Source organism: Stegodyphus dumicola, chromosome 11 (genome assembly GCF_044657685.1).
Source record: "Stegodyphus dumicola isolate Sdum_Otavi_A_Nest chromosome 11, ASM4465768v1".
NCBI classification, from domain to species: Eukaryota; Metazoa; Arthropoda; class Arachnida; order Araneae; family Eresidae; genus Stegodyphus; species Stegodyphus dumicola.
The window spans coordinates 70,800,497-70,872,585 of NC_140778.1; the positions used below are offsets into that span (position 1 = coordinate 70,800,497).

At 32.8% G+C, this 72,089-nt stretch overlaps 1 protein-coding gene across 4 annotated transcripts; it reads right to left on the reverse strand.

Moving 5' to 3' along the window:
- Positions 1-8,940: 8,940 nt before the first annotated feature.
- Positions 8,941-50,670, reverse strand: LOC118186069 (queuosine-tRNA galactosyltransferase-like). Of its 4 annotated transcripts, none has more exons than XM_035356061.2 (12): positions 50,534-50,670; positions 50,099-50,215; positions 47,502-47,601; positions 42,307-42,371; positions 41,050-41,115; positions 34,523-34,618; positions 29,142-29,237; positions 22,807-22,931; positions 20,701-20,836; positions 17,740-17,808; positions 14,504-14,578; positions 8,941-9,091 (listed from the first exon to the last, which is right to left on the reverse strand). In XM_035356061.2, the coding sequence occupies exons 1-12, from the start codon at positions 50,552-50,554 to the stop codon at positions 9,011-9,013; spliced, it is 1,047 nt and encodes a 348-aa protein (XP_035211952.2). In that variant the 5' UTR covers positions 50,555-50,670; the 3' UTR covers positions 8,941-9,010. The 4 variants fall into 4 exon arrangements, with proteins under 4 accessions (XP_035211952.2, XP_035211957.2, XP_035211954.2 ...); XM_035356066.2 differs by lacking the exon at positions 50,099-50,215 and adding an exon at positions 49,271-49,461 and having other exon boundaries at positions 50,496-50,541; XM_035356063.2 differs by lacking the exon at positions 17,740-17,808 and having other exon boundaries at positions 50,534-50,665.
- Between the last annotated feature and the right edge of the window lie 21,419 nt (positions 50,671-72,089).

The following is a 72,089-nucleotide window of genomic DNA, read 5'->3' on the forward strand; positions in this document are numbered from 1 at the left end:
GGGAATTTTATCGAGGGAAATAAATGAGTTTCAAACACTACCACTAGATGATGTTGTCCAATGTAAACTATTGGCATATGCAACTATAGTAATCCTAGTTCTAGCCATAGTAATCCTGTTCACGCACAACAATTCTATAAAGATGCAAGAGGCGAACCACAGTCATATTCCTTTCCAAGTCAGGGAAGATAATGTTCACTCTCCAGGAACGTGCTTTACTGGTGAAATTGTTTTACCAAAATGGAGACTGCTACTGAAGCTTTGTGGAAATTTCGGTCTTTGAAGCAGTTACAAAAAAGGTCCACTCGCTAGTCAAGGACTAACAAACATGATTAGAAAATATGAAGTAACGGGAACTTTGGTGATTCAGCCAGGAAGGGAACAAAAGTGTGTTGCAGCACAGGTAATGGATGATGTAGTGATGCAAGTGCAGGAAGACAGATAGCAAACACTGGTGTTCGGTGTATTGTAGCATCTGTTGACCAACCTCGTTCCACAGTTCATAAGATTCTTCAAAAGGTTTTACATTACTATCCCTATAAACTGTTACCAGTGCAGCAGCACTTACCAGCTGATCTGGATAGTCAACAAACTTTTGCATTGCGGTTTCTTGCACAAGTTGAGCTCCAGCATAAATGGTCATGGAACATATTGTAGACTGTCGAGGCCCACTTTTATATGGAAGGTGCAGTTAACATGCATAACTGCCATATTTGGGCTGCTAAAAACCCACATCAAGTCCTACAAATTCCACTACACTCTTTGCATGTAACGGTTTGGTACGACTTTACTGCAACCTTCTTAGTGGGTTCGTTTTTTTTTTTCGAAGAGCACAGCGCCGCAGAGCCTGCGACATGCACCGTCACTGGTCAATGATAGGCTTCATTATTAGAGCAAACTGTTATTCTGCCTCTTTAGGCAAGGTGATGTGATACAACCACAGTGTTTATGCTGTATGGTGCTCCGCCACCATTTTGGTGACGACAGAATCATCAGCTGGCTATTTCTCAAAGCTTGGTCTCCTAGATCCCCTGACTTGAATCCTTGAGTTTTTTAGCTGTGGGGATACCTCAAGACCATGATCTACCCATCACATCTCTATCCGACCGTAAAGCAAGCATAGAATGCCATGTGCGTAACATTCCCCAATTCATGCTGCTTTCAACAGTCGCACATACGATTTTACACTTCCAGTTGGTAGCAGACAATGGTGGACATCATATTGAGCATGTAGATTATTTATATGTTCTCAATAAAGCTATGATACGCCACCTAGGGGTGGATTTTGAAACACATTGTTTTCCCCCTCGATAAAATTCCCATCATTTCATTCTGCCATTACTCAATTTTCATACAATTGCACTGTAGTTTTTGCTATAGACTGCTCGCAAATTTCAAGTTTAATTATGGGCACCATGTATATTTTATGAGCATATTTTAAAAAGCTTTTTTTGATTATCCATGCGCTTACTGAAAAATTGATAAGGTAATGCACCAGCTTGCCAAAAAGTATTCATTAGGGAAACCAGGTATGCACATAGTATTCCCCAGATGGATTCCACTTGCGTACATTTTTGTCATTATGGTTGCAGATTGTAATTTTAGCAAAGCAACAGACTCCAGCTTTCATCCTCTTCCCTGAAATCTCAGACATAGCTTTCTGCATTATAGATTATAATGTGGGTTAACCATCATCAAGCCATCATGCACTTCTTTTTCCTTCTCATTTTAAAATTTTAGTTCTTGGTTGCATCGTTATATACATGGGGAGAACAGCATAATAAAACTACAAAGCATGCATGTCTTGCTTGGAAAAATAAGAATGAAAAAAATATAAGCATCATTGGATACATCATTGAAATAGACATTAAGATACCCTAACAAACATTTCTCTCCTGCGTCACCAATGAGCTCATGAATTTTTGATGGGCAAACAGATAATCAGAGTATATCAAAAAAGCTAAAGATAGGAAGTTCCCAGGAGATTAATTTATGTAACTGAAAACATGACCTTTGATGGAATTTACTATTCTGTTTGTATGAGTAAAGTTATATTTTATTTATCATGCACTCTGATGGTAAGCTATGTTTCAATATTTTGATATTTAGAAACTAAAAACTTAATTTAATGGTCAGCATAGATATATTTATTGTCAAGTGTGAAATTAGTGAAATGATTCATAATTTCCTGAATGCAATATCCATATTTGAGAGCATGTAAAGTATGCCTTCCATTTGCAAACAGTGTATTTTTGACCAAATTAACTCTTGGCGAGCAAAAACTTCAATGTTATTGATGAAATCTGTGCAGACTTTAATAATAAGTAACTTTAATATCCATGAATACTGCAGAAGCAATATTATGTGTTAAAATCTAAACAATAATATGGTAAAAAATGCAGCATTACAGAATGGGATGAAAATTAACATCATGGCTGTAATACAGTTTAAATGATTATACAGAAGACCAAAAATCCACAATGCTTGGTTGGGACCATAAGTTGTGCCTATTTCAGGACAGAAAGGATAAATTATAATATTTAGATTAAAAGTGCAGAATAAATAAGGACAATGAAATAATATAAAGACATAAAAACAAGGGACATAAGCATAAAATATTTCATTTTTTGTTACATGTTTCAAACATTTCTCTGGCAGAGGTTCATTTTAAAACTTTACGGTGCTCCAAAAATTTTGTGTGTGTGTGTTTGTAATTTATAGTTATAATCTCTTGTTCTGTTATAAAAATTTTAGGTATTTTTCACCATGTTCAAAACTTTCATTAAAAATATTTTTTCACTTCTATCATATTCGCTATCTGTGTCAAAAGCCTTTTCATGTGTCAAATTCAAAATAAAGCCAATAATTTCATCATCGGTCTTCTGATATGCCATTGTTGGTTAATTTGGACACATCATCCACTCAATGATATCTTCTTCCAAAGCCTCCTCATTTGTTCTTTCGAATAGAGAAGCAATTCTCATGCTATAACCTTAAAACCAGCAATATCACTGTCATTGCTCTTGGTTTCAGTAAATGGAGAAGATGTTCCTACATTATGACAGCCATTTATTAATGTTTGGGAAACAGAATTCCGTGTTCTCTTAACAGATACATGCAGTCTTTGATAGTGAAATTAATTTTTTTATAATCATAAAGTGAAATAGAATGGGCTTCTGAAAGAAGTTTTTCAAAAACTCCAATTTATAATGGCATTTAATATTATGACTTCGATCAATAACAGAATATGGAAAAGGGGGCAAAAAATGGGCCACAACATTATGGTTGCATTTGAATGTATGGAGCAGTTGTCTAACAATAGTGAAATTTTGATGGTAACCCCACACTGTTACAATGCCTTCTAGCCTCTTTAATGAACTGTTCCATGATCCATTCGGTGATAAGCTGTTTCGGGAACCAGGAATTTGTATACGATTCTAAAGATAAGATCAGAGAGAGGACAATAGAGGGACTCCAAGCGTCGCTGGCAATGTCAGATGACCCTGTTCCTCTACCAACCCAACATGTAATTTTATTGCAAAGGTACTCAGTAAACTCCTTGGTTCTTTGTCCGTGTAAGTGATACTTGAGTCCCTCTGTTATCCTCTCTCTCTCTCTAAGCAGGGATATTCAAATGAGAAACAGAACGACAGCATAGAATTTTCATACCGACACCTCTTGCGAAATAAATGGGGAAGCATTGTAAATTGTAATTTATTCCTAATACTCAATATAAATTAACCTTGGACCAATGAAATAATTCAAGTTAATGTACGTCAAGAATATACAACAGAAATGAAGTAAAGTATTTTGATTTTTTACAGCTAGTTGGCAACATAGGTTTAAAAATGGATATATTATTTTTATAGTTTTTAAAGTTTTTTTTTTTTTTTATTTTTTTATTTTGGGGGGTTTTCTGTTTTCTCATTTCTTTTAATATGTCTACTTCCAGTATTCCTCACCATATTTAGCGAGACGCAACCGTTTAGTTAGCGGCCCTAAGACTGTTGAGTGTAATTACATCAATTTCTAGCTTTTCTTATTAAGGTAAGTTAATACTGTATATTATTTAGGGTAAAAGAAATCATGAAAGCATCTAGAAAAAGCTCTCAGGGGCAGAATATAGAAAAAGAGCAAAGGACAGATCAGAGAAAACAAATTGCAGCTAAAATGAAAAAAAAAAAAAAAAGGCTTCACAGAAAAGACGAACCGTCAGACCCTGCCGCAACTTCCAATGGTGCCGAGATTCTAAAGGATATTAATATTTCTTGCAATTTGAATGACCAAGATGAAGAATCTTCATGTATCATCCTCAAGCAGACTACATTTCAGCAACTGAGAGAGCAATCTTCTTCATCGACCTCAAACGAACATCTAGAGGATATAAAGTATTTTCTCATTTAGGTGCATGTGGGCAGCAAAAAGAAGACTTAAAAACTTTTGATTTGTCGGACCCAGGTAGTTGGCCAATTACAGAAAAAAAAGGAAAAAAAAAAATTTAACGATCAGCAACGATTTTTCTCAAGCAGTCAAGCTGTATTATTAGCCGAAAATCATCCAGAAAATGGAGACCTTAGGTCCACTGAACATGGCGGAAAACATCTTCATCATGGCACAGAACATTAACAAATAATAAAACGATTAAGATCTTGGCTTATATATTATAAAGTATTTCTCCCGCTTTCCTAGTGTGTCTTTGTGGTGTAGAGGTTCTGCACACTGGGACAGTATTTCAGAGGTCTGTGGTTCGATTCCCGGCAAAGGCATTGCTTATTTTTCATCTTGCCTGCTTCCAAAAAAAAAATCCTAATGTCTCTACAGTGGTGCCCGAATAAAAGGGTGTTGGATGAGATTTTTCCACACCCAGGATTTGGCAATTGGGTCCCCTAAAAAAACCCCAATCGTCCTTTAAAAAGGGGAGTATATAAGGTATTTCTCCTGCTTTCCTAACGTGGTGTAGTGGTTCTGCACGCTGGACCGGTATTCCAGAGGTCCGTGTTCCATTCCTGGCAATGGCGGTTGCTCATTTTTCATCTCTCCGGCTTTTCCAATTAATCTAATGTCTCTACAATATTCTAAAGTTAAAAATGAAATTTTTGTACACCCTGTGAGATTTACCAGAAACATGCCACTGCCGCTACATCAGCATTCTGTACTTAGAGATTCATTAACTGGAAGAAAGCTTCAGAAAAGTTAATTGAGCAAGAAGCATCTAAATCCACAGAGAGTGCATGATTAAGTGGAAAATTCGACTGTAACAAATGAAACAGTGTCAAGGCATCGATCACGATATTAAGCGACTAATTCACACAGAGAAAGAAAAATGGAGAGAGATCCTACAGGTAGTTATGGGTGCTGTATTGTATCTTTCAGCAAACAGTCTTTCTTTCAGTGGGTATGATGAAACCCCTAGCAATGAAGGATATTTCTCAATTAAATCTATTAATAATTAAAATTCAACATTTACAATGTATGTGCATGTATATAAATAATACTGATAGGATAGAGCAGTACTGGGTGAAAATTCTTTACTTGGAACCATACAAAGCTTCCTCAGTCATAGTAGCATAATTTATCTCTACTCTAATTGAATTTTTCTCTCTACCTTAGAATTACTGAAAATAACCATGGTGTAATTCGGTGATTTTTTTAATTGAAGAAGGGGGGGGATGACTTGTAATTGGAAAAACATTTATACAAAAAGAGAATAAATAGAAATCTTTTACAGGTTCTATGGGAAAAAAAATAATTTTAAAAAAAATGTATCAAATAAAACTGCTATTTTTATTTAATAGTGATAAGAATAATATTCCTGTCGCATACATTTATTTTCCGAGCTCTATATTATACTAACCTCCTTGCATTTTTGCATCTTTGTAATGAAATATGAAATATTTTCAAAAGGTAAAACCATCCATTTTAAGCACAGAAAAATAGTTAATAATGTTACCAATATTTTTGAGGAGGAAGTGAAACCTTCGGATTCCTATTTGACAAGCGTAAAAACGTGCAGCTGCAGCCACTGTAATAATAATACCATTTAATGGTATCATACCACTTAACGATGCCATTAAGCCAAACCTTAACTCCTCTGCATTAATTATCCAACCCTGGAAAAAAAATTAAAATGGCTGTAACAGATGATTGACATGTAAATGCCTAAAGAAGTAGCTGCAGTCATGTCCTGTCTAATATATCTTTATTTTCATTAACAAACATTTACCTTTAATGTGTCACTGATAGAGTGGCACTAAGCAATGTAATTCTTTGAATAAATTTTACATTAATAAATATGGGGGTAAGAAAATGAATAGCAGCAATCTAGATAAGCAGAGAGTGGATGTGACATTTGTAAGTTGAAAACTTAGTTCAGGATGATTTGGTTTAGCCAATTACAAGTCTCTAGAGCAATTAATTATAAGCAGTTACTATTTTTAGGATATAAAGCAGATACTTGATGATTCTTATCAGTGTATACAGACTGACAGAATTGTGGAGATTTGCAAATTCAGATAATGGAGAACTACTTTACAAATGTGGCTTAGATAACAACATATAATTTTATTCCTTGATAATTTGTTTTGAGGATACATATTCATTTTTTCAGATCTTCATTATGAATGTGATAAGCACTCCACAATTTTTTGTAGTATATCACATTTCTTAGATAATGGACTACATAGAGAATAGAATGATGCAACAGTATAGTGAGAGGATGACAGGTAAAGTAATTGTGCATTTCAGCAGCAAAGGGTATTTATAGATTTGATTTCTCTTCTTAAATTTTGAATAGCATTTGGACAAGAACTAACTGCACTGCAGGATTAATAAGATGACATAATGTGAATTAGTTTTCAGGTGATGTAGTTTCGATTCAAACAGGAAGGGGATGTAGCCAAATTAAAAGGACTATTTCAAAATTAAAGTTAGTAGTTTTCTTTCATATTTTATACATATATAGTAAGAAATTTAGAACCAGTTTTACAAAGACCAAATTTTGAAATTCATAAGTAATAAATTTTATAAAATCCAATAAATGAAAAAAGAATTCAATCAGTGTTAAAACTAAAAATTTTAAACAAGTAATACCCTAATTAAAAAAAAAAAAATCAATGACATTTAAAGAAAAGAACATAATAGAAGAGGAATTCAATCACCTTATCTTTAAATTTCATTGATTTTTTTTTAATTAGGGTATTACTTGTTTAAAATTTTTAGTTTTAACATTTGTTAAATTCTTTTTTGCATGTACTGGATTTTATGAAATTTATTACTTATGAATTTCAAATTCTGGTCTTTACAAAATTGGTTCTAAATTTTCTTACTTTGTCTTTATTGATACTTTTCAGCCACTTAATGCGCGAAAATACTAGATATGATTATATTAGATTTTAATAAATATTGTATTTTATATATATGTAAGGTATAACAAAATACAATTGCTGCTTTATGAAATAATTGGTGACCTGAAAATTAACTATTCTAGATTTTATGCTCTCTCTCTAAATTCATCTGTTCTCCCAAATTTGATATGTTTCCATGTTATGTAACAACTTGAAATTAACCAATCTTAACTTAGAGTATTTTCTGTGTCATGCTTAGTATAAATACTCTTTGCACAACAATTACATAATTTCTTTTCATAACTTCTGCTCTGGCAACACCACCTTGCTTGAATGCTTACGTCTTCCTTTTAAAACCAATGTGTATAAAAATTATCATATTTCATTATGATTGGATAAATGTCTATTAAGATGGTTTTATATGCATGAAAATAAAGACTGATACTTCAAGGAGTTCAGTTGTGTTAACGGTACTGAACTTCAGCCATGACGAATATTGAAAGCTGTTAAAAGTTCCAGTGTTTTCTTCTGCACATTAAATTATGACATATGTATGTGTGTGTCTGTGTATCCCCTTTTCATCCTGAAACAATAGCTGCTCTAAATTGTCTCTCTCTAAACTAAAAATTAATCACCATATCATTTCAAATTTCTTTGCCCGAAAGTCATTTCAAGAGATTCATTTGTGGTAGAGGAAGGGGGGAAAGAAGCCTTGGATTTGTCCTCCCCAAGGGTTCTTCATCAAAATTAGGGCAGAGTTAAACAATGAAAAAATCAGCAGTAATTGACATGCTAAAACATCAAGTCTTAAACTTTAATACTGTCTGCAAAGTAGAAACAGATGAATAGCAGTTAATTTATAACCTCCTTTATAATAACTAAACCAGGTTATTTAGCTTAATCTGGGTTATATGAAACCAAATCAAAGATGCTGTGTTGTAACATCATACTTATTCATTATTGTTGCTAAATCACACTGTTTGATGATAGCTTCTGTTTGTTAAAAATGAAAGGGGGAAAAAAAAAAACAGTTGATGTTAAACAAACTGATGAGAGTATTTCTAACAAAGGATAAAATATCTACCATGAACTTTGGAATCTCTTATATGTTCCCCTGCTATACTAACTCCAGATTCTCTGTAAGGAATTTTTATTTCCAAGAGCAAATTCTTGAAATAACACAAGAAATAAAATGGTCGAGAATGATCAACATTTGAAAGACAGCTGAGTAACTGTGTATATACATTTGAGATGTTATAAGCAAGGTTCTGTGTCTTAGTTCTATACATCTTTTATGATTTTACTAGTCTCTCACTTTAATTTTTCTTTAAGAAAATTCCAATTATTTGAGCTTTCCAATTAGTCAAATGATTGATAGTCAGGCTTTTACTGTATTTTCATATCACTAATGTTGAATATGTTACCATGGTAGGTATACTTCTTATTATAGAAATTTCACATCAAATATGGGTTTTGCAATTCATTAAACATTTAATGGGAAAGATAATTCAATTTTATCTCCATAAAATTCGTTTCTTAGTGACTACTTTACTTTATGATATAAAATATGAATTTTCAGCAGGTGGAAAAAATACAATTTGATGCAATAAAATTTATTTTTTGAATTAAAAAATTGTTCTTTAAAAAAATATTGAAATATGAACATTTCAGCTGAAGTGAAAATAGTCTTTTCCTTCTATAAGACACAAAGATGCTAAGTTTTCTTCAAATTTACCACCAGTCATATCCTGAAAAATAGCACCAAGTCAAAATTTATTAATTTTTTTTATTAATGAACAAACAATGAGTAGATAGATAGATGGTGCATTTACAATTTTATGCATTCACTTTATAAATAAGTTATAAATAGGTATTAACAATGGAAAATAACTTATTATTGAAAGATTGTGAACAAAATTATAAATTATTATACAAGGATTTATTTTATTTAAAATACACATATTAAAGTTGGTATTATTCATATAAAATCTTTAATTATATACACTGGTGTGCAAAAATTAAGGACGAGACGGTTTTTTCAATATAACTTTGTACAAAAGCTTTCCAAATCAACACATTTAATACCGTAAGATCCCCAATACGTAAGGACATGAGTAATGTAAGCAACACTTACTAAAAGAGAAATCAGAGGGATAAAAAGAAGCTTTATTGAAAAAGTAGCATGGAGCGCAATGCGACTGAAGGCCGAAACATCCCTGTGATGGGTGTCCAGCAAGAAACATCCGGTCTTTAATAGGGGATATGATCTCCCCTGACTGCTAGGCAGGTTTCACAGCGTCTGCCCATGCTGAGAATGAGGGTGTCAATGAGTTGTTGAGGCATTGCTCCCCATTCGTCTTGCAGCACCAATCGAAGCTCCGGAATCGTTACTGGTGGTAAGGTACGAGCTGCCAAGCGTCTGCCTAGAAAATTCCATACATGCTCGATGGGATTGAGATCCGAAGATCGTGCCGGCCAATCCATACGTTCAATATCCTCACTCTCTAAGAGCTGTTCGGCAGCTACTGTGCGATGACATGATGCATTGTTGTCCATGAAAAGGAACTGCGGACCCATAGTGCCTCTAAAAAGACGCACATATGGAAGAAGAATCTCGTTACAATAATGGGTCTCATTGACTGAACCTGCGTCAAAGATGTGAAGGTCTGTGCAACTACCAAGCATGATGCCTCCCCAAACGAGAACACCGCCACCTCCATACCTGTCCCTTTCAATGATGTTCGAGGGATGATTGCGGCTTCCCCGCTCTCTCCAGATGAGTATGCGATGAGAATCGCTACTCAGACTGAATCTGCTCTCATCTGTAAAGAGTACTCGTTCCCATTCATTGTCTCTCCAATTCAGGTGTTCCCGGCACCACAGAGAACGCCTTCTCCGATGGGCAGGCGTTAGAGGTACACACCGTACAGGGCATCGTGCAAACAGACCACCACTGTGCAGTCTTCTGGCCACGGTAAAACGCGATATCGGTCGTCCAGTCGCCTGTCTAGCGATTTCTCCCGCTGTCTGCCGCCTGTTTCTTCTGGCCTGTAAGGCAATATACCGGTCATCTACGGGTGTCGTTCCTCGTGGAAGACCACTACTAAACCCCCGGATAGCTGTTCCTGTAGTTTGAAAGTGTCTCCAAAGTCGTGAAACGATGCTGTGAGCAATTCCGAACTCTGCAGCCACACTTGTCACACTGCAGCCTTCCTCCAACTTCCCAATGATTCGACCTCGGGTAAAAGCATCCAGATGTCGTTTAACAGATTGATTATTCGCCATTTCTCGCTGAGGCAGCAACTCGATGTGATTTTAACTGCTATACGGCGTACAATCTCTTTGCCAGAAATACTGATCTTACACCGGCAACATGCTTTATAGTACTCAGACACTCCACCATTACGTCTACCTGCATATCTGCGTATGTGCTACCACACATCACCTTACTTAATCTCCTGATTGGTCTTTCTGTCCGCTCTGCCTCTTCGTTCAGCTGATATGCTAATTTTTCGACTTCGTCCTTAATTTTTGCACACCAGTGTATATAGGAATAAGTTTTTATATTGCAATGAAATTTAAAGTAATTCAATTATAGCATTTAAAATAATCAACTAAAAGATCATGTGATTTATTAAAATTAATCATGAAATGTCAAAAAAGTTATATGCATTTAAGAACCATATTAAAATTTCATTTAGAATAAAACAACATTGTTTCTACCACAATAAAATATCAATAACTAAGCTCTGATAATTTCGTTATATTGGTAAAATAAACTTTCATTTCTTTTTATGATGGCAGTAGACAAAACTTATTATCTGTGTTGTCTTTCAAAAAGTAGAACTGAGCTAAATTTGGAATGTCACCCATATGGTGCTCAAGGTTCTAGCCAACGAAAGGCACATTTGACTCCTTGCCATGATGAATGTTGTGGACTTGTACTGACCTTTTTCAGACAAGTGAGATTGGTAACAAAAGCATATTTGTATTCATGTAATACATGAGGAAAACAAGCTATGCAGCCAGCTCTTTCGCCTGGGCTTGAACCTTTGTCGAACTACCAGTATTTGATGGGGGCCTTCAAAATACTGTGATGCAGCAGATTGAGAAAATGAATAAGAATATATGAGAACAGTTATAGAGGGTGTATCAGTATAGTGCTGACAAATGTTCAGGAGAGAATAGAGTTCACTTAGACGATGGAAAATCACACAGGAATGCATGGTCGGAAACACTTTCCTGGCGTGGTAGTGATGACACAAAAAGCAAAAATGGAAGGACAAAACATGTTTTATTATGTTTAGTACAGCAGAAACCTACAAATAAGAACAAAAACAAACCTTACGAACCTGGACCATGATGCAGGCCTCACTTCTCTGCATTGAAGATTTGATTTAAGAATGAAAGATGCATAACGCGCGGTTCCTGCATCACGATCTAGGTCATTATTTCGATCACATTCTTTGATGATGATTGTTGTCTCTTTATGTTGCTTTTGTTGTACTCTGAATAGAAAACATGTTTTTTCACCCCGCTTGTGTCCTTTCTTTCTTGACTTTTGTGTCGTCACTATCGCACCAGGAAAGTGTTTCCGACCATGCATTCCTATGTGATTTCCCATCAGCTAGGTGTACTCTATCTCTCCTGAAAGTTTGTCAATGCTGTACTGATACACCCTGTATGATGGTATTTATAGCTGTTTTTGTTTTCCCCTTCAACTTAATCAACAGATACAAGTGACACAGCTCAACTGCTTTTGTGTGTAATTTTTTTTTTTTTAATCATATTTTTTATTTGAAATGATTTCTTTGAAAGAAAGGACTAGAAATCTTTAAAAAAACCTTCTTCACTAGCTTAAAAGTACCATATTTTAAATTATTTTCAATAACCACAGATGTAGGAGCAATGACAGACTGCATAAATTATTCATAAGTGTATCCCAAAATTATGATGAATTGCCTAAGTTTCTGAGCTACCACTGCATACATCACAAAAATGTGTTAGCCAGAATTAAATATGAAAGAAATAATGGACATAGCAACCAAAATTTTAAATCCATTTGAGGAAGTTCTCTTAAATGGTGTTTTTTCCAATTGAAACTTGATGAAGGACTGCTAGAATTACTGTTACATAGTGATGGTTAAACAGAAGTAAATTTCAGCAATGATTTCTGATTTGAAAATGTTTTCTCTAAGAGCAATATCAAGAATGTGCAAATTTATTAATGAAACTTGGTTCAGTGATTTAGTGTTTCTTACAAATTTTACACCAAAGTTAAGTGATTTAAATTAAGAATTTCAAAGGACATACAAGACAATTATTGAAATGATCAACAGCATTGATGCGTAGGAAACATAACTGTTATGTTAAATAGAAGATCTTCAAGGAAACAATTTCAATCATTTTCCAAATATGGCTGATCTATCAAAACATCAGAATTATAGTTATAACACTGAAAAATACTTTCCAGAAATTGAAAAGGTGATTGAAGACTTCTGAGGTTAGATTTCATTACTCCGAAAAAGTTAAGGTGCAGTATCTGTCTTTCCCTGTTAGTAAGTATTTAAATGTTAAACATACAGCTACAGAAGATTCTGACATATTCAGTTCTACAAGAAAATCTCATTCGAAGATGAAATTATGACTTGTAAACTGATCTGTCCTTACTAGTCAGAGATCATAAGCAAGATTTTTGGAAAACTGTCAGTCAAGATAAGTATTCCCAAATCACCAAATGTAGTGAACATGTCTACTCTCATTTTGGATCTAACTACTTACATGAATCAGCCTTTTCACATTTAAATTTCATGAAGACTAAACATCAAACCTACTTACTGATTTTCAAACTGAAGATTCAATATGATTACATATATCTGGATATAAAGAAAAATTACAAATGCTCAGTTGCAGACATGTAGATGTAGATTTCCCATTAATGATAAAGTAAAATTTAATCTGTATATTTTCTGTGGCTATTTTTCAACGAATAAATATTATTTATAAAATATTATGCTGGTTAAATACCCCCTTCCCCATTGTCACTTATTAGTACATTAAGAGACAAGTTTGAATGTGTTAAATGCCAAGATTTTCGTAGACACATCACAACACACTTTAAGGGAAAATGTCAATCATATACATATGGAGTTTAGCCACTCCTGATACATAACAAACATCAATACAGAATCGCTTGGTTTTCATTTTTAAATACATTGTGGATGAAAAACAAATGATTAAATTCTTGATTAGGCAATATGGAAAAAACTACTCTGTATGTAATATATGGCATGAGAATATCTTTTTATTACTTACAATAATGCTGCAAATCTTAATAAAATTTATCATTTTGATATATTACAAGTCAAGTGTATTATAAATTATTTCAATTGGATATATTAATAAAACATAAACTATGAATTATTACAGACATTTATTTTTAAACTGCTGAATTTATTAAGTAACTAAAATTATTGATTGAAAGATAAATTTAAGCTATTGCAGAGTATCAAATGTCAGTATTCTGAGAATCAGCTATTTGCTAGGCCAAAAGAAAATTGTATTAAAGAGGCTATGCTATATGCAATGAAAACATTGCACTTGTTATATTGTATGGTTGATAAATAAAATAATATAACTTTATCTGGAACGATGGCTGGTTGTCTTGAGAGGGTTTACTTCATTTTTATTAAGGTTAGGTTAATTGATCAAGGCACAGCAACTTGAAGGCTATGGAAAGGGATGCCCTCGTGGAGGGCCTTTTAAAGTCAGAAAAATATCAACCAGTTTTCTTTAAAAAGATATCATCCAGATATCTTTTTAAAGAAAACTGGCTTGCATCCATATTACACATTGCGAAAACCACAAAAACTTCCATGCAGCCAGCCTGATTGCAAGGATTTGAAACCAGCTTGAACTACAAGTGTTCAATAACACTTCTGTATTTTAATTTAAGGTATAATTTTTCAATAATTAAGAACTGCTTCATACAATCTTCCACCACTTGGGATATTTTATAGTAACAGTATATTAGACTTTTAATCACGACTAAGCCATACAATCTAAAAAAGTTCAAGAACCATTAATAAACATTTTTATAATTAATCAGAACTTCTCCAACAGAATAACAAAGAAAGAACACAAAAAGAAATTATACTTGCCAATTTTACACACAAAATAAATGGAGGCTTTGCTTTCCTAAAATGAATAATTGGAATACGTGGCTTGGGAATGGTCTGTGAATAAAGAAAATCGCTTATATAAAAGCACATTGTTTAATATGTATACTTTTCACATTATAAAAGAAACAATGAGATTCATAATACAGTAGTGCTTTATATAACAGATACACGTTTAGATAAAAAAAAAAAAGTGCCATATATAACGAGCTCAATCTCTCATTATGAACCCACACACAATAAATGTAAAAATTCATTAAAGAATGAGCATGCCTAGCATTAGTTTATCAGTGATACATCTATTTTGTAAAGAAACAAATGAAGAATTCTACCGGCTTGACAACTGCTATTATCTTTATATATCAAGATCTAAATCATTATATTTAAACAGTGGCTCACATTTGTTTTAGGATGCTTGTGTTTTTTACCATTATTTGCAAATATCAGTTACTAAATATTTGGAAAAAGACTTTATTCTTTTTATATACATACTATTTATCAATTATTTTAAAGCCTGCTTGTTTTTAAAAAAATATTCAAAATGCAAAGTAAAAAAGAAAAAAATAATTATTCAAAAAGTGCCGAAAATGAACTTGCATAAATATTCCGCAAATTAACAGTTTTGAAAATGTGAAAAATAATGGGACATTCAATATTTCACTGGATACCTTGTAGTTAAAATTACACTTTCATGCAATTTTATAGGGATTCAACTAACTTTTTGGGTAAGCACTATATTATAATAAGAATTGTTTTCAATAGAGCTTTTGAAGAAGTACTGTGGTTCCTTATTCTCTCCTTCAATTTATCCCATACCTGTTCCACAGGATTTAAGTCTTGAGAATATGGAGAAATTCTGATAATGTTGGGGCAGTTATGTAATAAATGAGCATTTAAGATGTATGTTAAGGATCATTATTCTGATAGAACTTCAGTGCATTTTGCATTCCAAGTTCTATCGCAGATGCTTTCAGTTTTTTTATTATAAATAATTATGCATTGACACGAATCCATATTATTTTCAATAAAAATTAATTTTCTTAATTTGAAGGCAGTAAAACATTTCCAAAGCTCTACCCCTGTGTGTAACAGTAAACAATAGGTTTTCAAATTGAATTCTTAATGTGGTTTTCGCCATACATTAATTTATCTATTGAACTCAAATATATTGAATTTTGACTATTCTGCAAATATGACATTTGTTCAATATGATAAAACTTTGTCTACAATAGATTTTCCTTGTTTTCTTCTTTCTAATCACTCATGATATCCAAGAACTCTAAATGATTCTTCTAAAAACTTCAGAGTAGGCTTTTATTGTAAACTGTCCTAAATCTGATGAGCATTTTACAGTGCTTTTTAGACTTTTTAAAAATATACATGTAACAAATCTGCAATTCCTAATTCCTTGGTATTAGGATGAAATGTTGTCCAAACTTCACAGTATTTTCAACAGTTCCATGCAATTTCCATCTTTTATTAGATAACGCTTTACATCAAGGAGTTTTTGGTTATTTTAAATACTTTTACCATCTTTAAAATGTTGAATTACTAAATTCTTAATAGAAATTATCAATTTGTAACATCTTGCCATGTTCATTTCTGACAGGTAACCATTAATACATTTTGATGAACAAATAACAATTTCCAAATGCAGATGGTGATTTTTGTGATGTATTTAATTTAAAACAAAAAAATTATGACAAAAATATGTTCGAAAATATCTCAACAAAACTTTGGAGCATCCAATTATTATGTCAGTTACTCATTAATACTTTCTGAACAAATTACTTACTGCATGGATTATTTTACGGATATTTATTTTAAAAATAGAAAAAAGTTGAAGTCTATGCTTCAATGTTTAGTACAAGATCTATGCAAATAAATTTCAATATACAATTGCCCCAAAACAAATGTGAGCCATTGTATATAATTTATACACATGCATATCTAATATTTCAGTTTGTTTATACAAAGACACACACATACTGAAGTGTCCAAAAAATTTTCACAGGTAAGTCTATGAAAATTATGCAATAATTATTTATCAATGGTTGTGCATACATAAAATGTTATATATGTGTGAAAAGTCCTAGAGCTGTTTTCAACTAAAGAATGGCAAGTTCTAAGGATTTAAAAGAGTTTGAAATGAATGAGTTGAGCAGTTGCATCTCATGAAATGGATCATAGCATTCCAAAGGTAGGGTTTAAATTTTATTATTAGTATCAAAATTTTATGATGTGGGGCCTTAATAAATATTAGAGTGAGAGCTGTGAAATTATCTCTTTATGACACAGGGTTTACAATCAAAATGCTCCCAATGAATATAAAACATTCATTGAATGGGCAAAAAGCTGGGCAATTCGAATGCTGGATAACTGAAGATTAAACACAAAGAGCTTGGTGTAACTATTTATGTTCCCAGCAATTTCAACATGCAGAAGGATCTGTATGTGAAGAAAATCTCTGGAATGCACAGAAGTTCTCTGTCAGCAGGAGACTTTGGTAGCTCCATAATGATTTGACATTTGTTTGCCTGGCACTTAACAGAATCCCTAATATATCTATAAATGTCTCGGACAAATAAACTAAATTCACATCTTTACATACATCAATGAGTTATACCCATTTATGCCTTACACTCATATTAATGGATTGGGCACTACACATGATGAATTATTATTAGATGAACACTCGTCTGAGTTTGGATTCCTGCTATGGCCATCTAGATCACCATTATCAGGCACATCTAAAGATGAAAAAAAATAATCTCTAGAACACAGAATTCCTGAAGCATGATGTTCAATGCCAATAGAATATTTCTGCATACTCATGGATTCCACTTTTCTGCAGTGCTATGCAGATTCTATAAAGAACACATATTAGGCTGGTATACCAGTTTTTTTTTTTTTTTTTTTCCATTTCATAATACATATATGCAGTCAAATGGAGCTAATGGCTATTACAAACAAGCCAACCCATGGATATGAATTTGTATGCCTTTCCCATGTAGGTTTCACTCATTATGGAAGCACTAATTTGTAAAAAGGAAACTGTGCCCCCATTTCATTCTGAATTTGATTGTATAAATGTGTGAATGCTTCTATAATTATCTAATTAACTTGACTATGCCTTTAATTTGCATAAAAATTTATAGATCACTTACAAGGAAAACATTATGAATGGCTGAGCTATGATATCATGAATTCTAACTTACTTTACTTTCTTCATAGATGTATACTCCCTTCCCAAGCTTTTTTATATCAACATCGCAAAATGTCTGTACCTGTGAATTATTTACATGACCATTTTTTATTTAAAAATAAAATAAAAATTTTTGAAAATATGTAATAAAAACAGTCATCTGAAAATTTCAAATCGCAGCATAAACACTGTTAAGTTTTAAAATGTTAACAAAATGCTTACATGTTTATAATATATAAAAATTACGAGATTGAAAAGAAATTATAATCTGATCTTGATGTGGATAGTTTATATAAAACAATTACGGGATTAAAAGGAAATTACAATCCAATCATGATATGGATAATTTAATGTCTTAAACAATAGTTGTCCAGAAATTCTTCAAGATATTGAATATAAATATCAGGTATTTAAAATGAGATCTTAACACATTGACTGCCATGCACATTTTATGTGGTTTGCCCACAGCCCAGCATGAAATTTTTATCATGCAATGTATATTGTGTTTAAGTATTATCTACAGAAGATAAGGTGAGTTATATATTTGTATTTAATGCATTTTTCATGTTTGGGGTCACTGGTGACTCCCCAAGGTGCTGCAGACCATTTTGCGATTTATTAATTCTTCAAACCATTACAGTAACAATGGTATTATTTAAAAATTTATCAGTATCTATATTTACTCTAATTATGCATTTTTAGTATTGGTCACATTGCCAGTGGCCCCTTTGGTGCTGTAGCAAAGTCGAGTGCCAGCCGTGGGTGATCTCCATTGTCGGCAGTTAATCTGTTAAAAACAGCAATGCCAACCAAAGGGGGAAAAATTCCTATTACAATATTTTACCATAAATGAATGCCACATGATGAAGTCTTGTGCACTTATTTAACAAGGAAAAGACTTAATTATTGAAGAAATAGCTGTGCACTTATTTCACTGGATTGTTTGGACATAAAGGTATACAACAAATATTTCCCCCAAATGGAAATAATTTTTATTTTGCCAGGACAAGAAATGTAATTACTGAAAACACTCTATTGTTTTATTGTATTATTATATTGCAAATTTATTGTATTTCATACTTAAGGGATTTATTGCTTTCAGTATAATGATTTTCACACAAATTTCAACATGATATTTAAGGCAGGTTTATTTTTTTTTAAATAATTACTGTCTTTTGCAGAAACCAAGAATATTTCAACATGATATATATACTATAACGGATTTCTGTTGCCAGCAACTGCATTTATATCTGTAGCAAAAATACCTTTTCTTTCTAATTGATGCCATAGAACCTCGTTCATCTGGATAAATAATAGTGCAGCTATTTTGAATAAATCATAGAAATCATTTTTGCCATTTGAAAAAAATATGTGTAACTGTGTTTCAGTAATATATTTGTATAGCTTTCTGTTCAAAGTGGATTATCTTCACTTCTTTTCTTGTAATGCTTACCAACAGCTAAACAGTATTATCATTTGATTAGCAGCATATATGATAGTCAAACTCACTCAAATTTCACAGTTCATTAATTCTACATACAATATTCTGAAATAACTCTATTTCATATAATACATATATTTTGTTCCTACTAATTGCAATTATAAGGAAAATTAAAAAATAAAAAAGGTAAAGGAAATGATTGATTTTTGTATACAGGGTGTACCGTAAATGTTGCAACAAACTTCTAGGACAGATAGGGCACGTTAGGGTAGTACACAAGGATTAAGAATTGCATAGGAACCTATACGTGGAAATGTCAGGGGTAAGTGGTAGCAGAGGTAGAAGATGGGAAAAGAAGCAAAAGTGATTAATTTGAAACCTTTATCCATCAATTTTTTCATGGCCTAAATAGTGACAAACATCGCAGACATACAGATTGCTTATAAGATTGCTACTTTATTTCAAAAAGCACAACTAGCTTGACAGTCACAGCACCACTGTTTTTTTAATGAATAATTTCTTGGACATATCTTAAGACATCTCATCTTGGTTTATACAACATTATAAGTGCTATAAACACTCTACAATTTTAATTCACACATATCACATCTTTAAACAATAGATGAAAGCAGCAACACAATTAATTATGTATGTGAGATTAGAAGAGAAAAGTATGTATTCAGCAGCTAGCGTATTTATTAACTTGACTCCTTCGTTTCAGTTTTGAATGGTGATTGATCAAGAGCCCTACAGCATTGCATATGAAATAATGACAGAAGTGACATAGTACAGATTCTTTGAAGGGAATGTAGTCAAATTAAAGTTAGGAATTTAAACAACTCTTGCCAAAGTGAGTAATTTTGAATTTCATCTTGTTTTATCTAACATATTTATGTAAGATATAAAATATGAAACTCGAAATGTTCTAATAGTTGAAATTATTTATAATAATTTTACTGGACTGCATCTTCCAAATTAATCCATCCAGCTTGCTTATGTAATCCTGCAAGCTACAGCTTTTATCCAGTCATATTAAAGGACCTTTTGAATATTCTTCTAAATGTGCACATACTTTTCTTTTTTCACTTTGCTTTGCTGCTGGTAATATGCACGCATATTTTGCCATTCTGTTTTGATGTGATATGTTATATAAAATTATGGTTTGTATATCACACCCATAATGAATCAATATTGCTTCTCAAGGCATGCTTTATTATTAAAAAAAAAAAAAAAAAATTGTGTTGAATTTATTTCCATGCCCGTCTCCAAGTGTCTCCCTAAATGCATCAAGTGCATTGCAGCCATTCCTAAATCAGTTTATTACATATATATTTGTTCAAGATATTAGTTTCAACATATTTCTCCATAAAAGTTAAAGGAAGTTTATTATAACCATTTTTCAAAATACATAAAAAAAAGCATACATTTACTTAATTTATATTTTTTAATAAAATTAGTTGTTATATTTTTTTAGATACAGCTTTTGAAAATTGAAATTTTATTATACTGAATTAATTTGCAAAATAGACAGACCTTTTCTTTGTTTTCCGGTGATAAAGATCTGTAAAATTTACGCCCTTGTTTTCCTGCATTCCATATTGTAAAAGTTGCCCAATTAACTAAAACATTCTTTTCCAGCTCTTTAAGACGTACATTCCACACTGTTTCCCTGCAAAATATATAATAGATATCAGCATTTTATATCATATAATTTTAGCATTATTTTTTATCTTATTTAAAGAAATGTTGAACTGATTTCAAAAAGATATTTTACTTTGCTTTTTAATACAAGTGGTTGAAAAAAACATTTAATTTTTGGGCCATTTACAGTTAAAATGTACAAAAATAATACTTTTAGAAAAATGAATGAATTTCCCTGTTGTATTATGAATATATACAACAGGGAAAAGTCCCTGGGAAAAAGCAGACAGAAGAAATAGGTTTGAAAATGAAAGAAACTAATTTTTGAACTTATTTCATGTTTGAATTATTTCATGTTTATATTATTTTTTCTATATTTTATTCATATATTAGCACTTATACCACTATTTTTTTATTTCCAATATAATTTAAGAAGCCTAATATGTATGCTTTCAATAACCTATTAAATCCTGTTGAACATTTATATTCTTAAAAAACTTTAAGTAATGGACTTTTTAGTAAAACTCTGATGGGGGGGGGAGGAAAGGCCTGAGAATACAGCATTAAGAAAGGTAAAATTTTTCTCCAGGCTGGCAATTTAAATCTGTTTGCCCAAAATATTTTCTGAAAATTCTTCAAAAAGGAGATATATTTTATATGTTTGTTTTCAGAGATAGAAGAAGAAGATTAATGTCTATCAGATTCTTTTTTTTTTTTTTTTTTTTTTTTTTTTTTTTTTTTTTTTTTGCGATTTAGAAAATACTACAATAAAACATAATGAAATTACTGATCTTCAGTGCATGTAGGTAAGTTATGTTAATTCTATACCTGGTGTAGTTAATGAAGCAATAAGGTTTCTTTTTTTTTTTTTTTTTTTTTTTTCCTAATTCAGGAGAAGATTAAGACATTTGGGGTTTGAGGCACAAAATTTTTTCAGAAGTTTCCAGCACTGACTTTTACAATTTTTATGAAGGGGGGAGGGAAAGGACGATAATGAATTAATATGGGGATTTTGGCTCCCCCTAAAATATGGGAGCTAGGCCTAGGCAGAGTTGGTTTAAGACTTTTGAAGGTCCTAAGCACTTAAAAGAGTTTGTTACCCCTCACATACACTTTCTACTCTTCCCCCATTTGCATGTTTCTATCTATTTTATTGAAAGACTTAATTTTTCTTTTCATTTTTAGACAATTCTAGAGTTTTGAATTTAAAATTAGTGAATAAATTTAAAATTAAGGCCTATCATCTATGCAATTCTAATAATTGAAAAAAATATACCATAATAAACCGAAACTTTCATGAGGTGGATAAAATTCTTTTAAAAGACAAAATTAAAGAATAATCTTTTGAAGGTACGATATAGTATCAATCTCAAAATATTTAGAGAAATTGCATGACTATTATCTGGCTTAATTTTAAGACAATAAAAGTATGTTTGAAATATTGCTAGAATTACTATAATGTTATACAAGGATACAAAGTAAGCACACACGGTAGATGAAAGAACGACAACTTATTAACTTTTGAAGAATAATCACAGACCTTCCATCTACAGAAAAAAGCAGTATGAATATTTGTTTAATTAGTTATAGCAAAGCATTTAAGACTATCTGCCAAAAGGAGATGGATGCCTAAGGCTCAACAACTATGAAACATTATAATATGAAGCATACTAAAATGAGATATGCCTGGATAAGAATTAATTTAGACAAATATCAAATATATTTCTTGCTTTCACATGTATATCATGCTCAATTCAATTAAAGCAGAAAAGAAAATTTCATTGTTTTGGCTTATTAAACTTGTTTATTCACAAAAAAACATGTTTGTAATTAAAAACAGAAATAATTTTTAGAACATAGCAATAATAATTCCTTAATAAATTTTTTGTTTTGCAAATAAATTACACCTGATACGTAAAAGAAAATGTTATGAAAAATGAATAGCATATTATATAACCTTTCAACACTGCAAAAAACAGTTTAATAAAATATTTATACTCAGAGACTGAAAATGTAGTAGCTGCAGCATGGTATCTGTACATTAACAGGTCTTCATCAACTCTTAATAACTTTCCTCCCAATTTTAAGTGATCATAGAAAAACAAAAGGTCTTCTGGTGTACCCTAAAATGTATTTTAACATCAAGTATAATTAAAGAAAATTTTATCAAATATAGTTATTGATTTTAATGAAAGTTATTGAAACAGTCTTTCATGTTTCTCAAAAATTTTATTTCATGAAGGTTATTAGTATACTCTATTTCAGTGCATTACACGTTTTATAACTTAAGAGTTAACAAAGTTATTTATATTATAATTTGTAACTTAATAGCATATTTGAAATTACTATATTAAGATCTGATTTTGTTTGATTACAATATATAATGTTCATAAAAAAATTATTGCATCATCCAGAAATTGTGATTTTTTAATGATACATACAAACAAAACAATGCAAAAGCATAAGAAAATTCAGTGAATCACATATGCACTATTTTTATTCTGTGACCTTTTGCTATCTCCGTGGCAGTTGGGAAAAAACTTATCAAGTTTATTCGCAAAGATATAATTGAAGTGCTATTTAACAGTCGCCAGTGAAGACACTTGAGGCCATCATCATCAATATTGCCGGCATATTGCTGTTTTTACGCAACGTTTCCGGCTCATAGCATTTCGGCCTGAAGGGCGCATGACGGTAGTTGGCAATGACGATTGAAAGGAGGCATCAGTCGTGCAAAGAGGGGGTGACAGCATGACGTCACAAGTTTAGAGAAACACGCAGACGAAGCCCAGGACCAGGAGAGGCGAAGACAGGGTGAAAATCAGACTTGTTCTGTTGTTCATGATAGGTATAAACTTGATTCCATTCACACAATTCTGAAGTAATTTGAAAAGATGAAAATCTGAGAGTGGTGAATATGGGAAGTGACAACACATCTCAGCCATACTCAACAAATCTTTCTGGCATTAACCAAAATGTGGGGCCAAGCACTGTTAGACTGAAAGACTGTTAGACAATGATTGGTCAAATATGCGCCTTTTTTTTTTTTTTTTTTTTATTTCAATTTCTGTTAATAAAATTGTCATTTGTTCAATTTGAAAAACAGCAGAACTTGCTGGATGACCGCATACTATTGACATGTAAATAATACATTACATTTCTCACTATTTAACATTTTTATGTTATTCCCTCTGCCTTATTTTACGAATGATACTCAACTACAGTACAAAGTTGTTAATCCGGACTCGTCGGGACTTCGGCGATTCCGGATTATAGATCATCAGTTTAAATCTGGTAAGATGGCATGCAGAAATTATAAAATTAAAAATATGAAACCGTAATTTATGAAATAAAGAACAATTATGATCTAAAAGGTATCAAACTTTACAAAAAAAAAGATTAATATTTATTTGTTTACTTTATTAAACATTTCTTTCAATGTAAGTTGTTTAAGTTGCTTCATTTTTCATGTGATAATACATTCTCTTTAATTCTATAAACAGACATAATTGCTTGTTCAGTTACAAAGTTCCGCTGTTCAAGTCGTATAATTGCTGTGTCTACCGACTAATTTGTCAAACGAAATTTTTTCGTTTTCAATAACCTCTGTTACTTTCTTCACTATCGGAAGCGAATTATAATGATGAGGAATTTGATTTAAATCATATCAAAGATGGAGTACATCGAGATGAAATACTTCATTTAGTAAGGAATTATAAGCCAAATAAAATAAAAACATCTGCCCTGAAGATAAGGATAGTGCTGACAGATCAACTTCCAATTCATTGCGTGCCGCGGCGTTAAAGATAAACAAAGTTTACATAAACAAACGTTAAAGTTTAGATAAACAAAGGATATGGCTTTGTTTTTTTTGCAGCAATTCCACTTTTTGTTTAATGAACTTCGAAATATACTTTCGCTTTGTAGATCTTTTACATATTAATAAATATATATCAGAAATTCTATTTGACATAATCGAAAATTCAAGCTTACTTTTATAAAATTGCTCTAACAGTCTGCAAAAAATAATAAGTCGGATCTAATTCGAAGATTAAGGAACAATGCAATCTGCAACATTAACTGAAATAGATAATTTTAGCTTAGCTTATACCGTCCGTTATACATTAAACACGCACTCGTAAACATATTTTGCGCACGTGCACAAGCATATTCGCAGCCGTAAAGGTCTTACGCGCATGCGTCAACGCGACGCATGTGCAGAAGGTTTGTAGCTTTGAAGTCCGGATTATAGATCATTCCAGATTATGGGTGTCCGAATTAACAACTTTTGACTGTATTCAGCATAACTTCATTCATCATTAATAACAACAACAAAAGTCTTATTAAACTGAAAATTAAGATTTAAAATGTTTTCTTTTAATTTCCATGATTTTATTATGAATATTCTTTTCCATTCCAGCCATTCTCAAGACAACTGGTTTTCCATACCAGCACACATGCTTAAGTGTTTCCTAGTATGTGTATTTTGCTTAATGGTTAATCCAGTTCTGGGTCTAGGTAGTAGTCAGGCCCTGTGTATATTCGTGGTCTATAAAGCAATAAGAATGTTATCATATTTGATGCAGTCCTTTAAACTGCCTTAAAATTTTTTTTTTCCTTACTTGTAATTCTAACTAACTATGTAATCACTTACTAACCATGTAATGCATGTGGCCTAGTTTTTGCTTGTCTTGGCATAAAACATGTTTTTTCCTCTATGTTTGTCATATGTTATAAATGTTATACAGATATTTAGAGAAACTGTATGACTATTATTTGGACTAATTTTAAGACAATAAAAGAAAGGTTGAATAAAAGAGTAATACAATAAGTAATAAATTAAATAATACAAATTAATAATTACTATCATTCATATTATTCTTATGCTCATGTTGATAACAAAACAACTTTATAATTTACAGTAAAATTATATGGCCTATTTCACATTTGACATAAAGCTGCATTTTATGTAACACAAACATCTATCTTGTTAAAGAACAAATAGAATTTCAGTGACATGTAATTTATGATGGCAGTATCAGCACCAGTCAGTATGGTAATTAGCAATGGCTAGCCACCATATCTTTATTCACAACCATATATTTATTGATGAGAGTAAGCTTTTGCTTTCATGTACAGTTGGGGAGCATTGTTTTGTTTCTCTGCTCTGATACAGATGTTAACTGTTCTATAACATCTTTCACAACAGCCTTCCTTAAATAAGTTATAAATTGCCTCATATGCCAAAGTGAGTAAACAGCTGACTGAACAGTAATAGAGTTGAATTTCTGCCAGATTTTAAAATTTTCTGCTCAGAGCGTCAATATGGCTCACCAATGCCCAAGTGGTAGAAGCCACTGAACACTAGTAGTTCAGTCTGGGGTTCAAGACCGGGCTAGCTGCATAGATGTTTTCATGGCTTTCTCCATGTACAGTAAACTCTCGCTACAATGATACCCGATACAACAATAACTCCCTCTACTACAATAATGTTTTGTGGTCCCGGTGATTTTGCATATAACTAATGTTAATCTCCCCTCAATATTGTTATATTCTCTAGAACAATAAATCTCTGTAAAACGATTTTTTCAATCTAAATTTCAGTATTATTTTCTCCCTTTATAATAATATTTTGATTTTCAAATGCTTTTTTTTTTTTTTTTTTTTTTCGTTTTCTTTTGTTATTTTTTCCGTCTATTAAGACTCATTGTGGATATTCAACTTATCCCTGAGTAAATAGCTATTGTTCAGATTTCAAAACAGATGAAGACCACCCTTTTGGGAATTGGAGTGGGTGAGGGGGGTATGAAGTGTAAATGTATGCTTAGTCTCATTTCCCAGTAAGCTTTGGAATTCTGATAAGGTTTAAGGACATCTAGACCTGTCTGGTCACCTTGTCACAGAACAAGCGCCCTTTGTTAGAGGAACAGGGGCAGATGGAGGCGGGGCGTTGTTAAGTGACGTACTGAAAAGTGAGTTCAAAGGTTGTTTTGTAGTCTTTAACGATTTTGAGTTCTACGCGAAACATTTGGTTTAAACTTTTCTTTCTTTCACGCGATATTGTTCCCTAAGATGGCAGGGCGAAAGCAACTATCTTTTCGAGATAAACTGAACGTTATCAATGATATTGATGAGGGAAGGAAGCAGATTGATGCGGCTAAGAAACATGGATTATCGCAATCTACAGTTGCAACGTTCCTAAAGAAGAGAAAGCAAATTGAAGATGCTGTAACTTCAAATGAAATTAACCCAGAGCGAAAACGACTGAAAGTTGCGACAAATGAAAACATTGATGTTGCTGTTTTAAAATGGTTTCAAGAGATGAGAGCAACAAATGTCCCAATAAATGGACCTTTATTATGTGCAAAAGCACGGAAATTTGCAGCAATGCTAGGGAATGAAACTTTCAAAGCTAGCAATGGTTGGTTAATGCATTTTCGAGATCGTCATGGAATAACTTTCCAAGAAGTTCACGGAGAGAAAAAGTCAGCCCCGATAAACGACGCAAATGAATGGCGGCAAAACAAGATGACAGAAATCTTAGAAAAGTATGCTCCAGAAGACATTTATAATGCAGATGAAGCTGGGCTGTTTTTCCAACTCCTACCCGATCGAACATTGGCATTCAAGGGTGAAAAGTGTTATGGAGGGAAGAAATCAAAGCAGAGACTGACTGTTCTTCTGTGTACAAATAGCACAGGAACGCATAGAATACAACCTCTCGTCATTGGTAAATCATTGAAGCCAAGGTGCTTTAAGAACATGAAAAGTCTTCCCGTGGAGTATAAAGCAAATAAGAAGGCTTGGATGACGTCTAAATTTTTTTCCGAATGGTTACAGAAGTTAGACAATGAAATGAAGAAGAGAAAGAAAAATCATTTTGTTGATGGATAACTGCGGTGCTCACACGTCATTTCCAAAGCTACAAAATATCGAAATCGCTTTTTTCCCTGCCAATTGCACTTCAATTTTACAGCCTCTTGATATGGGCATAATTAAGTGCTTCAAAGGATATTACAGAAAACGGTTGGTGGACTCCATACTTGTAAACTTTGAAAATAAAGTAGAAGACCCTTTCAAAGCTGTAAATATCAAGGAAGTATGTGACAATATTGCTGGAAGTTGGTGGGAAGTAACAGAAAAAAACCATTCGGAATTGCTGGAAAAAGGCCGGTCTTTGTGTTATGGAAGATAAGAAATCTGATAATGATGAAAATTCCATGAACAATGATCTCTCAGATGATCAAGAATGTGTTTTGCACATCAAAAAATCCGTATCCCAACTTGAGAAAACAAGCGGTAAAAAATTTGGAATTAGTATAGAAGACTATTTAACAGCAGATGATGATCTTATGGTTTTCACAGGAGTTACTGATGAAGATATTCTCTCTGAAATTACTGATGAGATAGGAAACAATGATGAAGATGATGATGATATTGATGATGATAATACAGGTCCATCACAGTCCTTATTGTCATCCCAGGAAGCTCTTCAATCTGTGAATTCTCTACGGACATTTTTTTCAAGCCTTCCGTCAACAAATGAAGAACATTTTCGTGCACTAGACTCAATGCATACAGTATTGGTGAACTTAACAGTTAAAAACAAACAAAAATATTGGATTATTTTCAATAAAAAGTGTTTTCAGGTATGTGAATATTTCTGTGCTTATTTTCTGAATTTATCTTATTTATTTATTTTTTTAGTATTTAAACCACTATTATTAGTATTTTATAAATTAATTTCTTCTAAATATAGACTTAAAAGTAGTATGTTATGCACCTTAAACTAATAATAATAATAATTAAAAAAAAATGCTCAAAATATGTGGGCCCTCAATATAACAATATACCTCTCTACAACAATATATTTATTTGGTCCCTAAAATATTGTTGTAAGGAGGTTTCACTGTATATCCTGGATATGAGCCAGTTTCCCTTAATAAGCTTATTTTAACTGTTTGTCCAATGGTACCAGGCATCCCTCCCTTTCCCTGTAGTGCCAAATGTCAAAGTAGGTACTACTACTAATAATAATAATAAAATAGCTTCAGTATGAAAGTACAGAAAATCATACAAAGCTAAATATATTATTTAATACTGAACTAAAGCTAGATTCAGATTATTTAATCTAATTATTTAACTTTCCATGTCAATGTAAGTTTTTAATTAAACATCAGATAATTATGTAATAACAATTCTTCTATTAAATTTATTAATTAATGTTATCTAAATTACCTACTTAATATGTTACAGGTATTCATCACAATAGCAATTTAACATTTAAAATTTTAACACATTTTAAATTTAAAAGAAAAATTAACTAAATTTACCTTTCCTGCTTCGCTAAAGCCACCAACTTTTCTAAAAACATTTCGGTGGCAAAACCACGTTGGCATAACAATAGTAGGGCCAAAGGCTGTATATATCTGGAAATGTGCAATAATAAATAAAATGTTATCATTCATTACAATTTATTTAAATTTCACAGCATTTATTATCTTTAACAGACAGAACACATGACCACAGATAACTGTTAAAAATGTACAAATGAGGCCATAATGGCAGCATACTGTTATACGATTAAGGTAATCCACTTTATAAAGAGTATGGGTTGAAAACTTTGCATTTTTCATCATCAAGTTAAATACACTGATTAACTTTGTTTTCCTTGAAACAATTTAAAAGCAATTATATTGTTTTTACTTACTCTCGTGCATTTAAAATTACTCATATGATGATACATAAAATTAAACATTTTAAAATTGTGAAATTCCCTCTCCTTCCATATTTATAGTTTTCAATTACTTTAGGGAGAAGGAAGACGTAACAATTTTCCTGTATTCCTCCACTACATATTCCAAGCAGTCAAACTTGAGTAGTTTATCTATGTCACTGAATATTTACTACCACCTTTAGGCAGATTTACAAACTAATTGCAGGTAAAATAATTTCCAGGCAACAGACTTGACATGAAGTCGAAGACAAATTATTATTTTTATTTATTTGCTAAAAAATTATTCTGTAATTAATTTTTATCATGAATATAACACACTAATAGTTCATATTTAAAAAATTACACTTCTTAATTTAAAAAATAAATTATCTTACAAAACAAAGAGGTTAAATAACATAAAACCTGAAAGGAACAGGCATTTTTGCCTACAATCCTATTTTTTAAGATTCATATCTAAAAAATTTCATTTGATTTTTTTTTATATTTTAAATTCTAGAAATGTGTTTATAGTCATCTTTATGCAATGCATTGCTCAAGTTAAACTTTAAATATACTTTATCTTGAATTTTCTTTCTTTTCTTATGGGATAACATATGTAAGCAAAATTTGACAAATGGGTCGTATATATATATAAAGAATATTGATTATATTATCTCCTAAGATTAATTTTAGTAGAATTATCTTAAAAGAGTGAATCTATACTTAGTAAGCTCAATTTCGAAAAATGTTTTAAAGTAACTTGAATGTAAATTGTTAAAAATGTTTAACGGGGACTTGAATTAAATCATGAATGACAAAATTTCAATTGTAAAAAGAAATAAATTAAAAGCAAGTAATTAATTAAATGCTAGTAATCATTGCCATTGATCGGAAATTAGTTGACTTTACAAGGGGAACAAACCAACTCCCGTTCAATAAACAATAATTAAGAAATAAATAGGAAGGTGTTTCGTCCTTTACTCGAGCAATAAGGTGATGCTAAACTGGCAATTCAAGCTCGGCCAAACATTTCCGTGAAAAGAAGGGATTAAGAACCAATGCAGAGAACCAAAGAACTCATTCCGATTAAGCATTTTAGCTAATTCAATTTTGAGTGTAAAGCAATTTCTGCAGTAAAATTGATATCGCTCAAGTAATTGTCCCCCGACGCCCTCATATTTATGCATTTTAGTTAAACATTGGAAATTGTCAATATGAAATAGAATTCAAAGTAATTGAAATAAACATTCGAAAATTACAAAATATAAGAAAAATAATGCAATCTTTGCAAAAACAAATCAAAAAATAAGAAATTAAAATTAAAAAAATACATATATAAGAAGAAAAGGGAATGTACATGAAGACATAAAGGCCAGAAAAAGCATTAATTAACTTATGTTCTTTCTAGTGGGAAGTGCGCCAAGTGTTTTCTTCGCGTCTGACTCAGAAGGGTTGTGTTTCAGAAATTCTTATCGGCAGCGGGGGCTTTGAATTATATCAGTTGGTAAGACTTGTGTGAAGTAATTTATGGTAGTTTGGGAGGGACTAGGAATTCTTGAGGGACGTATATGCTGTGGAGCTCTTATTTGAGTGAAACCGTCTGTTAAAATTTTTTTGAAAATACTAGTGAATGGAAATTAATTAATTTCTGGCTAATTGTTGTGTCGTAACTATTAAGAAATTAAGAAAAGAAAAAAAGAAATTTTCACTGTCAAAGAGCTATTTGACAGACTAAAGAACAGACGTTTTCACTCACATAAGAACTCCGCAACAAACGTCCCTCAAGCATTTCTAGTCCCTCCCATGTCCCATAAATTACTTCTCAGAAGTTTCGCTGCCTGAAATAATTCAAAGTATCCCCGCTGCCAATAATGGAATTTCGGACACACAACCTTCTGAGTAAGACACCGAAGAAAACACTTCATCGACATCCCAGTAGAAAGAATGTAAGTTAATTAATGCATTTTCTGGCCTTTTATATCTTCATGTACATTTCCAATTTTTTTCTTATTATATATATATTAATTTTTCAATTTTTATTATTTGATTTGTTTGCAAAGATAGCATTATGTTTCTTAATTTGCTAATGTTTATTTCAATTACTTTGAGTTCTATTTCATAATTCCAATTAAGATTACCACTGTTTAATTTTTATACAAATAGTTTTGAATTAACATGCATAAAAGCGAAGGTGTCGAGGGACATTTACTCAAGTATTTTATAAATTTTACTACATAAATTGCTTTTCACTCAAAATTTGTATTAGCGAAAATGCTTAATTCAGAATGAGTTCTTTGGTACTCTACTTTGGTTCTAAATCCCATCACTTCACGGAACTATTTGGCCTAACTTAATTTGCCAGTTTGGCATAACCATTCTTACTTGAGTAAAAGATGAAATACCTTCGAATTTATTAATTGTTGTTCATTGAATGGGAGTTGGTTTGTTCCCCTTGAAAAGTCAACTAATTTCCAATCAACAGCGATAATTACTTGCTTTTAATTTCTTTTACAAAGTTTGAAATTTTGTTATTCATGATTTAATTCAAGTCTCTGTAAAACATTTTTAATAATTTACATTCAAGTTACTTTAAAACACAATTTTCGGAATTAATCTTCCTACATATGGGTTCACTCTTTTTTTGATACTTCTACTAAATTTATATTAGGAGATAATATAATCAATATTTCTTTAGTAAATAAATTATTATTATCTTACTTTGCAGCTACTGCACAAGTATTAGAAAAACTTGTTTCCGAACTAAGTGAATTTAAGATCATACAATATATGTATATATAAATATATAAAGAAACTTAATAAGAGGCAAAACTAAAAGCAAATTTTTTATACCTATCCTGACTATAGCTGCAGGACTGAAGTAAAATAAACTTAAAGCATCTAAAGTAAACGCAAAAGAATATGCACATGGCTTTCTCCCTTTGTTGAAGATTTTTTTGCTCCTGATGAAGAGAGACCTGTAGCTGTTTGCCCTCGTAATCGATAAAGTCTTAATTAAAATCTATGCCAAACACAAGGTTCTTGCTTTGCCTAATTTTGTGTTTTACCTCACCATGTTTATCTTATCTCATGATTAAGTATGCTTGTATTTCAGCTTGCCTGCTGTTAAAAATGTCGAGTATTAAAACTGAACAGTACGTGAATTTGAAATTTTTGATAAACTGAACAAAACATCAATCATTTTGTTTAATTTCATGTGAATTAATTAATTTAATTCCAGTGCAGTGAAGCAGTTTTGGGTTGAAAATGGATTGGAACACTTGAGCACCCTCTATATTCCTCTGACTTTCCTTTTTTCAGAAATAAAATCTGTGTTAAAAGTAAGCTGTTTTGAGTCAGTAGAGGCTGTTAAGAAGAAAACATCCCAGTTATCAGAAAATCAACTGCAAAAGCTTTCGACCAATGGAAAATAACAATGGGTCGACACACGACTGCCAATAGGGCATCAAAGGGAACAAACAATATATTTGATATAAATTGTAAATAATTATCCCTTTTAAAGTTAGTCCTATTACTTTATAAATAAACCTTGCATATGTACAAATACTTGGATTACTTTATATTTTAGAGTGCCCCTTGGATTATCGCCAAGTTGTTGTTTCATTTATGGTAACCTGAATAGTTGAATGTAATGGGAACCCTATTATGACATGATTGGTTGTGTGATTGCGGTGAATTTGACTGATGGGAAATATTTAAAAGGGCTTATATATGTGTTGGATGTTGGTTAGGAAGTATGTTGTTTATTTTGTGCTTTACACCATAAAAATGCCTGCTGGTGGTACGATTGACCTGAAGTTTCTGTACACTTAAGAACGATTGGGAAAGAAAACATTGATTGAATAGTGTGTAAATGAAGATTTAAATGGCTTCATTCACCTCTCGGTAAATTACGCAATGAGATTTGAGGATTTGGAAACCGGAGCTCATATCAACACTATGGAAATTATGTGGAATGTAATAAAAAGGTACTTTCAAAAGAAATGCCATCGACAGTCCACAGAATAATTTTTATTTCTACTTTTGTGAATTTATATGGCAATGGCAGTACACAGATTCTAGTTTAGATAATTTTAAATAGTTTTTGCATGCTGTTAAGGAATTCTGTGTGTCTCACGTACAAGAAACAGATACTTTTAAATAAGGTTAAGTCGATATTTCCTTTTTGTATTGTGTACATTACATAGCATGTATTTCCATTCTTATGTTATTTCTATGTTTGATTTAAAATACAGTTTATTGAGATTATATATTTTTTGTTTTAATTATGTTTTATTGCATTATGTTTTGGACACCATTTTACTGGGTAGGGCATTGGATGTAAACAGGAGTGACGCCGAAAAATTGCCAGGGAGTGCAAAATATACTTTTACCTAGACAAACGGTATATTTGCTAATAAATTGTAAACGATTATCCCTTTCTAAGCTAATCTCATTACTTTATATACAAACCTTGCATATGTACAAAGGCCTGTTTATTTGAACAACGTGAAGATGATCAGAAGAAAACGTGAGATGGAAAAACAGAAAGACTGGATGGATTCTTCATCAAAATACAGCTCTGAATCACATGATCATAGAATATAAGGCATTGCTAATGCTAGAACAGAGCTTTACGATAACAAAACTATCTTATTTGACAAATTTATCATTCTTTAATTATTCTTTCTTATGATTTAATGACATGAATGTTTCCAGGCAATCAAGTTACTCAAAATCGTGAGACAGCCTGACAATGATAAACACCACAAAGGGCATTTCGCAGTGCTTCCAGGAATGACTGCAGTAAATATATGTGTATTCTGATGGATGTTACTTTAACAGTGATTAGGTAATAAATTTTTAGGCTCAAAATAAATGTCATACAAGCATGTTTCAGGAAGTTCACAGTGCTGCTTGTGAAGACTAACTGTGCTATCTGTAAAAGTAGCAGAAACTATTATTATTTGAGAAAATAAGGGTTTTATGCACACTTATTACCTGAGTGTAAAGTTGTGATGAACTTAAATTGTTAGCCCAGTTGGTGTACCTAGGAGTGGAATCCTCAGGCTCCCGATGAAACTGGCAACCAACTATCTTTGAAACATGAAAAACATAAATGCATAATGCACAAATAATAATAATAATAAACTAAAATGCTAAAAAAACTATTTATACTTTTACAAAAATTTAAAACAAAGTAGCAAATGTAATAACAAATCTCTTGTCTTGAACTATGCAATCAAGACTAGCTGCCCAGATGGCACAGTGATTAGGGAAGTCGATTGAAATACCGAAGGGCCCGGGTTCGAATCCCGGAGAAGATATCGATGTAAATTGTATGTCCCCTCATATGGGGGCCACCTATTAGGCGCCTCCACAATAAAATGGCCAGAACTTCTGGCCTTGGGAGTGGTTAATGCATTTGTGGCCTTGGCTACTAATATTCAAAACTAAATTATAATTAGGATCAGCATGAATTATAAACAAATAGCTAAATTTATTGCTTTTTATTTTCCAGCTATCGAAATGCCACGCTACTAGAATAGCAACGTTTTGAAACCAAAAACAAGCAATCATGAATAGTTGCCATTCAGCATAAAGAAATTTAAATATAAATATGAACTACTTGTTGCCATTCAGCATAAAAGAAATATAAATATAAATATTAACAAAATATTAAAGTTAATTTTATAAAATAGTTAAAGACATGAACAAATATATGAAATAAAAAATAATTATTTCTCATGCAATAACTAGGTCACTACACTACTCCCCCACCAGTAACTAAGTTACGTTACGAAGAGGGAGAAATAGGTAGTAACTAGCAATGCAGTGTTAACCACTATCAGAATAATTTAGAGTACTTGAATCTAACAGGTAAATGTATAGTTCTGCCTGTGCGAGAATGTTTTTGATTCACATCTGAATTTGACTTCGGTCTCTGCAGGTTACTGTAGTTAGGTTGTGTCAACTGAGAATTTTCTTCAGCTAAAATATATGCTGGTTTCAAGCGATCCAGAGATACATTAATATGTTTTCTTTTTATGCTAATAGTAAAATATTTGTCCTTCTGATCAATAACAGGAAATGGTTCTTCATAAGGAGGTTCCAAAGGTTTTTTTACCCGATCTATTCACTGAAACACATGAGAACAATTTTTTAAGTCTTTATGTACAAATATCCGTTCAGATGAATTTTTACGAATTAGTGTAGGTCCAACAACTTCCATCTGTTTCTGGAGGTTATTAGCAAAAGTCTCTGATGCTGTCTGGATACTTGGTTCGCTGAAAAACTCTCCAGGAAGTCTGAGACTCTGGCCATAAACTACTTGCGTAACAGAATGATTTGTATCTTCTTGAATAGCAGTACACAAACCCAAAAGTACCGTTGGTAATGTGTCCGTCCAATATATGTTGTTGTGGGCTTTTAATGCTGTTTTTAATGTTTGTGAATGCGCTCAACTTTGCCATTACACGAGGGGTGATAGGCAGTAGTGTGTTGTAAATAGATGCCACAGATTTTGGACAAAGCTTGTAATGTATCACTTTTAAATTGGGATTCACAATCACTAATGAGTTTACTTGGCATTCCGAAACACGCAATCCAGTTGCTATAAAAGGCTCTAGCAACATTCTCAGCTGAAATATTTTCTAAAGGAGTTGCTTCCATCCAATTTGAAAATCTATCAATGCAAGTAAGACAATAAACATTTCCTTTAGATGGGGGAAGTGGTCCTATGAGATCAATATGGATGACATAAAATCTTCCTGGTGGTACTTCAAACTCACCTAATTTTGTTTTGGTACACCGACTGAGTTTAGCTTTTTAGCAAGGAATGCAGGTTCTTGTCCACAACTGTACATCTTTTTTTATGTTAGGCCAAATGAATTTTGATGTTATGAATTTCACAGTTGGTTTTATTCCTGGATGTGATATACCATGAATTCACTGAAAGACGTGTTTCCTGAAAGCCTGAGGAATATATGGCTGAATATGTATAGTTGATGTATCACACCACAAATATTTCCCCGAAGGGTAGAGAACATTGCGTTAAATTCAAGGAAGTTAGTGGTTTGCAAACTCTTCAGTTCTTCCTCTTGAGTCTGTTCATCAGCTATTTTATCATAATCTATCGATGAAACTTCATTAACTCTAGATAATGTATCAGCCATAATATTATTCTCACCTTTTACATATTTGATATCAGTCGAAAACTGTGAGATGTATTGAAGTTGGCGAGCTTGTCTAGGTGCTGCTTTGTCATGTTTTTGACAAAAGGCAAATATTAAGGGCTTTTGATCTGTATAAATTGTAAGTACTCTTCCTTCTAGATACTGCTTAAAGTGTCTAACTGAAAGATATATGCTTAATAATTCTCTATCATAGGTTCTATATTTTTGCTGAGTATCATTTAATTTTTTAGAAAAAAATGCTATTGGTTTTCACAAGGAGTTTTCATATTGTTGCAACAATGAACCAATTGCCGTATCTGAAGCATCTGTAAATAACGCCAGAGGTAGTTCAGAATTGGGAAAAGACAACAGTGCCGTGTTCACCAGGTCATTCTTGCACTTTTCAAACAGTTTTTCAGCTTCTTCAGTCCATTCGATTTTACATTTGTCCCTCTTTTTAGCTCCCTTAAGATACACATGTAACAATGCTTGATTCTTCGCTGCATCTTTTATGTAATGACAATAAAAGTTAAGTATTCTAAGAAAAGTTCTAAGTTCATGAATTGTTTCTGGTCATTTGTAGTTAGTAATAGCTTGAACTCTTTCTGGCAAAGGATGGGAACCCTTAGGTGTAATTAGGTAGCCTAGAAACTCGATTTGTCGAACAGCAAACGCAGATTTTGAAATATTATTTCTTAACCCAAATGTATTTAATCTTTCGAAAACTAATGTAAGGTGCTTTTTGTGTTCTTCATGGGTACTGGATGCAATGAGTATATCGTCTAAATATTGAAAAATGAATTCTAATGAATCCTACTGCAAAAACGTTGTGAATAAATCGTTGGAACATTGCAGGAGCATTTTTTAAACCGAAACTCATTACATTAAATTCGTATAAACTGCAAAGAGTGATAATGGCCGTTTTACATTTGTCTTCTTCTGCAATGGGAATATGAAAATAAGCTTTGAATAAATCAATTTTAGAAAAAAATATTTGTACTTAAAATATGATGAAAATCTTCAATGCGAGGAATTGGGTATCGATCAGGTATCGTCTGTGCATTCAATCATCGGTAGTTCCCGCAAGGATGATATGAACCATCCTTTTTTCAAGGTGCAAGGGGCTTGACCACTGGGAGCTTGATGGACGAATTATTCCATTGTCAAGCATAAATTTAAATTCCTCTTTAGCTAAGTGTTTTGGATCAAGCTGTTGTACCTTTGAATAAACAGGTTGACCATCAATCGTAATAAAATGTGCTATACCATGTTTAATTTGTGTAGAAAAAAGGTTAAGTTTAGAAATTTCGAGATATTTCGACAGAAAATCGAAAATTTTTATGGATTTATTTAATGTGGTTACTGAGTAATCACTGGAAATAGCAGCGATATCCCACAGGACACAAAGCTGTGTTATGCCATCAATTAATTTTTTTCTTATTTATATCGATAAGCAATTTATATTTGTGAAGAAAGTCAGCTCCTAAAATACCTATTGTGACATCAGCAATTATGAATGGAAAATGAAAATCAGGATGTAATCCCAAATCAAGAGTTAGCGTTTTTATGCCATAAGTGTAAATATCTGTGCCATTAGCTACATACAGTTTGTATTCAGTTTTACATTTATTCTGTGAAGTAGCAGGAATTATGCTTACATCAGCTCCGCTATCAATAACAAAGTGCAAATTTGATCTTCAGTCACGAACGAATAAACGAAATTTGCGACAATCCTTCATATTTTCTGCAGAAGCTTTTGCCGCTGAACCTACTGCAAATTCAAGTTTTCCTGGTTTGGGGAATTGTTTACCCAAGCACACAGAAGCCGGCATTTCTCTGGAATACATTTTGCTCCAAATCGAAAGTGATAGAAACAAAATTTGCCAGTAGAATCATATCGTTTACGAGATCGTGAATAACGTAAATCCGAGTCCCTGCATCTTGAGCGAATGGTTATTTGATAAATTTTTTGTTCAAGAGAGGTAATTCTTTGCAACAAATCATTTACAGGAACGGAAGTGGCATTAGCACTAACTACTTCTGGTTTCTGATTCATATAACTAATTTTATCTGCCATAGACGCTAACTTGGTTACATCTTCATCACTAACTAATAATATATTTTTTATTGAGTCAGGTAGCTTCTCTAGCCGTAATGTTTTGATTAAATTTTCAGACGCATCTGTACTAGCAACTGATCTCAACTTCTGCAAAAGTTGGCTTGGTTTCATGTCTCCAAGCCCGATACCAGTAATCAAACGTTTAATCCGTACATTTTCACTTTCTTTGAATAAATGTAATAACCTAATTTTAGCATCTGAATATTTTGTGGCACTATCGATTGTTACAATGTCCCAAAGGTTTTCGACGAACTTAGGTTCAAGCTGTGAAACTAAATAATTAAATTTTGTTTCTTCTGAAACAATATTACTAATTTTGAACTGAGCTTCAACTTGAAAAAACCATATTTCCGGTCTATCAGTCCAAAAAGGAGGAATTTTTACACTTACCTTATGAAGCTCCGGTGACTGGATCGTATCTTTCGTAACAGTTTCAGAAGAGTCATTTAGTGACATTTCAAAAATTAATAAGGGTCACCACGATGTGGCCTTGGCTACTAATGTTCAAAACTAACTTATGATTAGGAACAGCATGAATTATAAATAGCTAAGTGTATTGCTTTTTATTTTCCAGTTATTGAAATGCAACGCTACTAGAATAGCAACGTTTTGAAACCAAAAACAAGCAATCATGAATCAGAACTAGTTGCCATTCAGCATAAAGAAATTTAAATACAAATATGAACTACTTGTTGCTATTCAGCATAAAAGAAATATAAATATGAATATTAACAAAATATTATAGTTTTATAAAATAATTAAACACATGAACAAATATATGAAATAAAAAATAATTATTTCTCATGCAATAACTAGGCCACGACACATTAAACAGGCAAGTGCCCAACATTCAACTTAAGGAAAAAAAAAACTGAAGGGTTTCAGATTTTAAATTATGTCCAAAGGGGTGTTTTTTTAATGTTTTGTGTGCTACATTTATAAACTATAAAATTCAGTTCAACAGCAATATCGTTAAATTAATTTTAAAATTAATTTTAAAACAAGCATATCTTTAGAATTTCCAATACAGAGTCTCGCACACTGGAGATAAAAATGCTTTTTTCGTGCAGTGTTGCCATTGCTCGCTTTGAAATCGTTCAGTTTTTTTAATAAAAAATTTGTTGAAGTGTTACAAAATCTGAAATCAATAATAAAACAAATTTCAAATTCAAATTAGGGCTTCCACATGCCCATATTCTATGGAAAATTACATTATTCAAATTTTGATGGTTCTAGGTAACTGTTGTTTTATCACAATGTGAGAAACATACATACATTTAAGCAGGTTCTTCATTATTTAATTTCTTTAAGTATAAGACAGGGCAATAATATATGGTGGCAATGATTTGAAAAGTGATTTAGCCTTTTAAAGTTTTCGACGCAAAATGCCAAAACAAAATTAATAGTTCTTGAGGGCAAATTGCCCCTTTGGACTTTAAAGAAAAAAAAAAAAAAAATCAATACTGAAAAATTCAAAGAAAAATAACTAAAAAATTAAAAGAAAATAAGGTTTCTTTTAGATAGAGATTTCTTATAATCTTAATATTCACAGTGTTAAAATTTCCATGGAAATGTTTAGTCTCAAATTTTTAATAATGATGCTGTGTCTCAGGTTTCCTTACCATATGTGTATATATATATATGCAAGAATCTAAAAGGACTATAATTTTAGTGAGTTAATTATGATACTGATGGCAAAGGTAGTTAATAATACATACAGAAAGACAACAATAAAAATATATTATTTAAAAAACATAAATTTTGCATTAAATTACATTAAAACATGCTGAAGTAATCTAAAAAACACCAGCATGAAGAATATAATAAATGCCTCTTCTCTTTGATTTGATACAAAATGTGCCACACATTATGACACATAAAATATTAGAAATAATTAACAAATAACATAATGAGATATTTTTATCTGATAAACAACTAAAATTGAAATGATTATACCTGACAATCACATAATAAACTCATATAATAAACTTTAATCAGCAATTCTTTGCAATTTTTTTTTTAAATGGCAGGCTCTAGACATGCTTAGGCTCTAACCACTGTGGCCATTTTTAGGTTTTTGCCAATTTTTTTTTATATAAAACATTAAAGGTAGTAAAAAAAGGCCCAGTTTAAATCAAACAATTAAAAATATAAATAGAGAGACTGAAATAAAATTTACTGATTTGATACAGAATTTTGTTCTATTAATAAAAATTTTACAAAATGATACATACCATATCATCATTCGAGTCACATGCTTCATACTGTTTTCGAACTCGACAGGGATGCATAACATCATCCTAAATTTCAAATAAAATAAATACATAAAATTAGGGTACAAATCAAAATTTATTTAATTTAGTGACACAAAAATAATTATAAAACCACCAGTTTTCTTTGATTCTAAGGCTAACCTCTTTTTCAGATATAAATGTCACTAAAAATGGAGTGTGCTTTAGAAATGAAAATTCTTCCAGATTGCTATATATTTGAAAGTAATTAATTTAAAATATTATTGATTTAAATAAATGTATTATTGTTATTCGTAAACTGAAGTCGGTTATAGAATCTTATTTACTAGATAAATTGGGATGTTTTATCTTATTTATTTTATTTACTTGGAATCAAAAACTTTTATTTCATTCATGGTATTGAAATGAAGAGAAGAAGGTTATAACCAATGACATCATAGAATAAAAGAAACATAGCATTTTATTATGAACAAACAACTAAATATTAACAAAATACAAAAGAATTCAGAACACAACTAATAATATGAAAATTTTAATGATACAGACAAAATCAAAGACTTATTCTACAAACATATTAAAATATAAAACATATGTAATAACAACGTACAGAAATTTCTAGATACTGGATTGCTTGTTCTTTCTAGGTTAAGTAAAAATACACATTAAAAAAATTAAATCAGATCATGAGGTTTTAGCAAAATACGCTAAAAAGTAATTTTTTTAGACATCACAATATTTTTGTTCAGATAAAGCTAAAAATGAAATGTTAGTATATCTAAAGAACTTAACTGAGACATTAACAGAATTTTAAGGAACAACAGAAAGGACAACATAGAAATAACATAACATTGAAATGACTGCATTAATTTCAACTTGATTATTTTGACTGAATTTTTCTTTGCTTTACACTTTTAAATAAAAGAAATCATATAAAATACTTGGATAGTTTTCTTTTCATTTCATGTAATATTTATCCCTCTATACTAAAAGATTTCAGAAATAAAGTCATTTCAAATCAGATTAATCATTCTGAATTACTCTAGGATTCACTTTTTCTTTCTTAGCCCAGAAGGGCTATTAATTTCGTTTTGGCATTTTGCATCAATTCACTATAGTTGGCAAACCACTTTTCAAATTGTTGCCACCAAATATTATCTCCCTGTGTTATATTTAAAGAAATTAAATAATGAAGAATCTCCATAAACGTGCTTCATAAAATAATAAAATAGTAAAACTTACTGCATCCAAGAAGCACAAATATTCCCCACAGCTATTTTTGACTGCTTCATTTTTTGCAAATCCCACTGTAAAAAAATCGAATATATGTGTTATTAAATACATACCTAAAAACTTTTATTGATGCTTAAAATGTATTAATCACAAATTTATACAGTTTCAGATTTTAACAGCCACAATTTATATTAATAATCATAACTACTATCCTAAAATGTAAAATTTCTTAATTAATAGTTTGCTGCATATTAGTATTGCATGAATCATGCTTTGAATACATTTCACAAAACATAGAAATGGGTGGTAACTTACATCAAGACATTTTGTATCACTACTGAAGTTTAATCAATTAAAAGGGATCAAAGTTATTTATTTATAGTAAACCCTTGCTGAACATGGGAGTTAAGTCATTAACACATTGCGCTATGGTAAAATTGTGTTCCATTGAATTTAACTTTCTTCAGGAAAAACATATTAGGTATAGTTCAGATAAAGAAAGTACGTATTATTTACACAAATCTAAATATTGCAATTAAAAGGGAAAATGAAATAAATGTAAATTGAAAGGATTTCTATTACTGCTTAATAATGAGAGGCCAGAACGGGTAGTGGTTCTGCATGCTGGGCCGGTATTCCAGAGGTCCATGGTTTGATTCTCAGCGAAGGCGTTCGCTCATTTTTCAATCTCTCTTGTTCCAAAAAATCCTAATATCTCTACAGTGGCACCCAAACTAAAAGGGTTGTTGGGATGATGATTCTCCGCACCCAGATTTGGCGATTGGGTCCCCTAAAAACCCCAGTCACCCTTTGAAAAGGGAGTATATATGGTATTTCTCTTGCTTTTTCCTAGCATGCCTTCGTGGTGTAGTGGTTCGGCATACTGGGCCGATATTCCAGAAGTCTGTGGTTCGATTCCCATCAAAGGCGTTTGCCCATTTTTCAATCTCTTCTTGTTCCAAAAAATCCTAATGTCTCTACAATATAATTATTCTTTTAAATAGCTGGTGATTTTTGCTTGGAACTATGGCTGATGCAATTCAATAAAAGTTTCACAGTAAGGAGCAAAATGTTTTTCAATACCTCTTGTAAAGTTCCTCTTCTTTCTTTATTTGGATCCCTTTTCATTACAAAATCAGACAGTTTCTTTTTAACAATTCATTTAACTCCTTACGAGTGAAAGGAGCTTTATATTCTTCTATTACAGCTTTTACTTTCGACTGGTATTATAAGATAACACTATCATTTTAGAATCATCATTTTCTTTACTGTTTCTTTGATTTCTCCTTCTTCCATATCTGAAAATCTTTTGCTACCTATTACTTTTGCAGTTTGTACGATTTCCTTGGCTTCATTTTCAATCAAAGCAAAACCTTTAACGTTGTTGAAAATGTTTTGGCCAGTGCTGATGCCAGCAACCATTCATTGTTAATGAATTCACTCGTTCCCATGCAAGTTTAATCATTTCTGGGCAGCGTCTCATGTTGAATTGCTTCCAAACGCCTTTAGTGTGTCATGTGTTTCTTCATACAGTGCTTTATTAGGAGAGCTGCAAATAATAACTGAACTTTATTAGGAGAAATACAAATAGTACTGACATAATAAGTTTTGAATGTTTTTATGATTCCTTGATCCATTAGTTGAATTAAGGAAGTGGTGATTAGCGGAAGAAATAAAACCTCTACATTTGGATGCAACATTATGAGGGCTTCAGTACATATATCAAAAAATCCTGTTTTGTTACTCTATATTCAGTACGGGTTTACTGTTTGTAGCTTAAGATTTAGTTGATTTTTAGCACTCATATGAAACTATTGACTATTACTAAGAAGTGTTACATTTTTCAGTTGAACTGAGCACTGACATTAAGATGTTATATATAAATGCACAATTTAATAACATTAATTAATATTTATTGGATATAATATTAAATCACGTATAAGTTCAATTAAATAATCATTATATATCAATTAATATTTCAGTTTATTTCCCCTTTCAATATTCTAGTTAAAACTATGCCAAATTTCATTCTAGGAAAAACAATACAAATTTTAATTTGAGAAGTTGATATTTCTCTTCCTTTACTCAAGGAAAGAAAAAGTGCTTGTGGGGCAAAAAATTTTTCACGTTATACAAGGATTTTTATAAAAGAATTTTATATACAGTCAAAACTCTTTAATCCGGACTCGTCGGGACTTCGGCGATTCCGGATTATCGGTTTTTCCAGATTATAGATCATCAGTTTAAATCTGGTAAGATGGCATGCAGAAATTATAAAATTAAAAATATGAAACCATAATTTATGAAATAAAGAGCAATTATGATCTAAAGGGTATCAAAATTTACAAAAAAAAAAGCTTAATATTTATTTGTTTACTTTATTAAACATTTCTTTCAATGCGCGCATGCATAAAGCATACATTACGCATAGTTGAAATTAGAAAATTGTAACCAGAAAACTATTTGATGTGTATTCGTGATATTTATAATGACAAGGAATTTGATTTAAATCATATCAAAGACGGAGTACATCGAGATGAAATACTACATTTTGTTTGATGGACATCGAAACATGCTTTCTCTTTGTAGATCCTATGGTAGCTCCAGAATCGGAAATTCTTTTTGACATAATTGAAAGTTCATGCTTACTTTTATAAAATTGCTCTAACAGTCAGCAAAAAATAATAAGCCAGATCCAATTAGAAGATTAAGGTACAACGCAATCTACAACATTAACTGAAATAGATAATTAGATAATTTTAGCTTAGGTGATACCGTCCATTATACATTAAATGCGCATGTGTAAACGTATTATGTGCATGTGTAGATGCATATGCACATGCTTAAAGGTATTATGCGCATGCGCAGAAAGTTTGTAGCTTTGAGGTCCAGATTATAGATCATTCCGGATTATGGATGTCCGGATTAAAGACTTTTGACTGTACACTCATTGCCATAAAAATTTGAACACCAAGAAAGAGTTGTCAGAATGAAACGAAATTTTACATATGTAAGTACTACTTTGATACAAGTACGTGATTAGAAAATCAAAGAAAAAAGGATCATTTATTGCAAAAAAAAAAGTACACATAAACGGAAGTTTTAGTACTTTAGTACTCTGCTGGACCACCTCTAACTTGAATGCACGATGCGATACAAGCGGGCATTGATGCATACTAGTTCCGTATGGTCTCCTGAGACATCTCGTTCCACAGTTGCTGTACATGTGCCTCTAATTCAGCCAACCTTGTAGGCTGTCCAACTTGCCATCACAAATGATCCCAGATATGCTCGATTGGTGAAAAATCTGAGGATCGAGAAGGACAGGTAAGGGTGTAATGTGGAAGCAGTCTTTTGAGATCCGTACTGTGTGTGGTCGAGCATTGTCTTCTTGTACACAGGCTCCTGGGAGCCCTGCCATGAGTGGCAACATATGTGGCTGAAGGATGTCATGGACGTACCGCTGTCCTGTCGTTATGCCATGGATCAATATTAGGTGTGACCATGTATTGCAAGCAATGGCACCTCATATCATCACACTAACTGTGGGAACAGTGTGTCGCTGTAAAGCGAAGGCAGGATTGAGGTGTTCACTATGGGACCTCCACACATAAACACAATTGTCATCACTGGTCAAATTAAATCTAGATTTGTCGCTGAAGATGGCCTGGATCCATTCCACCAAAATCCAATCCTGTCGTGCACGACACTACTCTAAACGAAGGTGTTGATAGGTGGGTGTCATTGGCAGCACACGTAATGGGTGCCGCAATACCAAATGTTTTTCAACCAGGCACCTTACGATGGTTCGGGGAGACACAGGGACCCGTAATGAAGCTGCTACCTGCATCTGGATAGCGGCTAATGAGGCAGTTGGTTCTATACGTGCCTGTTGTATGATGCGACGGTCTTCTTGACTGAGCCTAGTCGCCGAATAATTATGTCTCTTCTGCCCACTGGTTCCAATATCTCCTCACAGTAAAATTAGAACAGCCTACCTCACAAGCTACTCGCCGAGCTGACCGGCCAGCTTCCATTATCCCGATGATTCTTCCCCTCTCAAACTCTGACAGCTGCTGATATTGGCTTCGATGGTGGCATAATGGCATGTCTACCTCAGAGCTTCCTCAGCAAAAGATTAAGTAAACTCTCTCTACACAAGTACACAAGCTCTGCTTACCTGTTTTATACTCCAAGAAGAATAAAGTTCAACGCCCTCTAGTGGCATTACACAATGCACAATCATGCTGGATTTCTAACCATTTGCATATCTACCCGATATGTACCTTCATGCCAAGTTTTGTTACGATCTCACAATTATTTCTTGGTGCACAAATTTTTATGGCAATGAGCGTATCCATGCATTATAAATCATTATTTTAAATATGATCATCAACTACCTATTTAAGAAGGGGAAAAAGTGCACTCGACAAATATAATGAGGCAGTAATAATTACTATTAACATCTATTTTTAAAACGCATATACGAAGAAAAAATAAATTAAATATTTAATTTTTCATAAACTTAAAATATCTGTCATTTCATGAAGTAAAAATAAATAGTTTCAAAATTAACAGCCAGGAACTGTTCCAAAACTTTAATTAACTAATAGAAGAAAAATTATTTATTTTATTTTATTTTATTATTATTATTTGTTTATTTATTTATTTATTTTTTATTTTATTTTATTTTATTTATTTATTTATTTATTTATTTATTTATTTATTTTTTATTATTTTTATTTATTTTTTTTTTTCTACCAAGCTCTTAAGCTGTTTTAAAGTTTTAGAATTTTAATTTTAGAAATATTTTCTTTCCCTTTGAAAAGTTCTGTCACTATATTTTATAAAAAAGAGACGGATTTTTTTCTTAAAAATTAAAATGTTCTTCAAATTATTTAAGAGCACTTTTTGTTTCCTTTTCTTTAATTTTTTTCTTCATCCTAAAAATAAGAAAAATCATTTTCAGCTAACTTTCCTCACATTACTTAAGATTAAGAATAAGATGAACTATTTTTTTAAAAGGCCATTCTGTTTCTGACAAAATATACACAAAGTGCAGGATTTATGTATAAGCTACACAAGCTTTAGCTTGGCGCCCTCCCAAAAACCCTCTAGATATAAGGTTTTTGATATTATATATTTTTAATATTTTGAAGGCATTGTGTATTATATAAGGCATATTACACAGAAATACAGCATACCTCCTTTAGGTGAACTAGACGATGATGATATAAATGTGAATTTTATGCCATTCTTCTGAATTTTATATGACCAAGCATCAATAAGTTCACTTGATTTATCCTGAAATAAATTTTAAAAAGTGAACTACACATTCAAAATGAAATACAGTACAAAGTTTGAGATCCAGAATTGTCAGGATTTCAACAATTCCAAATATTTCTGGATTTTTTATAATTAGTTTAAATGTAGTAAGATGATATGTAGACATGGCTACATTGGGATTTCACTTAGGTCAGATAGTAAACTCCTCCCTACAATCACTCGAGAACTGAAAGTATGACCTTGGCCATTATCGATACATCACCAGTCAATGTATTGTCACTTGTCACTGGGCACAGTACTAACATGTGTGCCATTTCCCTAGACAGCAGATGCTTGAATGTGACAGGTAAGAATGCCAGTTAGTAAGGAGAAAATTACATTTATAGCACACCTGTTTTTTGTTGTTGAATATTATATTCTCCACTCCCAGATTTTGAAGGGGATTGGTTTTTTTTTTTTTTTTTTTTTTTTTTTTTTAGATTATTTTGTTTTATCTGTTCATTTAGTTTTCACCTAGTGGTCCAGACATTAGATCATTTCGGATGCAGGACATCCGGATCCTGGACCTCATACTCTATAAACATATTTTTCAACTAATACATCAGAGATTTCCTTTTCAAAACTTAAATAACAGGGGGGCAAAATTATAATTTTTCATTAGACATTAAGTATATTACAATTTTTGAACAGGTATAATTTACTCTAAATACTAAATGCATAGATTATTAGCTTTTAGTAATGATACCGGAAAAACAGAGAAGTTTAATCTTTTCATTTTTTAATTTTAGAAGTTTGAACTGTGCCCAGTTTTATACAATAATAATAATACTATAAAAGAGCGTAGGGTTTAATCCTAGTATCCGGTGCACATGGGATTTGGCTACTTTTGGCGACTTTTATGATGAGCAGTAAAAACGGGACATATACGATAAGTAGTAAACGGGTATTCAAAGAATATATATAGTTACTATCACTATATATACATAGACGTTCTTTTGGTAATTTTTGGTGTTGGCGATAGTTTTTAAAATCGCGCTAAGACTGCACCATATACTAGGATTTTATCAGAGCGTAGTTCATACTGAGACTGGTATTAATTTTAAAGAAACATTTTATACATTTTGAGAGGATCAGACAAAGGCCTCTTTTTCTGAAAGGAGCATAATATTTTGAAGAAAATATTCAGCATTCATATTTCCAAGCAGCATTCCCCCCCCTTAAAGAAGTACTACCAGTATTAGATTTTTTTTATTTAAATGCAACTATATTTTTTTTATTAAATTAATGCAAACCTAAGGTTAAATTTTTGTCAAATTTTAAAATTCAATTTGGAATGATTAATTTGCATCTATCACTATGAAATAATATCATATAATATTTAAATTATCTGTTTCTATCAAATTTTCCAATATCTCAAATAAAAAATTAATTTTTCAACATCAGTTTGCAAAATCGAATCAATCAGACAACCTCAGATTGAAACATTGTACAAATTCATTCATCAAAGCTTTACTGTAATATCTTATTAAAAGTTTGTCTCTTTGGCTAAAAACTTAGAGATATTATACAATATTTTAATAAAATAAAATAACAGATATTGGGCATTATGTAATTCTTTGACGAATGTTTAGAAAAGTGCATATTTCCTTGAAGGACATTAAAACTGATTTAGAGCTTCATAACATACCATTATAAATTTTTTTATTGTCTTCTGATATCTGGACTTCTGGTTTTAACTTTCATCGAAGTGAGGTGTTTTTGGCATGATTTCAAACATACATGTGGCAACACTCATGCATATACTATACATATGCTGTCCAAGTATACATGAATTTACACACTTTACATTTAACTTTCATTTTGTCAAACAGTCACCAGCTGTAAAAATGTAAACATTTTCTGCTGATTTTTGTTTTTCATGTAAAATTTTTATTTCTTATAAAGGCATTTTATTATTATTATTATTAATGAAATGAATAATATCTACGAGCTGCAAGCATAACCAATCAAACCTTTTTTTGCCAATTCAGAAAGCTGCCAACTAGCGATTTTTCATGTGGATATGTGATCAGGAAATACCTTCTTATACGCAAGCTATGACCAAATGCTTTCATTATATTTAATATTTATTTCACTAATTCTTGTAACACGAATTATATAGGATAGGACAGCACCCCTACTTTTAGATCTGTTGTTTAGTCAGAAAAAACAGATTTTACTTTTTGTTTGAAAAGCTAAAATCTGAAAGTAGCAATACTGACTGGATGTATAGAGGAAGTATAAAGTATCATCTATCATTCAACTTTTAATTCAAATGACAGGAATATTAATGACACTTCTAACTGCATCATTTTAATAAATCTGTGTTTTCCATTTTGTTATAATACATAACTTTATTACCTGTTACTACAAATAGGTTTTAAAAATATTCATCCCTTTTTTTTTAAGATAATAAGATAAGCTCCAGAGAGTAATTAGAAAAAAACGAAATAATTATAAAATTTACTAAACTTACAGTACTCGCATCATTAAAAATTGATATTTCTAATTTTCCAGAAAATTCTTGTTCCACAACAGACTCTAAACACTGATCCAGCCATTGCTCCCCGTTGTACACTGGTACAATAATGGACTACAAGGCGAAAATAATTAATTTACATTAACTCAGAATAAGTAATAACAATAAAATAACATTGCTCTCCTTCTAACTATTACTTAAAATATTAATAACAAGCTTTCCATGAAAAGCTATTTTTCATATCACATTAATGTAAATAATCTTATTAAGAAATAAATCTGCTGCATTTGCTTCCTGAATGAGAGATTTATGCAAGCAAATCAAATACAGCAGTAATTTCCAAAAGTCACCACATGTTACAAAAAACAAAAGGAAAAGTATTCAGCTTATTTACGAGTTTTAAGTCAAGCTTGCAAGAAAAGACTTTCTCACCACATCTATCTTATCTGCCATGCCATTGGAAGTGAATGTAAATAAACAATTTAAATCCAGTTGCCAAATTCAACGAGCCAAAAAAAAAAAAAAACCTTCCGTATTTGAAATTGCAGTGGCTCAAAAGTGTTTAGAGTCCTAAAGTGAGTGACATCCCTTGCAGATATTAATGATCTTTTTTCATATTAAAATAAGCTCAAGACTCTCCAGCCAGACTTTGCAATATAAAATTTTATCGTTTAAATTTTTTTTCTTTTACGAAAAAAAATTCTTTGACCTCAGTATTTCCATTGCTAATTTTCGCATAGCAAATCATTTCGGATTTTTATCTGCATATAAAAAAATCAAGAATAATTGTTGAACAGGATATCATAGTACAATGGTTTTAATTGCTTCAATAAGTTTACTTTTACCGTGGTTAGACAAACCGCTGTTTTGTATCTCTAACGATTATATGAGATGAGTAATGTTCTCATGTCAGAATACATTCTTTCAATTCAGCTTCATATTTTGAAAGCAGTTCAACGACTTTAAGAAGATTATCTTTATCCATAGATGTTTCATTTTAATCATAGCTACGAAACACCAGATTTGACTTGACAGAAGATTACCCCAATCTGCTCATGTTTTTAATATCGATTTCCCTATATACCTTTTTCAGAGATTTTAGTTTTTCAAGTTGATCATCTAATTTTCAAGTTGATCTTTCCAGTTGATCCTCTAAGGTTTAGTATTCAGGTTTAGTATACCTTTAAGGTTTAGTATAACTTTAGGGTTCAACTTTCATTGCTATTGGAATCCATTGGCTATTGGGCTGATTTTTCATACCAATCAGTAATGATAAACAGTCAACAAATAATAATAATGCAAATCAATGGGATTCATCTTTAGGTGCATGGTCACAGAATTTTTTTTTTACCTTTGAGCACATGCTTGAAAGCAGCTTTTGGAAGCAAACGTAGGTCTTTTGATTTTGTCTCGCATTTTCCTCCCCTGTTTTTTTATTTTGGCCTTGCTTATACCATGATTTCGACGCGAAGATTATCAAAAAATTGGTATATTCTAGGATGAGATATCAATCAAAACTAGCAATTTAGCGTTTATATTCTTATTGTTACTTTTGCTGTTTCCATCATCTTCAGTACCTGTCGATTTGCCGTATTTGAATGTCATCCTTTTCTCATCTGCTTCTCCTTGATTGTGCTCCGAACACGTGTTACTGTTTCCAAAGCTAGACTAATTGGTCAAGTGAATAAGGCAAAGCTGACGAGAACTATCAGCATAAGAAGGGGATGCATTCGTAGAGAACTTTCTATAATTCCCGTTAGAACATGAAGAAAACAATGAAAACTAATAACGCAGCCATCCTGTCCACCTTGGATCAAATTCGGATCGAACTACTGCTACTCTGTGGTCTTAACCTCTCGGTCACTGGTACCGCACATTTTCTGCGTCAAATAAAAGCTGGTTATTTATCTCTTTTGAATAAACGCTGAGTGCTGTTCATTTTAGCTTCATGATTAAAGACAAATCCAGAAGTACTTTCAGCTAACTTTAGCATGTTTCCCTTCTGATTACGTTTTCTCCTAAATGCAAAATTAATTTCGTAAAAATCCCAAATTATAAAGCTATTATAAAGCTGAGAATCTATATGTTAACTTGTAATATGGTTCAAGTTAATACAACTTACAAGTTAGCAAACCCGAAATCTATATTCGGCCTCAATGCTGCAGCCGATCCATAGGAAATTTTACTCTGAGATAGGATAGGACTAGAGCTACAATTAGGATCATTTTTATTCCAGAATCTGAATTAAATGTAAAAGAATTTAGTGATATAGTGATGTGTACATTTTAGGGTCTAATAATTTATCCACTATGAATTTTTTTCCCGTTATACCTATTACGATTATAAATATTTCTTATTTTACTCATTTTGAAGTGCGCCCCATTTGGCATTTAAAAAAAATATTTCCTCTGAAGCAAACAGTCTCCTTCGTCCCACCTTACAATGGATGCCGTCAATGGACGAGAGGGACGAAGCTAGCTCCTTAGCATTTTACGAATATTGCATAATGCAGTGTCATCTCAGAGAAGATTATAATTTCTCATTATAATTTCCCTTCGGTAAAAACCATAGCACGCCACTGCCACCCTAATAGCGTCACTGCATTAGGGCCTTTCTGAGAAGTACAGGTTAAAACCAAGCAACGGTTACTAATATCGGTATGCTAATATATACTAATAATTAGTCTCCTTATGTTTAGTATGCTAATTATGACAATCTTGAAGGCGGAGAAGAAATTTAAAAAAATTATCAATCTTTGGAGGAGTGGCAGCAGAATAGAGTTACAGCTAGTATATTATTCAAACAAATCGAATTATATTTTCACATTGTAGTTATTGGCCTATTACAGAGAACTGATAAAGCTATCTCCCATTAGGGCTCTGGGGCTACAAAACCTAAAAACTTTGCTTGACGATTCAAGCCCTTATCTGAGCAACTAAGTAGTTCTGACCATTTTCCAGAACTTCTGTTGTTAAATGCGCAGATCTAATGAAGAAATGCCTCTGTTTATGATGATTAAGCAAACACCTGCCACGAAACTGTCTTTCATTGGTATTCGATGCAAATTGGCTTTTGTATTCATCTGGTGGGTAAGGTATATTAAAAATGAATGCTTAAAATGGGTTTTGACTCGAAAGGTTAAAAATAAAATTATTTCCAGCCATCTGGGTTCCGCAGATGACAACACCTTAAATTCCTCCGTCTATAGGAAAGGGAAAAAAGATATAACATATTTATCATATTACATACAGGCCTTTTTCCTTCAATTTCTGAACGCAATAACCCTGTTTAATAATAACCCTATCTGATTTTCACTTTCCGTTCAGATCGTGTGATATCGTTCTTTCGTAACTGTTTTCTCTCTAAAATGTTGACAGTTTTTAACTCGCCATCAGTTGGAAAATAAGCAGTGGTTTCTTCGTTACATTGGACATTATTTCGAAACCTTTATTTTTCCCTTTCTGAAATGATATCCCCACTTTCCATCAGCTTAAAGCTGATGGAAGCAGTGGTTTCTTTTTCAAAGATCTCAAAGTTTTACATATTGAACGAAGATTAAAAAATGACCACGAAATGTAATTATTTATTGAGACGCAAAATATTTGAAGATACAGTGTGAGAAGCTACATGCTACATTTGCATTCGTGCCGATAGTTGATTTTATAATTCCAGGATTTCTTTTCTTACCACTTTGCGTTTCATATACTGTTGGGCTGAAGAACCAATTTCCCTCAGACGGGGTAACTGATAGTTAAATATGAGAAACTGATTAAAACAACTACATGAGAAAAGTTTATATCTTGTTTTCATCAAACACTCCAAAGGTAAAATTGGTGTACCTGAAAAGATCGTAGAGATTGACGAAAGAACATTCGTCAGGCAAACGAAGAAGATTTTGTCGAAAGAATGGATTCTGGGAGGAATCTGCAGGGAAACGAATAAAAGTTTCCTTATGTGAGAATAACAGATAGATTCGCCAAAGAAGATGATAAAAATGGAACATATGCACGAGAAAAGTACAGTGTATGCGGAATAGCATGCTTAACAGAGCTAGAAATTAAAAAAAAAAGCCAGTTTTCAAAGTTTACAATAGTGAATTATAAACACAACTGTATAAATCCAATATCTGGCGCTAATGCAGAGAACAACAAATATAGAAACAAAAGACAATGGCTCATATTTAGGGAAATTAATAGGGCAATATGTAGATCCAGGAATATATTTGATTCTATATCACCAAGAATTGTCCAATTATGGCCTCCACAAAATTTAATAAATGTTACACCCCTACATACATTGTGGTGTTTCATTTCTTAAAGCTTGGTATATGTTTTCTAATTTTTGCTAATTAATTTTAAATGCCTCCGAATTTCGCTAAATTTTTTAAAACAAAAAAATTTTTTAAAAGTTTATGCAGCACCCGCTTTAACTAGGGAGTATCAAATAACATAATGACGAACCATTAATCAGTGGCGTAGCGAGAGGGGGCGAAGACGGTGTTCCGTCCTGGGTAGCAAAATATGCCTCCCCGAGCGGCATATTTTTGAGGGACGGCATTCGTTCATGTGTAACATACTATAGGGATTAGTCATATGGATCTTCGGAGCAGAAAGACTAATTGAAATTTATTGAATTACAGAAAAGTTCACTACAGTTTCCTACCTAAGGCAAGAGATGTCTTAGTAGAGGAGAAAAATTCACAGCGAAATGTTTAAAAATGGGAAATGGCTCATATTCATGTTAAGAAAAGGACACGTATTCATGTCATGTATACGTGAATACGGTGCTACACACCCTAAGTCATACATAAACCGCATAAGGCAGCCAACCCGTTGTTTAGGATTTGACCCCAGCTACAACTACCGGCATTCAGCCGTCTTATCTATTCGGTCATTAATGTGGCGAAGAATCACTAGAATGCCGAACGTGATGTGAAACTGAATTGAGGAGAGAATTATTTTTACGTTGAAAGTAATATTCAAAGAAATTATAAAACAACTTCAATAGCTTTGTAGCGTCTTTTAGATTTTTTCAATATCAGAAATAGAAGAAATCTGCAGTGCCCTCGCCTGCATTCGAACTCTGGACCTCTCGCATACCCGTCGAGTGTGCTTCTGGTTACGCTATGAAGGCATGTGGAAAGGAGGTGACTGGGGATTAGGGGACACAATCACCAAATCCTGGTGGTGATGAATTATAGTCTAGCACTTTTCAGTTAAGGCGCCACTTGTAGAACATTTTAGAATACATGGATGTCAGAAACTGAAGAAATCCGCAATGCATCGCCGAGATTCGAACTCCGGATCATCCAAGTACCCCTCGAGCGGGCTTCTAGTTACCCACGAAGGCACGCGAAAACGAGGGAGCAAACACCTTATAGCTTTACTTTCTTTCTACCATCGAAACATTTGAATAAATTATACGAATGACAGTTAAATTATGATCTTAGTGACTTAATGAAGGTTTCCTCATTGACGGAGAATAATTCAGAGTTCTATTCCATGTTACCACTCCCAACCCGGATAGTGTATGGCGACACTAACTGCCGTACCGAAGGGCTGAGTATCCTGAGGAGGGGATATTCAACCCCGGGGAAGGCAAGGATGTTTGTTATCACACATGGTTACAGTCCCTGCTAGACGGGATTTTTCTGAGAAACGAGATTCTGGTAGCACCGGTTTAAACGGGAGGATTCCTAGAAAAACGAGTCCCGCTTGAAGCGAAGTCCCACCTAGCTACGGAAGCAATGTTACGGCTAGCGCAGGATTTTTTTCAAACCTCACCGAAAATGTCTCGGGTACCGGGTAGAGACAACCAATCAGACGAAAGCTCTGCTTCTGAAGGATCACGAGATCCCGATTTGAGCTATAATCGATTACTGTTTGGCGTTCAAGTCTTTGTAGTAAGTGAGAATGGTAACCTAGCTACGTGGGTTTCCTGGAATTGTGCGGGTTCTGAGAATTGTTCCTTTCGACGTCAAGTCCCGCGTAGCCGAAATATAATGTGATTGGGACCTAAATGTACAGTGTCTGAGCGGCATTGGGGGCATTCTAAATTTGCGGTGAGCCAAACGTTCTTTCGCAAGGTTGGTGATGGGGAAGAGAGGTGGGAGACCCTCAGACCTGTCCCCTCTCGGGGTGCTGTCGTGCGACACTGGAGGCAGAATTGAGCTAAAGTTGTGTGTCACCTATATGGTGCTCAAGGTTGTTGCCTGCGACAGGAGCATTTGATTCCTTGCTTCAATAAATGTCGTGGGCTTGTGCTTACCAAAAACAAAAGAGATTGGTAACAACAGCCACATTCCTGTGACCGCTTGGGAAGACGAAACCAAGAAGCAGATCATTCACTTTGAACTTTAACAATTTATTATAATATACAGTCACCAAAACGAAATTCCACGTTTCGTAATTCTACTTCGAAATTTCTTCACAAACGCTATAAGCATCACTTTTTGTGTGAGCAGTTGCTTTAGATAAAAATCGATTAATCGATTAAGAACAACTTAAAAAAACTAAAAAATGAGTGTTTTATTTGTAATAATTACTCTACCGTCTACAATACAGCAACTGCAGTGATGGAAAAATTGTAGAATGTCATCAACAATTTTGCTAACAGTAAAACAAGCAAAATGGCACTTTAAAATGCTGGAATTAAAGTTTTATCAAAAAACATAACACACAGCTTCCTGCATGTCGTTTCGACATTTTATAGATTTGATTTTTTTATGTGTTCATTGAGAAGGGCAGCTGCATAAACTTCAGCCAGGCCACTGGTAAGAATGATAAGTTGTTAACGAGAAATTAATAATTATAAATTAATTAGTAATTTTAGATAGATATAAAACTGCGTGAAAAAAAATTGGGTACTTTTCCGTTTCCCAGGCGCAAATCTCGCCAAGCAGACATTATTAGAGGCAACGCACAGTATACACATAAAAAAAATGTTAACAAATGTTAGTTCTAAGAAATTTTTATTTCGAAGGCATAAACATTTTAATATCGTTTAAAATTTTGTAAAAAGACCATAAATAAAGACGATAAATTTGTAAAAAGACATTAATTTAAGAATTTAGTTTGCTTTCAAGGTGCAACATCCTGATTCGCTGTTTCACATGAAGTGATCTCATCTCACGTAAACTACGCTACAAAAATCTAATTCTCTTAGTAATTATTTACAGTAATTTCAATTAAGTCTTAATTTGGAATGCAAGTTTAAATGCAAGACTTATTTCAATTCGTACGATACTCAGTAATTCTGTAAAACCGCAGCGCTTTACTTCGCTAGTGCATTCTCATTAGAATTGATGAATTTAACCCTTGACTTTGCCTTTTCCATACTTTCGCCTTCGGATGAGCAGTGTGATTGCATCTCAATTGACTTAATATCGCGAATGGTTTTAGAGCATAAAATTGAACTATTTGGTAAAAATTCTATGTAATTGTATGCCAGTATTTTTGTAAAGAAACAATCAATCTGATAAGAAATGGTTGCGACTTGTTTTGAAAATGAGGCGTAAAGTGTTACCAGCAATGGATATTCCGTTTGGCATCGGTTGTACCCTTTTTTCCGTCATTATTGCTTGCGCCGGCAAAATGGAAAAGTACCAAAATTTGCTCAAAATTCTTCAGTGGTTTACACTTTGGGAATCTTAGAATTATGAATGTAAATCCTTATATTCAATCGTGCCATCTTTGTTTCCATACTTTTCGGAAATATGTGCAAATCCTGTGCGCTAATAAAGGCTCAGATATATAATTTCAACTGCAATACTTTCAAATAAGATTTGGTTTGACAGAATTTTTAACCAATAATTTCCAGGTTTATTACTTTTTATTTAATTATCCTTTAACTTTGAATCGGAACATAATTTCTGTTTTACAATCAAATTGCATTTCATTAAATAATTTTCCTGTGTAAAAAGTAAAACCTTAATTTTTAATTTTTAGCTGTTGCCAACTAAAAAATTAAAAAATGTCACAAAAATGGATAAAAAAAAAAAGAACAACTAATTTTTCTAAAACTAAATGTTACCTTCTGTTCTTTGCCTTTTTATCAGACATACGTGCAATTCTTCTAGCTATTATGTAGATCAATATCCATGAATAGCTATAGATAGTCACGCACTAACCATATGAGATATTCTGAATTCAATTTTGAATAAGATTTATTTTGCACGCAAGCTTGCGTATTATTTGAAATAGGTGTAAAATTCGATTCCAGTTTCTGGATGGAGGAAGTTCTGCTATTATATCGTTGCTCATCTCTGCTGATATACTAGCTTCATAATTTTAGCTCAAACGTCGCTCATTCTTTTTTTATGAAAGCATTTTACCCTATTAGCGAATTTATCTTTCTGAGCTGTAAAACCATGCCACATATATTTTTTAATATTCAAAAAAGGATACAAGTATTTTTACTTTCGTGCCAGTTATAAATTTTTATTTGGGATTAAAAATTCATAACTGGCATCAAAACTTCTTCTCGAATTTATTGAAATCGAGAAAAAGAACGCTCGTTTAATTCTGCTTGATTGAATAATTGAAAGCAGACGATTCTGCATCAGGTACGTGATACATGGCGTAAGAAACAACTTTCATTAATTATAAGAATGCTGCAAATGCTCCTGATCTTCTTCCTGATCTTCTGATCCTTATCAGTCTGGATGTACTGAAAACTACATATATTTCGATTTATACGAGGTCTACAATTTAAAAAATATATATATGATGTGGATACCACATGACTTCCTTGTATGGCCTATTAAACTGCACACATTTTTTGCTGCACTTCATTTAAACTTATTTTCTAGAATTTCATTAGAGATATATTTGTAATTTAATCAATTAAGTTCTTACTTCGCGGCAAGGCAAAAACACATAAAAACTTCTTCATTCAATCTTCATTAAAAACTGTAAAATACAGAAAAACCTAAAACACCAAATACAGATAAAAACAAATAAAAAAAGTTGCAGTTAAAATTAGAGTTTTTACGGAAAAAAAAAAAAAAAGAAATTCGGCCAGCAGGCAAGAAGACAAAATTTCGGTGCACAAAACTTGCAACACGGTGTAAAAAGACACTGAAATTGGTACAGCAAATGATTTAATTCACTATTCTATTAAGAATTTCAAATGCAAACAAATATCGGCCTCGTTAGGCTTAAGTCCACTTTTAAATTGATCATAATTCTACAATTATTGCATGCGGATTAATTAAAGGCATAAAAACCTTAATCGGAACATAAGAAAAACGTAATTCAATCATTTCGAAAGAAAAAAAAAATGGCCCAATTTACCAGCATATAAAAATAAAATAAATAAATAAATAAAATAAAAAAAAAACTGAGCTCATTGAGCCGGGTCACAGAATGGCTATCTTTCTCTCCATTTATATGTGCATATATATAGACGTTTGATGCGGTCGATTGCGATGAAAAGGTAAGGTGCACAACTACATGTCATTGCACTCCCATACACAAAATTCCCATTACAAAAATTCTGAGGTTACTTCGTGATTATTCTTTCTCGTTTTTGTGTCAGGCGAGATACATACAGATGTCACGAAAAAAAATTTCTTCTGTATCCATTTTAAATTTATTTAGCAATCCGTTTTGGAAAAAAACGAGTCCTTTATTCTGTTCATAAGTACAGATGTCACGCGAAAACATTGTTCAAATGGATTAGAGCTGTGAAAACGGGTATTTTTGTTGAAATATGATACCCGAGATATTTCGCGATTACAGTACTCCCTTTACTTCGCACAAGGGAGTAAAAAGAGTGTTTAAATTTTTTAAAATGTGTGTTTTCTGTTGCTTTAAAATGATTAATTGTGAAGCAATTATAGATTGCTTAGGAACGGAAGCAAATTACAGCACTGTGAAAAAATTTATTACCATTTTTTTGGCCAATTACTGGAAATAAGATTAGCTTTGGCCAATTACTTAAAAGAAAATTAGCTAACACTGCGGGTTCTCATAACGGTGGCATAACACTTTTCCAACAAAAAATTCCCGATTTATTTGAATTTCATTTTTTAATGTTCTACAAGTTATTGTTACATGTCCTTAATTAATAATCAATTTAATCTCTCGTTAAATTATTAGTTCGTTTAATTATTAAAATAAATTAATGATAATAGTTATGTAATGTAACGTTACATAAAATATAAAAATTAAACTTCATACAAAATTAAATTAACATGGCAAAATAATTAACGTATAAAATTAAAAATTACAAGCTTGTCAAAAAATTTTGTCATGGGCTAGAAGATTTTATTTAATGCCAAAACGAATTGGCTTGATATCGATTTGTTCTCCTTTTCTTAAACAGTAACATTGTAAATTGATATATGTCTGATAATCAGGATTTGCTTAATATTACTTTAATCATCTATTAATCAATGAGTTTCTGTTAATTTATAAAAATGAATTATTCTGATGTTAGAAATATCTTAAGTATGGTTTTTTAAAATATCTGGACATCTGTACGGCATTATTTTATGATATCTTACCATGTATTTATCATCCAGGTGATGTGGAAATTCTGTTGTTGATTAAAGATAAAAGCATCAGAAAGAACCGTTATTTTGCACTCAGTGCTGAAAAAAGAATATTCTCAGGGTGTTGCCATTTTGCAAAACGTAAAATCTTTCAGTTATTTTTCAAATTTAATTAATCTGCAGCTTTAACTAACCGTGTCATTTAAACAAATAAATATACTTCTTTAAAAATATTTTTTTATGATATATATAATTCCCATAATTTCAAGCGCATTTGATTGCTAATGTCGTATTTCGAACATAGTTAAAAGTGCACTGATATTTTAACTGCTATCGATTTTGCAATTGTACGCAATATTCAGTTGTAATCTCAACAGTACTTGAAACTTCCCAAACTGCGGAATAAATTCTAAACTTCGACGACTTTCTTCAGATAAAGAATCTCTTTTAAATCTTTCTGTAACGCTCTGATTCCCGAGAACATCGAAAATTTTTGATTCTTTATTTTTTGAACAAATCCCAACAAATTTCTGAACGCTCCAATGCTCCCTAGCGGGTAATGGAGCGAACAGAATCTGCTCAAGGTGTTGCCAAACTGATAGCTGAAATATATCGGCAAATATAGCTGATGTTCGGACGGGTGTGACGAGTTGGCTGTAAACTTATTGTCCCTACTGGTGGATCAATAAAATTACTTTCTATGACAACTAAAGTCAGGAAATATTTCACAAAATGTGAAAACTGTTTATGAAATTTTACTATAATATATTTCGGAATACAACTGGGCTTTTGAATTTCAGGAGAAAAGAAATAATAATAATTAAAATTATGCTGGTAATAAATAGTTACAATTTAAATAGTATTAAATCGATGTTTAGCTTTGTAAAAAACTTTAAAAGATTACAAGAATTTGTGAATTAATGCTTCGCCAACTTTTTATCGGACATTGAAGAAATACAGATTCTTCGTAAAATATTGATTCGAATGTAAATCAAAATACTGTAGTAGTCTTCAACAATTTGAATACAATTTCCCCGATCTGCCATTCTTTCCCAAAGGGCGACTTAGTTACATTGTAAATAAAAAGCTGTTGCCATTCGCAAGAATGCTAATTGTGAATGATTTGAGAATAAGTGAACCATATTTCCGGGAGATGGGACAGCGGGATGGTATAAACCAGCTGAGAGATTATGATGATTCGGGATGAGACTTAATTATGACAGAGAAAGATGGCAGCAGAAAATCTTTTAGGACAGAAACACGTTGAGCTTATGATTTATACATCAGTAACAGAAATATGTTATTGAATAATGAAGAATTTGTATGTACACCTTGCACACATAAAAAAGGGACAGTTCTGTATCTCCCGTTCTACTGGACCGATTGTCAAAATTTAACTTCCGTTTTCCAAGTCTCGAAGGCGCTACTTAGGATATATATTATAAAACGCGACTTAGGATATATATATAGATTTATATATATAGCATTATTCTAACATAGGTATTTTGTCACAAAATGGAACATTTTGAATAAACATACCATTTTCTTTTTTCATATTTCGATTCTACGACTCAAATTATGCCTAGATATTAAATTTTGTAAAATTTTGGTGAAAAATATAAGAATTTATCTTGGCGCATTTTTTCAGTTTGAGCCAAGAAACTTCTGCAAGCCACTTGGCGAAGTTTTTAATTTGTGAAAAACAGTTTTCCTTTCTCTTTCGTTCCGCAAGAGCGGGAAAAAAATCATTCTTTCAAATAATTATTTTAAAAACGCGCTTAAAGCACATTTGGCGTTATTATCGCTTATAACAAATATGCCAAACTTCAAAACGCGCGAATGTGTATATATTTACGTATATATACATTCTACATTTTTGAAGATATGCTTAGAAATATATCTAATTTAAGGTGATTGTAAAGCTTTTATAGGTAATCAAAATTTTTTTCGAAAAATTTATAAAATTTAAAAAAATAAATTATAAATAATATAATATGAGTATAACAGCAGACTGGTAGACTGCGAGCTCAGCGAGAGCGTAGAAACCTTAAGAAATCCTATTGGACGACCTTTAAAACCTGAAACCTTTCACACTTTTTTTAAAAAACTTTTAGTTGTTAACAAACATTTCGCTTTTTCTGGACACTCAAAATGTTCACAAGATGTACTTCTTGGAGATAGAGTCTTTTTCAATTAAAGAAATGTGTCGTAGAAACATAGATATTTGATTTCTTGCAAATGACGACCACAGTCTCAAGCATAGGCCTTCAAATACTTCTTTCAACCTAGTTGACATTTTTCTGGATAACAAAAATAAGAACGAAGCCCATCAAACGTGCTTAGACGTCTGATATATGGTTACTGGTTATGAATAGCAAATTTATGACCGATGATCATTTAAGCATATTCACAGCTTGTATTGAAAACGAGACAAAATTGACATTTATATCAAAAGGACGAAACGGCCAGAAAATATCTCCACAGAAAGAAAAGTATAGTTATTGTCACGTTTAAAAAGAGTACATTTGATCAGCCTATTTAATTGATCTGTAATGGAGAATAACATTGGTGAGACTGCACAATTTTGATAACTGCTTTTAACAGAGAAAGTGAAAAAAACCTTAAACTTACTCGTGATTTAAAATTAAATTTAAAATTTAGTATAATGCATAATTCACAAGAATTTTACGAGGGAAGTCAAAAAAATCTAAATTCACATAAGATGGACAGAATGTTAAAAGTTTTAGCAATTAGAAAGTTTACCTTTTACAACAACGAGGAACTGAAATTAAAAAGAAATTAGTGGGCTGCGGCCAAAGCAAAATTTCGAAGTTCTATGGGTAAAAGTATATTTTAGGGTACCCCTTGGCGAAACTTGGGGATTTTTGTAGTATTTACTTTCAAAACATGAGGAGAGGACGGATATTGCATTATTGAATGCTTCATTTTACTAATAAGAAATAGATAAAAGTAATAAAAGGTAAGTTAAGTAGAAATTAATATTGCAGGTGATAGTTGTACTCAGTCCACACAGGATTCATGTAATGATGAACATTTCAGTTCCCCTATACACACGTAACATCCATGGCTAGCTTTAGATAATATGATCAGCTTATACAAGGAACTTAAACATCAAAGGAAACCGTCTGTTTCCACCAACTGTTGGAGGATTTACAAGCCATCTGTTTGCTTTTGCTCCCTTTTCACGTCTGGACGCTCTCTCACGTTGTCTGGAATGCTCCGCACTGTCCTAAGCTGGGATGACGTCACCTCTCCAGTTATTCTAAGTCAGCATCGGTAGTCGCTGATTTCTACATCTTGCATAACGGCGATTTTTACGCTAAAAATCGCCGCTACACAAAGCCAAAATAACAAGACAAAGAATTGCACAAACTTGGGATCCATGTACATATCGACCTATTTCCACTTTAAAAAAAAATCCCCCAATTGCACAAAAATGGCATTGCGCACTTCCTTGACTTGAGCCATGTACACGTCGACCTATTTTCATTTTAAAAAAATCCAAGAATTGCACAAACTTGCATTGCGCACTCCCATTACTTTGTCCATGTACACATCGATATATTTTCACTTAAAAAGTCAAATGAGCACCCAATTCTACAATACAGGCAAACAAAAAATACATAATCTCAATAAACTACATTTGAAACCAAACAATAAAATAACATAAAAAAAGGAAAAACATGTTATACATTTAAGCATTACAAAAAGCAAATATCCACTTATCCTATTTAGAATTTCCTTCGTCTTTAGTCTGTGGCACACAAAATTCCTTAACAGCATCCAAAAACTTCCTAAAATTATCTGAACTCGAATCCGTATATCGGCGTCGCCACATCTGAACCTTTCTTGCTACAAACCCATTCAAATCCATCTAAACGGTTTTTACGTTCAACTAGACGCATATCCTTCCTACATACAGGACACTTATAATGGCTACTAAGTAAACCTTCATTTACACACCAGTCAATTAACTTTCGTTCCAAATCGTACAGAAACTTCAAATTAATCTTACTACATTCGGTCATTCTACCGTCTAAGCAATAAAACCAACACACACCACAAAAGCGCTTACAAAACATCCCATGATTCAAAATTTCCCAGAATCATGAACCCGATTACGTCACAATAGGATTTCCATAACATCCAACTACTCAGGCTACCATAAATAAAACAGCAACTTCGCCAAAATACAAGATGTATCTTAAAGTCTACTCTAACCATTCTATATACACCTTAATGAGATACATTCCGATGACCTCATTGATCACGTGACTTATGTATACCTTTTGTAAACAAGCAATGTAGATGACCTCAGAGATCACATGACTTATGTACAGCTAATGCAAACAAGCAAAGTCATTCTTCCTCTTCTTGTCTTGCGGAATGTATCTCATAGGAAATGCATAAAAACATTATCATTATGAACGGAATCAGTTCATTCTTTCGAAGCAACATCCAATTCATAAATATTTTTTTTTTGGTTGCCAAAGCAGGAAACAAAAACTTTTGACACTTCAGGTTAACACGTATGACGTCATGATTTAAATTTAACGTAATATAACAACTTTTTCTCAATATCATTAAATGAATTAACGTGGTAATATCATGTCGAGTCAGTTATCCTAAGCTAAAACAAAAACGTTGCCAACAGCAGCTATTTATTTAAAATGACTGACTTGAACGAAATATTTTCGACATATAATGACGTCACATGCAATCGCGTGCTTTCTTCAACATCAGAATATGTATGATAATAATATGTTTATTGCTTGGCAATGCTATTTTTATTTATATTTTATACAACATTTTCATTAACAAACTCTACGATTTGAAAGCGAGCAGTGGCAACGTTTTTCGAAATAAAGAAGATTTTTATCTCCAGCGGTGCGAGACTGTTGCCATTCAGAAAACTGAGTGCGAAAATTAGCGTTTTCAGAGCTTTTAACTAATATCTCGGCTGATTTAAGTCGTATGAAGATGAAAATGGTCGAAATGGGTTCCCACCAATTTTTGGAATCCGAGGCTACTTTTCTCAAAACTCAACTCCCTACTGTTGTGGAGGAATTAATGCCACAAACAAACGAACGAACAAACAGAAGGATGCACATAGATTTAATAGTATAGATTGTCTTTTATATTCGTCGGTTAAATTTTACAACAATATATCTAGAGAAGATTACATATAATTGGTAAGGTTTTATTTAGTTTCACAAACCAGTTATTTTATGTTAATTTGCTTTACTGTACTTCTCATTTCCCATTTTCCTTCCAGACTGTAAGTTTTTAGCTCTGCATGTACTCAAATGAGGAAGAAAGCGGATTGCATTTAAAGGAAGGTTTTAGAGATTATAATCAGAACGTGTTGGTCAGGCCACGTTGCTATTTGATTCTTTTGAGAACAGTATCCTGCGGTGTTGCGTTATTCTCGCCATTAAGCTTATCATGCTGACTTCAGGTCAGAGCCAACTGGCGCGTTTCTCTTTCTGTCTTACGTTTACTTAGTTAAGTCAATTTCCATAATTTTGATTTAAGTGATAAATGCTGGCCATTCTGTAAGCAGGAGTTGTGCCTTCTATTAAACTTTATATGTGTAATTATAACGCCCTTAATTGTAATGTTTTATCTTAATTGTGTTTTGTTATTTAAAAAGGCCAAGTGAGTCTTTTGTTTGTGGTAGTTTTGGTTATAGTTGGCGCCCAACGCGGGGCCCGAATGATTTATCCAGTTGAGAAAAAACCATGTTTAGTCCAGGACTCGTATATTCGAAACTGGAATGTTTCTTCCAAAATAAATGTGTCGTTTTAATTTATTTTCCTATATATCATTCTGGCATTTTGAAGTTATTTTTTGGTATATCAAGAGGAGCGATAAACTCAGTACCCCCCCCCGGGCGGCGGGATCGCCTTGGTTTTAGAAAGAAAGGGTTAAGAATTCTTAAAAACTCTTAACCCATTTTCTGCGCACTGGAAAATAATTGCCAGCGCGCAGAAAGCTACCAAGTCTAAAGGATATATCCTACAAAGAAGTGGGTTCCATTCTTGGCGAAAAGGCAGAATTTCCGGAGTTTTCCCTATGGGCAACGTGAATGGGAGCTAGTTCCCTTATAAAGTCTTCCACGAAGGCATCTCTTTCTTTAAGCAGATAATCCTCGCACGCTTTGTCATAATTAAAGCGAACGAAACCAAAATCCTACAAGTAAGCTTCCTCAGTTGCGCTAAGAATCCGTCTTTGAACTAAAAGAACCAGTTCTGCTTTAAAAAGCTTTACTTCTTCTGGAAGTTCTTTGTTGAAGCCTGGCATTCCAACGAACTCATATCAGTATCCTTGCCAAAAAATTTACGTGTTTAAAAGGATTATAAGATATTTCTCCCGCCTTCCTAGCGTGCCTTCGTGGTGTAATGGCCAGCACACTGGCCCGGTATTCCAGAGGTCCGTGGTTCGATTCCCAGCGAAGGTGGTTGCTCATTTTTCATCTTGCCTGCTTCCAAAAAATACCTTATGTATCTACAGGATAATTATGAATTGCTTATGAATGGTATCCAACAAATTGGCTTTATTATTTACTGTTGTTATTATTATTATTATTAAGAAAAACAAATCTATTTCAAATGTTCACTTTGGAGTGTTAATCCGAAGCAAATTGCAAGATCCTTTCTTTCCTCTACATATTTTCACAATTGCTTTTCAAAAAGAATTCAAAATAGAGAATTAAGGTAATCAACAATAACTATTCTTCAAATGCACTGATGGAAAGAAGGTTTGTTAATTATGAATAATTCAAAAGAGTTGATTAATCCGTTGATCATAGCGTGAAATTTTGATTACTGCTTTCCAGGAATCAGCAAAAGCAACAAAAATCTATAGTTTTTGGAGGACAGAATCCGTTTTCAGGAGAGTTTTATGTAAGAAGCTATAAAATATTTTAACTCATGTAAAACTGCCAGAATGCAATTGCTTTTAAAATATCAAAAGCAAGATTTAAGAATTCTATCTTCAGAATTTTCAAAATTAAGATGATTTATATTCGTTCGTTAATGGGACTTCACGGATTCAGAATACAATTTAGAACTGTCATACCAAGGAGGAGTAATGATAAACAGAAACGAAAGCGCTATATATGCGATCAAAAATAAAGAAAAGGTGCGTGGGATTAGCGATTAAGGATGCATTGACAAGTTAATAGTTCTTAGGCTTGGATTCACTCGAGAAGGTACGCGTTAAGGATTATTTAAACCAGCAGTTTAGAGTAGATTTGAATCAGCAAATAGAAGTTAATTGCGTATGGAAGGACGCGTTTAAGAATCGACACAGATGAACGGTAAATCTTTAACTAGCGTGTCGACATCTCAAGAGGCTTCCGAGTAAAGCAGAATAATTCTATGCATTTTTTTTTTTTTTTTTTGTAATCTGAGAGATCTGCCAGTTTAGTTACTGGCTTCTAATTAGTTTTATCTTTTTATCGCAGTCTGAATTACGTACGATCACTCATTTTCATTTGGATTAGTCCAGCTGTGCAAGAATTTCTGTAGAGACAGTGTTTTGAACTGAATTGAATTGAGACTGGGTCTAGAAATCTAGAAGTGACGTTACCTTCTAGATGTATAAGAGTCCGAGTTAGTTTTTAGTCTGGAACATGAAAGAACGTTTTGGTTGTTGTGTCATACAAGACTTGGTTCCTGAGGAACATAATCAGTCTTCACAATGGACTAGAACCATTGATTCTTTGATGGCAAGTTCAGGCTTGGCAGGAACCGTACTGGTGTTGTCTGTTTGCACCTTGATTGTGGGGGACGCTACATGATTAGGTATCGAAGGTTGTCGTAAGTGGTTTGGCTTCCCTTGGTGAACACTGGGAGACAGTCTTTGACTTGAATTCATTCATTTCCAGCAACTTGCTGGAGCCTGGTTGCCATTTACTTGTGTTCTTATAACTTTGACTGTGTGCAATTTTGTTTCCTTGGGTTGACCGGGGGGTTATACCTACTTGGATCGTCTCTGGAGGAGGTGGCGCAATTAACCGAATTTCAAAAAGGACAAGGTCTGGGAGCCTTCTTCTCTTGGATGTGTTTCATGTGTTTCAACAAAGTATTTTTCGTGTTTCTCGGAATGGCTTTTATCTTCCTGCGTTTTCCCAAACACCCTGCATCTTGTAGATGAGAACCCATGAATTAAATTTCAGCTTTTTCTTCTCAACATAAGATTGTGGTACCCTTGGTGGGATGAGGAGTTTGCATCTAGAGCTTTGAAATATGAATTATTTCCTGGAGATGGATTTAACTGTGTTAAAAGCACAACGGAAGTCATTAAGAACGTCATTTACTCTTAGTCTGAAGAAAACTGAAAATGAGCTGCTTAAAGTAGTTATACTGAAGTTTCCATTTTGAAGCTGCAGCTTATTGATAAGTTCCGGAGACTTCAAAATTGTATGTTATTAATTACTGAAAGTTTACCGAAGACTGAAGTTGATAGGAAACCGTACGCCGATGATTTTGAAAAAGCTGAAACCTACAGTCAAGCATGTAGAAATTTGCGCTATATTGAAAAAGCGATTGTAAGATGCTTCTGCAGCTTGGAAAGAAAAAAAAAATTAAATTACCGAAAATTGAAGAAATTTTCAGGTGACCCAAAGGATCACTTCTCTTTCTGGAGCCTATTTCAGGAGGTTCATGAAGGCAAGTCTCTACCTGATGAAGATGAGATGTAATATATAGGGCAGTCCATGGACCCAAATCAAAAGCTGAGAGTCTCATTCTGAGTTTTGTGGCAACAGCGGAGAATTGTGACATTATTGAAACGTTCCTTCCATTAGGAACGAAACTGTAATACATGTGGTGTTCTTTTTTTTTTCGGGGGGGGGAGATGAAGCAAAACCGAAGGAATACAAAGCATTTTTTTACTGAAGTCAGTAATTTAAGAATGTCATATACTTATAGTTTTGAAGTTCTTTCGGATGAAAAGTTATGCGAATTTATTCCAAAAAATAAATTATTGTAGAATTTTCAAGCGCTGGAAACAAAATAAAACAAACTTAACAGATATTTTTTTGTGGGGAAAGCGGCATAGACCTTTAGATTGGAGTTGATGTTTTGGGAAAATTGCTGACTGAGAACTTAGCTGAGCTAGAATTAGGTCTAACGGTCGTGAAAACTAAACTTGGGTGGATGATAATTGCAAAACAGAATTCACGTGCAAGTGATAACAGGCAGCAATTTACGGTCAGGATGCGCCATTTTTCTTAAGCGAGGCTGTAAGCGAGAAAACAACAAAGCAGTACTCGCACATGCGCTTATCTAAAAGCATTTGACTCTTTATATGTGACTTTGAACCAACATTCTACAGCACTTACTATTGATGGTATTTAAATTTATACTTGGGACATTCTTTTATGTGCATACTGTATAGTTCCTGTTTTTTCCCCAATTTTATCTCACTCGGTCTTGGTTTAGATGAGCCTTACATTCCATGATAACACCAGCAATGAGATATTTTTGTGGTGCCGCCTTTCCATACGTTTCAAGAACCTTTTTGTAGTGCCTTCCATCCCTGATGCCCAAAACATGTGCTTATTTTGTTTAATGGTTAATCTAGCTTTGGTGACCTTTATCTTGCATAAGAATGATGCTAGGCCAGAAATGTCTCATAAACTAAGTTAAGTCTGTCATGAAGACACAGCCCAAGACACGTAAGACATTGCTCAAGCTAGTGGTGGTTGTAGACATGCTTCAATTATGAAGAAATAAGGTGGTTTGTGGCAAAAACAAAAATACATTTTTAGTCCATTGAGAAAAAGGTATACATGTTGTTGTTAGCAATCTCACTTTGTCTGACTAACTAAACGTGGGTGGTAACAAACCTGGTGGGTAAGTTTAGTCAGCACAAGCCCATGACATTCATCGTGACAAGGATTCAAACGCGTCTCTGATTGACGCGTTTGAATCCTTGTCACGATGAGGATTCGTGGGGCCTTAATGGGTCTTGAGTGGTGCCTTAAAGGTGCCTAAATGGTGATTCGTGGTGCCTTGATGGTGAGGCACCATTTAGCCGACAGCCTAACTTTAGTTCAGTTCCACCCCCCAGTTTTGAGAGAGATAGATCACCACGGGGGGGGGGTCCGAGGATGTTCCGTCCCTCTTTCTCTACCATTAACCTCTGGAGAGGACTTTCGGTTGGTCGGATAACTGGACTGTGCCCAAGCCACACAGACACTATACATCTTTCTTCGGGATTCGAGCCCGGGGTCGGCAGTCGGAGTCACTAACCACTATCTTGGTTGGGCAGCATAGTATACATTAAATGGAGATATGATTTTCGATTTCTGCGTTGATGGTGACAGATTGCTTGTGTATTGATGCTGGTGGGTATCTGTTTATGCATCCATGCGATGACTGTACGTCGTCTCCACAATGTATGCAAAATTCTTACTCTGGTTTTCCAATAGCTATTATGTTGTAATTTGTAATTTTCCAATAGCTATTATAATGTAATTTGTAGAGCTATTATGTTATTCTCAAGCAGGAGAGATGAAAAATGAGCAATGCCCTCGCCGGGACTCGAACCTCGGACCTCTCGAATACGCGCCGAGCTTGCTGACCACTGCACCACGAAGGCATGCTAAGAAGGCGAAAGAAATACCTTATATACTCCCCCCTTTTAAAGGGCGACTGGGGTTTAGGGGACCCAGTCGCCAAATCCTGGTGGTGAAGAATCGTCATCCAATACCTAATTTAGTTCGGGCGCCACTGTAGAGACCATAAGGTTTTTTTTTTTAAGCAGGAGAAGTGAAAAATGAGCAAGGCCCTAGCCGGGACTCGAACCACGAACGTCTCGAATACGCGCAGAGCGTGCTGACCATTACACCACGAAGGCATGCTAAGGTGGGAAAAATACCTTATAGGGTAATTATTGCTTTTACATGTTTTGATATGTGTTTCATCGTTATGGCGAACATCTTAAAGCATTCTCACAGCCAGACGGAATCAGTTGAATTCATTTAAAAAATTATTAGCTTGGAGCAATGGTTTAATATTTCAATGATGTCATTTGACTAGTCTTACGAGATCTCCCTGCGAGATTAATTGCTGAAAAGAGGGAATGAAAATTCATGTAATTATATTAATAGATAGAATTCCTTGATGGTATAGTAAGTAGGGAAGTCTACTGTGATACCGAAGGGCCCGGGTTTGAATGCCGGAGAAGGCATGGATGTTTGTAAATGTAAAGTGTCTGTGCGGCATGGGGTACTTAAATATGCGGAGAGACGAATTGCGGGGGAAGTCGTACTGTCACCTGTGCGGTGTTCAAGTCTTTGACAAAGACAGACGCAATCTTGTTCTCCTTGCCACAATGAATTTCGTGGGTTTGTTCTGATGTCACTATCAGGTAAGTGAGATAAGTCAAACAACAATAATAATTCCTTGACGCAAGACACAATTGATGATACAGAGTACTTTGGTTCCATGTCATACAGGG

What these genes read in the sequence shown, in the direction of transcription:
- LOC118186069 (XM_035356061.2), bottom strand. Translation starts at nt 50,554, where the DNA reads ATGGCAGATAAGATAGATGTG. An exon ending in TGGCAGATAAGATAGATGTG is followed by an intron (nt 50,216 to 50,533) that starts GTGAGAAAGTCT and finishes TTCGCCTTGTAG; the next exon opens with TCCATTATTGTACCAGTGTA. An exon ending in CATCACAACTTTACACTCAG is followed by an intron (nt 29,238 to 34,522) that starts GTAATAAGTGTG and finishes GCACATTTCCAG; the next exon opens with ATATATACAGCCTTTGGCCC.